This window comes from Ictidomys tridecemlineatus, chromosome 12 (assembly GCF_052094955.1).
Source record: "Ictidomys tridecemlineatus isolate mIctTri1 chromosome 12, mIctTri1.hap1, whole genome shotgun sequence".
NCBI lineage: Eukaryota > Metazoa > Chordata > Mammalia > Rodentia > Sciuridae > Ictidomys > Ictidomys tridecemlineatus.
Window position 1 is genome coordinate 105,695,473 of NC_135488.1, and position 72,089 is coordinate 105,767,561.

General features: G+C 44.6%; 2 long non-coding RNA genes and 1 other non-coding gene across 3 annotated transcripts; 2 read left to right on the forward strand and 1 right to left on the reverse strand.

The window, feature by feature from the left end:
• Positions 1 to 994: 994 nt before the first annotated feature.
• LOC144369616 (uncharacterized) lies at positions 995 to 54,255 on the reverse strand. The gene is made up of 5 exons (XR_013429407.1): positions 54,042 to 54,255; positions 51,883 to 52,084; positions 30,050 to 30,179; positions 2,035 to 2,130; positions 995 to 1,069 (listed from the first exon to the last, which is right to left on the reverse strand). It is a non-coding gene; the product is annotated as an uncharacterized LOC144369616 (long non-coding RNA).
• Positions 46,972 to 47,047, forward strand: Trnaa-cgc (transfer RNA alanine (anticodon CGC)). Its single transcript has one exon. It is a non-coding gene; the product is annotated as a tRNA-Ala (tRNA).
• LOC144369617 (uncharacterized) lies at positions 52,823 to 55,694 on the forward strand. Its single transcript, XR_013429408.1, has 2 exons — positions 52,823 to 53,030; positions 55,461 to 55,694. It is a non-coding gene; the product is annotated as an uncharacterized LOC144369617 (long non-coding RNA).
• Positions 55,695 to 72,089: the final 16,395 nt, after the last annotated feature.

Below are 72,089 nucleotides of genomic sequence, written 5' to 3' on the forward strand. Positions count from 1 at the left end.
TGGAAACAGGACCCTCTATAGCTCACTTACTGCAAGACAGTGTTAGTGGTATTATGACAAACCCACAGTAACATAGTGGGATCTTTATTTTCCAGATGGGGAAACTGAGGCTCAGAGAGATTAAGTAGCTCCATATTTATTATTTATGTATAAATAGCCAACTGGGCTTAAAATCTAGATCTACATCATCTCCAAAAACATAACAAGAAATGTATGCTGTATCATTTTTATAATAAAAATGATGAGACCATTAATATTAGAAACTTCCTCATGTCGTGCTCAGTGCCTAAGTGTTCTCATCTCATCTTTACACCAACCTTACACGGCCTTTGTGAGTGTGGTCATGCCAATTTTACAAGAGATTAATTAACAGGGTATCGAACATGCAAATCCAGTTGTGTCACTCGTTCTGATGAAAATCAAACTCACCTTAACCAGAACATATTTTTATTACTCACTCAAGTTTATTTTTGGTGACAGCAAAACTGATGCTCATCCCATTGGCACTAGGAAGGCCATCAGCTATTAAAATATTGAGGTATTTGGACCAGTTGGTTCATAGTTACTGCCACAGCTCCCCAAATATTACCCCACACCTGTTATTCTGGTCCCTCCTATAGGACCCTCTAGGCCTCCCATGACTCCAGCCAATACTGGGTTACTGACAGTGTTCATTCTTATGGTCAGTGCCTAGGGAAGCTGGACTTTAAGAATCAGAGTGTCACTCCTTGGTGATGAGAACCTAAGCAGATACACAGGAATGTAAAAGCACATGGTACACTAACACCTGCCTTGTGTGCGCATACCTGGGACACAGGATGCAGAAATGCCCATATATGGACACAAGCTTGTTTATATGCACACATATGGATACACATTTCTGCATGAATATGTGCCTAAGTGTGCACACAAATAAACAGACCACCCCAAACATACACACCCCTACCTCAGCCTCCCTCCTGATGCCTCCCAGCAGCTGCTAGCCACACTCTACCTCTCTGAGGCTCACTGTCAGTCTCTGCTCCTGAAATTCTTTCTTCTCCCTGACATCCTCTTCACTGCTTTTTATCTGGAAGCAGAGGGAAGCTTAGCAGCAATTGTCAGATGGGTCTTGGAGAGAGAGAGAGGGCTAAAGGAAAGTCCTCAAAACCCTGGCCTGGAGTGCCCCACACAGGACTGGCACACTCTGTTGCCCTGCTTGATGGATGCCACCCAATTGCAGGCAGGCAAGTGCAACTGCCAGCAGCCACACTGAGCTCTGGATAAGGCCATGCATTCCTTCAGCCTCTTGTCAGAAAGGAGATGAGGTGAGCACCAGTTGAATCGAGCTTGATACCAGTCCTGCTGCAGGGGCATTCCTGAGATGGCCCATTGTTCTCCATGGGGTACTCCAAGACACCCAGTGAGGGTGATCTTCCTGGGACATTTATAGAACTTCTCAGCACATGGTGTCATAGTACCTTGTTCTCAAAGAAACTGTGCAGGTCATCCCTGAGCACAGATGGGCAAATCCTCAGATCCCTCCCTATCTCTTACTATAGCCAGTGTGACCCAGAGCTAAGACATAGCAGAAGGGGATATAGAGCATAATCTATCAGTCAACAAACATTTAATAAGAACTTATTATGTGTCAGGGGCTCCTCTAGGCACTGGATAAACAGGAGAAAAAAAATCACCCATAAAGTTCTTCATGCTGCTGGAGTAGCTCCATCTACAGAGCTGCCCCCCTATCTGACAGCAATATCACAGTTGCCAGCCTCTGTGATTTCTCCTGGTAGAGCCACCACAAGGCAGATAGGTCCACATATCCCTCCTGGTTGGACAGTTTAGCAGAACAGCTTCCAGAATCATCTGATCTTATGGCTAGAACAGCAGCTGAGCCACTAAGGAAAGGCCTGCAGTGTCTGCATATTAGATGCAGAGACAACCATGGTCTCTGCTGGAGAAAGGGCTTGCTCCCCCAAGAGGGCCCCAGGCTGGAGTTTCTCCAGGAAGCATCTGCGTTTGGGAAGAGCTTCCTGATATCAAACTCACCTGGAGAACTTCATAGACGGCTGGCCTGGAGTCTTGCTGGCTGGGGACGTGTACATGCAGTCTCACAGTGCTGTTTTATTCCATGAAGAGGGGTCCCTGGAAAGTTCAGAGGTGACACTGTTGGAAGGAATGCCCAGAGCCTGTCTTGACTTCCAAGACAAAAGAGCTGTTTGTGCTCTGTGAGCCATTTACTCAGGTGCTTTCCTTGGACCAAGTCACTTACTACTGTGGCCACCTGCCTGTCTACAGCCTGATAAGAGCCCTGTACCCTGCCTGTGTGCCCAGTCTATCTCCCAACATCTACATCTTCACACTGGGCACAGGCGAACCAGACACAGAGGTGAGTGAAACAAGGTCATAAAATGGCACTTACCTGTTCCTAAAACCTGTTCAGGCTATTCACAGGCACAAACTACAGGACCTGACCAAAAATGATCTTGAGACACAGTGAAACCAAAAGCTTCTGGCAAGTGGAACATGAAGAACCAGAACAGGGTTCTGCAGACCTAGATCAGAAGTGAGAGGGCCATCAACAGTTGCAGGATGGACCAGGATTATGGAGCCACTGGAAACTCCCCAATTGCAAACTCCACCTACACAAGCAGATTCTTCCAAGACACCCAGTTATGACCAATCAGCCCTCTATTTCCCTTTTGCCTTGGCTGCTTAAACCCCTTTCCTACTGACAACTGGGGAGGCATATTTGAATGTGCTTCCCGTCTCCTTGTCACTCAACCTACAATGCAGCTCTTTTCTTTTGCACAAACCAGGCTTCTATGTGCATGGAGCAGCAAACCCTTGCTCCATAACAGGGGCAAGACCCCATAAACTTGCTGATTGTTCCAGGCCTCCAGAAGAATCCACTCAACAAAGACAGGGTCTCTGTTTCAGACCCTCTCCTAAATGCCTACAAGTACTGTCCATGTCCCCCCTCACTGCCATGGCCAACTCCTCTTGTGCCATTTTGCTGGAAAGAAAGGAATAAAGATGGGAATGAGTTCCTTGTATGGTGCCTGTTTCTATGGAGTTGACTGAAATCATCCATCTGTTTACCTCCATCTTCCCTTTGCACCTACAAGCTGCTCTGAGCAAAGGAGGCAACATCAGACACTGCCTATCTTATCAGGAGGCTGATCCTGCCTAACAGCATCCAGATTCAGGGGAATATTCATTGTGGGCTTCAAACCAAGTTGTAAAACTGAGTCAAAGAACAAAATGTGCCCCTAAATGCTCTGCCTGTGGTCAGGCTGTACAGAGCTCTGCCCCAGCCGTGGACAGGCAGACTATGTGGAACTCACTGGAATGGAAGACCAAGTTGGGGTGGACTCCAGAATTACTCTGACCTCCAAGTCCTCTGTAGAGTGAGCTCTTCTTCCCTAACCTTGCTGTTCAACCTCAAAATTCAGGGCATCCTCTGTGTTCTGTCTCTGCAGTCCCTTGTCCTTGACTGCCAGCGGGGCCCAGGCCAGGCCAGCGATAAGAAACCTTGGGGACAAAACAGCTCAATGAACTATACCTCTGCTCTATCCCCTTCCTGAGCCAGGGTCAGCACAATATGGGAAAAGTCAAGTAACTCACCTCAGGAATATATGCCATTTATTCACCTTTTGTCCCTAAAGAACACACCTAGTCAACTTCAGCCCACCCAGTACATCAGGAGCCTGCACAGCATAAAGCCCATCCATCAGCATGACAGCTACATCAGAGCCTGATTGTGGCACTCTGGTTTCAAGGCCCTGATCGAGGTAGTTACTTGGTGTTTTACACCTGGTCCCCCTTTCTTAAGCTCACTCCAGCTCTCTCCAATGAGGGGCAGAAGCCCATTGCTTGACTTAGTTTTGTGTGTGCTAGAAAGGTTTGCTGTGTGCTCACCTCTCTCCTCTTAAGCTTCCTATCATGTTTATGTTCATGACACATAAAGAAAGCCCTAGCTTTTCAGCCCAGATGAAAACACAGGCACCCCAGGCTGAAAGTGCAGAAACTAAATGCCAACCAAGGGAGGGCCCCATGTCCCTCAACCTCTGAGAGAAGTGAGTGCTGCTCCTTCTCTGCAGAAGGCTGTGGGCCCTGCTCTAGGTAAGTCAGGTGCTGCCTATTTCTAGCATTTTGCTCAATGGTGCCTTCCAACACCTGGGCACTGATGTTTTCAAAAAGTCATGGTACCACCAAACTTATGTCTGGGGAGCTAAAGAAGAGTGCCCATTAACCATCAGGCAAATAGACAGGAATCAAGAAATAATGGACCTGGGTGTGGGCAGTTCTGTACCCCAACACCCTCCTCCTGATTCTGATTTTCAGTTTCCCTCATTCTACTAAAGGGAGGCCAAGGGCAGAAAGCCCCCAAGGGGCCCGACAGCCAACTCCCTGGAAGAAAAGCTTGAAACAGCCCCAGGAGAGGTTTATTCATGAAGCTACTGCTCTGGCCAAGGGCCAAGGCTGTTTTTCTCGAGAGGAAGACTCAGAGGCAAGAGAGCCCAGCCAGAGACCCTCTCCCATCCCTGGGGTGCATACCAGACTTCCTAAGTCATGGCACACAGCAAAGCTCCCAGAACAGCATTCCCAGCTGCATGTCGGTCCTCTCTTTCCACCCACATTGTGCTCCTCAGACTGGGGAGCTGGTGACATGGCTGCCTCACTCAGTGCAGGCTCCTGAGTGGCTTCTGCCTACATTTTCTCATGTGCTTCCACAGGCCATGGTCTACTGACAGGCCTTTCCCCACAACCACACGGATTCCTCCTCCGTGACAGCTGAAGCAGACACACGGGTTCAGGCCAACCCCTGAAAGTGGATTGTGTGGCAGAAGCTGAGGCTTCCCAAAAAGCAACTTCAGCCCTTCAAGCCACACACACACCAAGCCTTACCACAGCTTTTGGGTGCAAGCTGATGCCCCCCCTGCTCTTCTGCCTAGCAGCCTCTCCACCTGCCCCTCTGAAGGTGTCCCTCACTGCTTCATCTCACCTCCTTGACCTCACTGATGGCTTCTCAAGAATGGGAGTCTGTGCAATGACCCTCAAAGTCCCAGCATCTCTACTTGAGGTGACCTCCTCAGTCCCAAACCAGCAGGTCTTAAACTCTAAGTCAGCTGCCCCCTTTCCTCAAGAAATGCAAGTCTCATTTTCCTCATACCACTGACCTCTGCCCTCCCACATTTTCAACAGATCCAGAAGAGCTTAAGTCACTGAGCACAAAGCCAGGTTTTCTAGGCTTGTGTGAACACCTGAGTCCTATGACCCTTCTGGGCTCATACCTAAATAACCTTTGTCTTCTCAGCCTAAAATTATCCTCATTCAATTAATCAGAAATTATAAAACTGGCCTGAGAATTCATTTTCACTGCTGTGCTCATGTATGTGCTTGGTCAACGTTTCAGAAGTGCTGGAGCAGCCTGGACTCTCCTGCTGCCTTCCTGGGTGCACCTCATATATGGAATTCCCAGGGCTCACCTAACAAAGCCCCACAGACCGGGTGGCTTCAGCAGCAGAAACTCAGTGTCTCACAGTACTGGGGCCAGAAGTCTGTGCTGAGGGTGTGAGCAGGACTAGGCCTGAGGCCGGTGAGGGAGCATCTGCTCCCTGCCTAAACCCTAGTTTCTGATAGTTGCTGGCACTCTTGGCATTCCTTGATGTGTGGAAGCATCCCTCTGACCTCTGCCTTTATCTTCTTGTGGCATTCTCCTAGCTGCTGTGTCCCAATTTCCACCTTTTACAAAGATATCAATCATATCAGATAGGGTGAGGTCATTCGGATAGGACCCAAACTATTACCTCTGGAAAGACCTAGTTCTAAGATTACATTCATGGGCCCTAGGGGAAAGGACTTCAACTTGTGAACTTGGAGAACTCAATTTAGTCCTAAACGCTTTGCCCACAACCAGGCCCCTCTTCCAGCACCCTTCCAGGGTCTGTAAGTTGTGGGTCTGAAGAGGGCCAACAAACACCTGTGTTTTAAAGGATGGAGACCTTCTCAAGTCCCCAGACCCCTAGCCTTGTGCCTCAGCCTCTTCCCAGACCATGCGCTGGTCCTCTCTTCCCACTCCTGTGTCTTTCTGATGTTCTGCAAGGACAGAGTCCTCCCCAGGCCCTGCACAGTGAGCCAACAGAACACTCTCCCAGCATTTCTCTGCCTAGAAGGAAAGTATAAGGTGGAAAGTGACTTCTAAGCCCAAGTTATCTCAAAGGGTTTGGGCTTATCTTTTTTACAAAGTCAAGGAGAGGAGGCAGGGCAGCAAGTCAGGCTACTCAAAGTCTGAAGTATGAGGGATTTATTGCCTGTCCAATGTGGGGCCTGTTGGGGAAATGTTGTTTTAAAAAAATCACAACTGCAGTAGTGTCCTTTGGCACTTCATCTGTTCCTCTTCCAAAATACAACATGGGAAAGACCTGAAGAGGCCTCCAAAGACTGTGGCATTGTTACTAGTGAGCCGGCTCTGGGGTAGATGGGCTGGAGTATGGCCCATCCACTGGTTTTGGCATTTCAGAAGCTTCTAAGCTTCTAAGCCTCACTTTCTTGAATTGTAAAAGAGCAATCATAACAGGAACGATCCCATAAGATTGTTGCAAATGTATAATGAGGAGACATTTATAACAGTGAGTGCATAGCTAGCACACCACAACACGACAAATGCTCAACAATTATTAATATTGTTAGGGCACTGAGGAACTGAGCCTGGATCCCTGGGCACTGATAAAAATGAGGGATACTGTGTCCCTGACTAAGGAGACCACCCATCAACAACTGTAGGAAAAGAAGTGGCATCCATCCTTGACTTCCAGAAAGAGCCTTATTCTGGACTTCTCTAGGGTTTGAAATGAGGGGGAAGGTACTGTTCCCTCCTCACCCCCTACCCATACTTTCCTTTCTGAAGTACAATGGCTATGGGATCTGCTTCCTGCAAATTTCTGCAGTTTTATCTCATGACCAGAAGAGCCACCCCAGGGATCTGCTGAGGAGAACAAGGATCCACAGAGCTCAATGCACAAAAAGCACTACATCATGAGTCCAGTGGCAGGGCTCTGGCTTTTATAATGATCTTGTATAAGTCACATGGATTTTAGCCTCAGAAACACCTTACATCACCACCTGCTCCTCCATGGGTGAAGAGGAATGGCAGACCCCAGGTCTTGGAGTCCTCATGGTGCTTCTGTCAGATGCCAGCACAGTGACAACAATGTGTCCTTGCATTCTGGGAACAAGCACTCTCCAAGGACAAGAGAAGGGCAAGCAGGGAAGCAGGAGCCTTAGCTCCACCCTAGAACAGGACAGGGAAACTGGACCAGCACCTCCCTAATCCTCTACTTGGTCCCTTTTGCCCAAAGTGAAGTCCAGACCATGAGGATGAGGATTCAGGAATGTGCCTCACAGGCATCCCAAGACCCCAGCTCCTTATTAAACATTTCCATACTTATTTGGGCACAATCAGAATTTTTAATCATCTTCCTGAACATCAATTTATGGAGCTAGATTATTTCCAGATGTGATTCTACATACCAAAAAAAAAAGAGTGCAGTCATTGATTAACAAATGATTTCTAGATGGAGAACGCATGTGACTGGCAATCCCAGTTGCAACTTGCAGCATTTCTCTTTGCGTGGTAGAGAGGCCAGGCATCTCCCTGGTCTAGTCAGCAGAGGTCTCATCCCTAAGTTGGGCCGTTGTGTATCTTTTCCTGATCAAATCAAATAAGAGCTGGAGAAAGAACTTTGGCCTTTACTAGATTCTCCTGTCTCCCACTGTCATTAAGTACCCACAGCCTGGTGCCTTGATCCCAGGAAAGAGGAAAAAATACACAGGAGAAGAATTAGAAAGTGCCAATCAAAAGACAGCTTTCTAAATCATACTCTGCTACAAACTGCCTGTGTGACCCTCAGCAAGACAGCTCTCCTGTCCGTTCTACTCATTACTCGTTTGGCTATTCACTCTCTACAGTCATTTCTAAATCACTTACTATACACTAGTTACTAATTAACCTATGTTGTATACAGCCCTGTCCATGACCAACCTTAGTAATCAATGCTTGCACACTCTCCCTAAGATCCTTGACTTAGTACATTAGGCACTCACTGACTACTCTTGTCTTTGGATTCAAATCTGGGAGAGATATAGCATCCTCAGCTTTAGCAAGCTGTTCAGCAGAGATGACAGTTCCAGGCACACATGCCACAGAAGGGACATGAATGAATAGCCACCAGTGATTAGAGAATTAAGATTCCAGAAAGGTAGGAATGAGGCTTGGGGTTTGTCCCTGGTATGGAAACTTACATGTTCAAAGAGGGACATGCTGTCTAAGATGCTAGAAAGAAAAGATGAAGAATTCAGGTGAAGGACGAAGAGCCAGTTTGAAGCCCCCCAGAGCTTTAGTTGTAGCCAAATTTAGCAGAAGCGTTGGACTCCTGTCCACATGGGAATCTGGTTTTGCTGCCTTTCTTGGTCATTCAGAGCCCCTGCAGTTCCCCTAGATGCTCCACATTCCATTAGTTAATTGGTTTGTTCCTCCTATAAGGAACTGTGTGGAGCAGTGATCACATGATATTTGTATTATTCTCAACCTTCTTTCAAAGAGTATCAATTCCCCCACTGACCCTAAGTGACTCTCAGTTCCTGCATGTTTCATGGGGCCACTGGGAGGGCAGATGCACCTATGGAGAAGGAAAAATTTTGCATCTTGTGCTGAAACAAAGTCACAACTCAATTTCCTCTGCTGGTTGTACTTCCTGATGAAAAATGGAGCTGGAATGACTTTGTGTCCAATACTTAGACCACGCTCTGTAGTTGGACAAACAAGGTGCTTGGCTAGAAAAACGTGTTTTGGGCTGGCATCTCCAATATATGATATTCTTCCCAGATGCTATTTAGAGCAGGCAGCTGCCTATGTGCACCACCAGCACTGGGCTTCAGACAGAGGACAAAGTGCAAATGTGGCACTAGGAATCCAGCATTAATACAGCTAATGCTTTTTGAGTGCATAGTAGGAAGCATTCACAGGGAAAGTATTTTGTCTGCATTGTTTTCATTTAACCCTGACTGCAACCCTCTGAAGTTGGCATCATTATTATCCTCACTTTACAACTGAGGAGACTGAGGCTCCATGAGGTTAGATGAATTGCCTAAAGACACACAGCTGGTAAGTGGTGAAGCAGGGCTGTGGACCCAACTCAAAACATGTTATCTTAATTGCTACGGGCTATGACTATGGATTCTCAGTCCACCCCTCTACTGTCCACCTGACCTCTGGGCTTAAATGACCAATAAGCATTTATTTGAGAGCCACAGAAACTCTAAGACAGTTCTCAGTTAAAGACTCACTTTCAACCAGTGTAACTCCACATCATGTACAACCACAAAAATGGGGAGTTACACTCTCTTGATTCTGGCAAAGTGCATGTGAAATTCAAATTACTCTTTTAACCAAAAAAAAAAAAAAAGACTTTCACCCTTCAGACAGATCCATTAGCACCAATAGGCATTTATAGCTAGAGTTTCTTTACAATCTCCAAGACAGACCTTTGGTGGCGGGGTAGCATAGGGAGACTATGACTCAAGTCAGGGAAGAGATGGGCTTGTTGTTCATCCAGGTGCTTCTAAGCTGGATGCCCAAAACTTCCAGATTCAGGGGACAGCTGCCAGCAATTCTGCCCTGCTCATTCTTGTCACCTGAATTGAATGACTTTTCTAGGGAACAAGCAGCTTCTTAACATACCATTGTAAAGCTTCTGTGAGAGAATCGAGGGAGGCTCTTCTCCTCTGGGAATGAGGTCAGCCCTGAAAAGCTTTTCTGAGTTGAGCCAGATTCCTTTGGTAGCAGGCAAAGTTCCTCCTAAACACTCCTAGGAAGGCCATAGGCTCAATCTTCCCTCTGAGCTACCTTAGCCTTGGGGAACACCCAGGCCCTGGAGAATAATCCCAGTGACCTGGGCTTCCATCCTCAAAAGTCACTGGGTTCCAAGCCCCAGAGCCTCTCCCATCCTCCTCCAGGGCCCAGAAGCTTACCTGGTTCCTTTATTGTTACTCAACATGTCCTGCCTTCACTTCCTGTAATCTCAATATACCCCCTGTCCCCAGTCTTTACCCTCTTGCCTTGGATTTATTCTTAAAGTTGTGGCTTCCCAAACATTAGCCCAGCTTCCAGTCAAATTTCAGATGACCTCAATGAGTGGAATTCTTTTGGGGGCTCAGATTTCAACAGTATCTTCTCTTAAAGAACTTAGAACACATTTCCTTGGGAGCAGGATTAGAGTAAACCATGTGGTCTGTTCCCCCCCTTCAGTGAGTAATCTTTGTCTCACCCTTTCTCAGAAGAAGCTTCATCTCTGCATCCTGGGAGCCTGCCCGCCCTTTATCCCAGCATGCCCACAGGGGAGCACGCATGCAGCTTCTGCCCCCACCATGAACTTCATTGACCTGACTATTCTGGAGTGTGTCAAATTCAGTGAACCTAAAATTGGCTTTCTCATCATTCCCCAAATACTAACCACCAGCCTAGTGAGCTTCCTTCTGTCTTCACATTCTTCATCCCATGGGTCTGACACCTTGGGGTCCTGCCCACATGTCATGGGGTCAGTCAACAGTCCTGAGACTTCCCTCATTAATCAACATACATTTGCAATGTCATTTGCACCTCTTTTTGCTGGACTATCCTCAGAGCTATGCCCCTTTCATGTGAGTTTCCACACAGCTGTGGAAGAGTTAAGGGCTGCGACATAGTTTTTACTACACCCGACGCTCATGTGAGTTTGGCTCACAGAGGTGGCATGAGCAGTGGGACTATCTAAAAGAGCTGGATGGGACTCGTTCCCTAGCTCCCTTGAGAGTCTTCACTGCAGAGGCAGCTTTGGAAGTGCAGTTCTTAGCTGGGGAGACCCATGTTGTGGAACCCAGTACATATTCCTGCCACAGTCCCAAAACTGAGACAGCAAACCAGACAAGACACTCAGGTGGCTTATGATAGCATCCTAACATAGGGACATTTGCACCATTTCCTCTTCTTGCTTTTAAGCATTTCTGTTAGTGAAGTCAGGGAATCTGTGGTGGCCAAGGAGAAGAGCAGGGAAGGAAACCATTTATTAAAAGGGCCTGTTCCCACCTTCCCCTGATTCAGACATGTTTTTGTTCAATGTTGTGAATTGGGTGTGGAAGAGGGAATGTGACCCAGGCTGAGAACCAATCTGATTTCAGTCTCAGTTTTGTTTTTCTCTCCAGAATGTGAACTAGGAGATACAGAAATAGAGTACAAAAGCTCAAAACACTGGCACAAAATGTTATGTGGAGCTTGGGCCAGAGTAGAGGTTAGCACAATCCAAAGCCTTAGAAAAGCTGCAAATCTTGGGGGATGGAAATGAAGGGCACTGCAGAGAAAGCTCTGGAGTGTCTGGAGCTGAGAGAAGCAAAGTACAGTGACAGTGGTTCCAGAGAGCAAGAAAGACAGAGCTAACAATTTGCCAGATTCTAGGAGGCCCAGCAGTAACTCTACTCAGCTATTTTCTGTTTTGCTGTTTATCTTCTGTTTTGCTTCAGTTTATTTGAGCAGTCTTTGTTTTTCTGTAATCAAATAATTGTCAACCAAGCCAAATGTTTAATAGGACTATTTAACTTTTTACATGTTTGCAGTCTACTCCCCACCTAAACAAGACACCTAAGCAAGGCAGGCACCATTCCCTGCTCATCTCAGTCTCCTTCAGCCAGAGCCAGACTTGGACACCCACAGAGGCATCTATCAACAGAACCATAATTTTCTAAGAAGACTTTTGCTTTTTCAAATCTATCCACTTCCCCAGTATACATAAAATACTAACTTTGGCCCAGCATGGCCCTTTGGTTCTCTTTCTGATACTCCTTTGGTTTTCATTTCAATCCTCCTATCCTCCAGAGATAATCCTGAGATAGGAGATATCTGAATTGGGGTGGGGGGATTATCATATACCCCATATACGGCCAATAAGCATCCTGCAAAATTGATTAGTCTGTCATTAAATATCCAGTCATCCATCCATTTATCCAGCCAGCAAGCCAGGCTTCATAGAGCACCACTCCTGCATTCACTGGGGTTAGAAATACTAAGCCAAATAACACTAAGTCCTTCCACTGTACTCAAGGAGCTTAGAGTCTGAGCCCCTCTCCGGGATCAGTGTCCTCAATCTCACAGAAGGGGCATAGCCAGAAATAGAGAGAGAAGTTACTTGGAGTCTTGTCCAGGGTTTCCATGATAACACTGACCCTTCCTAGAGTAAAATAAGGGTTTCAGGAAGGAGGGAGGATAGTAGATATGGGGGCAAGGCCCTCTGCATCTGTTGGTACAATATAAAATACTAACTTCCAGGTACAAGGCCAAGCCCAGGGAAGAACCACTTGCTATTTGCAACACAAGCCATTGGGTCCATGTAGATGGAAGGGAAGGCAGGGGCTGCACTGTTCTTCCCAAGCCAGGAATATCTCCCATGAGAAACATGCTCAGCCAGCTCTGGATTCTGGGACCCCAGGCTACAGAGCCAGCATTTCACTTATGTGTGCAGACTCAAATCCCCAAATCTCCTACCACACATCTCCTACTCCTAAAAATAGCCAGCTTCCTATGTGGCAGGGCTAGAGGCCACCCTTCCAGATACTTGACTTTTTAATGAGCAGAAAATCTTTCCTTGAAGGTAACTTCCCTCCACAATAGTCAGAGCCCAGGGCCATGTCTGATGGAAACTTCAATGGAAGCTGATTACACTCATGCCCTCTGGATGCCCAAGGCACAGTGGGTGGAAAGAAAAGCAATTATAATAACAAACCAGGGTCCTGCTATAACACATTTGTTTGGTTTATTTCTGTGTAGGTTGCCTCTAGCTTTCAAAGTTGGGCATCCAGTGAAGTCATTCCAGGCCTTCGGCGGGGGGTAGGCTTACTCTTCTGGTCTCAGTTTGCACTGAGTCTGGGCCTTAGTCACTGCAGTTTTCCCAGACCAGACTCCCCTCAAAGCTGGATTTCTCAACCTTGGCACCATAGACACTTAAGACTTGATAATTTGGAGTTCTGGGTCCTCCAGTGTTCAGCAGCACCTTGACCTCTATTCTTGGTGCCTAGCAGTACCTCCTTCCTAGAAGTAACAACCAAAAATACCTCCAAATATTGCCAATTGTTCCCTAAGGACAAAGACCCCCATTTGAGAGGTTTTAGAGGGACAGTAGTTTACCATCTTCCTGAGCAGGACTTGGTCTTCATGAGGTGAACAACTGTATTTCCAATAGGACATAGAGTCACCCCAGTTGTCTCTTCTGAACAGTCTGGAACATTGCATCTGAGTCCACTCAGCTGTTAAAACCAAACACCTTAGACTGAGTACAAACAACAGATATTTGTTACTCACAGGTATCTGCTATCATTCCTGAGAGCAGAACCCCACTGCCTAACCCTCTCCAAGACCCAATGCCTTAATACTATTACTGTGGAGATTAGTTTTTAATGTATGAATTTGGGAGGGACATGGCAACAGCTACTAACCCAGGTACTAACCCAGGTCCAAAGGCTAAGAAGTTACATGGACCCTTCAGCTGCCTCAGGCTTCTAGGAGCAGAACTCACTCTCGTTGGCCTTCTCCTCAATATCCTCGCAACCTAGTTTTTCAACAGAGCTGAAATTCAAAAATTCCACCTCATTGGCCCCATCAGTGAACAAATGTCACTCCATATTTGATGGAGGAAAGATGGTTTTGTATCCATGATGCCCACAACTAATCAGGAGCCTCTGGATTCAAGGGTGTAGTGCAGATTAATGTCTCCTGTTTGCAAGTTGGGTCCCGTAATTTCCTGACCTGCATGCCCGCTCTCAGGGGGACAGGTTCTGGAAACTCATTCTATCTGATACCTCAGGGATCATGTCTACTATTTCTGTAGGAGTATGAGGAAGAGGGGACAGAAATAGTGTGTAATCCATGTTAATTAGCCCTCCCAGGAGAGGACAAGCCCCAGAGTGAGGACTCATGGAGTCCATGGCTGTGATAACCTTGATGTGATGGTGACATTTCCCAATAGTGGGGATAACAACACAGGCCATGGCTATGGCAGGGACAATGGGTATACAGAGGCAGTAAGAAAGTAAGCATTTAATAACTACCTTCAGACTGATCTCCTGATTTATGCATTTGGGGTACCAGCAGAAAAAACATTTAGAAGAAATTTTTAGCTTGCTTCATGTTCCTGGCATTGCCTAATTCCCAGGCACTTCCTGGATTCAATCATGCTTGAAAAGAGTTGTTCTCATCCAAAGCAGCCCCTCTGGAGGAAACATGAACTCCAAAATGCACTTTTGTAGGAAATGTTAAAGCTTCTTTTAATATCTCAGTTGAAAAGAAACATGAGAGTTAAGGGTTGCGCCATAATTTTTTCTACACCCGACGCTCATGTGAGTTTGGCTCACAGAGGTGGCATGAGCAGTGGGACTATCTAAAAGAGCTGGATGGGACTCGTTCCCTAGCTCCCTTGAGAGTCTTCACTGCAGAGGCAGCTTTGGAAGTGCAGTTCTTAGCTGGGGAGACCCATGTTGTGGAACCCAGTACATATTCCTGCCACAGTCCCAAAACTGAGACAGCAAACCAGACAAGTCACTCAAGTGGCTTATGATAGCATCCTGACATAGGGACATTTGCACCATTTCCTCTTCTTGCTTTTAAGCATTTTTGTTAGTGAAGTCAGGGAATCTGTGGTGGCCAAGGAGAAAAGCAGGGAGGGAAACCCTTTATTAAAAGGGCCTGTTCCCACCTTCCTCTGATTCAGACATGTTTTTGTTTAATGCTGAGAGCATTTGGCAGGAATATTTTAAAGGATGCTGATTTATAAATTGGTAATGGACTTTTCTCAGGTCAGAGAACAACAATGTTTAATCTTATACCTTTGCTAAAAATATGAATGAAATTACACTTGTTTGTATCTCCATAATTCAACAGCCAAGAGCCCTGGAGCAAGCAGGGGAAGGATCTCTGAGCAGCCCCTGAGAGCCTGGCCCTGCCTGGGGCCTCAGCTGTAGAACCTTCCCTCCCCATCCTTTACAAAGCAGCAATGCCAAACTCCCTCGCTTCCGTCCTGAAAGCATCCTGTTTTACTTTTCATTATTATTTGACTTATCTTACTTCTCATTTTTGGTCTAATGCTCCTGTTGAACTTCTAGTGACCCAACAAAGCCCAGCTTTGATGCCACCTCCTTTTCTGCTCATATTGGCCCCTTCCACACATACATTTGTAGTTCTCCTTTTTCCTATAACACAGTTATCATCTGTTTACATGTCAGCCTCCTGTACGACTTCAGCTAGCAGAGCAGAGTCCTTGGCAAACAGTGCAGCTGCCAGAGCCCAGTACTGGCAAATATCAAAGGGGCGTGACAAAACCTGTAAATTAATATGTCTTAATCAATGCTATCAAGATTGCCAATAAAAGAACTTGCATAAACCAAAAGGGATGTGCATTGGGAGGTAAACTGTCTCATGGCACCGAATGGCAGAAGTGTAACCAGGCCTCCAGCCACCCACCTGGGAAAGAGAACACCCTCCAACCAAGACCTGCTCTCCCCTGCTCCCTTCCTGTGGCCTCCTGCCTTTGCCTCTTTCTGAAATGCAAGGAGTTTGGGACCACATAATTTTTGAGCACTCACCAGAATGCCTGTGCATTAAGACCATTGTTAAAACCCCAGTGCAAAGCAGGGATCCACAGTCAGGGAGGGTACCATATCTCAAAGTCAAGGTTTCTTCACTGAGAAGGTAGCTGTGCCATCATGGGGAGATCAGGAATGAAAATAAGAAAAAGATGAGAGCCAGTTTTATTTGTGCCATCCTTCTTGTTACCTGGTTCAGCCTATTTCTAACTGTTTTTATTAGTGCCTCGTAGTCATACATAATAGTTGGTCTCACCTCTTTCAGTCTTCCTAAAAGGGACTTTTTAACTCCCACTTTCCTTGAGAAGAAACCAGAAGTGCAGAGGAGGGGCAGGAACCTGACAGTGGCTAAGCCAGCCTGCTGCCACCTGCTCCATCTTCTTGGCTCATTGCTGCAGAAGAAGCCACTGATAGTGGTCACATGCTGTGTCCCCAGATCCTGAAGGATTGCATTTTCACTCTGGAAATTATAAATTTGGGATGTGACTTTTTGCACTGGATTTTTGGACCTTACTTGTTGACTTGAAGGATGAGGATTTGAGAATTGGGGGGTGGGGGAGGGCAGTTTCTAATGCAGTCTCTCAAGAGCAACTGCATATAAATGCACAGTTCTTTGAGCAAAGGAGGCAGAACTGAGCAGCATTCAGCCCATTCTTCATCTGGTCTAAAATACTGATCCCCACGCTAGGAAACTTAATTCTTTATCCTGTCTCAGATGCACTACAGGGATCCATGAGGCTGTTTGTACATTGAGCAATGACTATAGGTTTAGCATGTCATATTCCATCTGCATTTTAAACCACTTTTTAATGCATATTGACACTGCTATGATCAATAATTTTTTCAAAATTTTCTGAAATTCACGGTAACTTTTAGTTATTAAGTAATTATTTAAACACTAGATTGTAAAAATCCATGAACTATTCTATGGAGCTTGGGAAATTTTTTGACATTGAAACAGAATTCTTATAACCTCTCAAACACTGGAGCTCTTCTCGGATTTCCTTTCAAGAATGATTTTATGAACTTCAAAAGGCAATGAGCGAATCCTTACAACTAGCAGAAGTACAGAGGACACCTGTGGTCAATTGCAAAAATTGCCACAATTCTTTGCAGCTTCTCCCATTAAGCAGAATCTATTTCTTGACCTTGTGGTTTGGTTTGAATAATAGAATTCAGAGATGGTGATGTTCCAAAATTCCCAAGCCTGGGCCTCAAAAGCCTTTGCACACTTCTAGATGCTCCCTTGGGACCCTGCCACCACCATCTTGCAATAAAGTCTAGACTCACCTGGTGCAGAATGAGAGAACACAGATCTGAGAAGGGTCATTCCACTGAGCCTTTTCCAACTTCCCAGCCTCCATCAAACCCAGAAGGAGATCACATATGTGGGGGGATCCCAACAAAGTCATTAAGCCCGGCCCACTTAGATGATCCCTGCCTAAATGAGTGACCCACAGAATCATGAATTAAATAAATAGCTGTTTTTTTAAGGGAGGGAGAGAGAGAGGGGGGGGGAGAGAGAGAGAGAGAGAGAGAGAGAGAGAGAGAGAGAGAGAGAGAGAATTTTTTGATATATATATATATATTTTTTTTTTTTTTTTTTAGTTTTCGGCAGACACAACATCTTTGTTTGTATGTGGTGCTGAGGATCAAACCCGGGCTGCACACATGCCAGGCGAGCATGCTACGGCTTGAGCCATATCCCTAGCCCAAATAAATAGCTGTTTTAAGTCACATTTTTACAAAAGAATGTTCTTAGACTTGAAAAGTTAGAAAACCTATGGTACAGTTCTGTTCATACTGAGCATTTGTGGCCACTCCTCAGTGTATACTCGTCTTACTGCCACCATTAGAAATTATTCAAGAAGTCACTATTGATCATAAAATGCCCCTAATATTCAACCTACCCAAACTCCCTAGAGAGCAGCCCTGTCCCACTGGGAACACTGTATTCTTGAGCTTGGTTGATGGTGACCGCTTAGGACAAAAACCTTAAATTTGGCAAGGAAGGGCACCTGAGATTTTAAGACAAGATCATGTGATTTTCTGTACTTAGTGTTGGATATCTCCTCACTGTTAACCATGTAATAGGATCAAAGCTGCATCCAAGCTGGCCAGACTGAAGACACTGCTGCAGCCCCGTGGGCCTGCACCTCCTCCTCTCTCCAGTCCCACGTGCCTCTCCCTGCCTGTCCTATGGATATGAGTCTCTTGTCATATCTAAGCCCTCTTACTGGAATTTTCTTTTTAACCCATACTGCTTAAGGTTGGCATTATACCCAGCTATTCCCAAGAACATAATTTAGATTGCCTTTCCATAGAAGTTAAAGTCCCTAATTCAATTAGGAGCAAAGTGGCTTTGGTCACCTGACCATCACAAGGGTCTCAGGTCCTTGGAGAGAGCCAGAATCAACACAATACACTTAAATCTTTCCATCGGGTTAGGTCAGCGCTAGTAAGAAGGTCATATATGAGGAGTATCCATGTTGCCACATGTTCACAGCTATTGTAGGGAGAGAACCTGGAGATAGCCCTCCTGGGGAGATGCCTAGCCTCACACTGCAACTCTCAGCCTCCAACCAGGTCTTCATCTAGAACCTTTTTTACTAGCTGTTCCAAATGCTCACTTTTCTCCCATGAAGTCATTGTCCATCCAGCAAATCCCTGAGTCAGGAAATCACAACCTTCAGGAACAGGCAATTGAAGAAGAAAATGGGAATGCAGATGAAGTTTGCTTTAGTTCAAATAGCTCAGGGTGCACCAGCCTCACTCTGTGGGCCTCATGCTCGTTTTATGCCATCATGTCCACCCGCAGCGGGGCCTGGCCTCTTCCTGACATAGGAAATGGAGACTCTTTAAAAAGATTTTTAATTCCCCTCTGGCCCAGAGGACATCTGATGTGATGACACTGACCACCATTCTGAGAGCACAGATCCTGCTAGTAGGAAGCAACCCTCCTTGCCCAGTCCATCAACTACCCTGGCTAACAACTGCCAAATATTTAGATTGAAAGTTATTTTAGTTATTCTCATAGTAACATAGGCAACCTCCTCCCAGAAAGGAATGAGAGTTCATGGCCAAAGGAAAGAGTCCCTTGTGTCATTAGGTATTGTTACTGTATGAGGCAGTTCAGCACTATGTGGGCCCCTCAGTGGCCCTCAGGTCTGGTACTCAGCACTGCCAGCCCTGCTGTTCTCACTGTAACTAAACTCTTTCTCTAGCGTTCCTTCCTAGAGGTGGCCTATGACTGTTCACAAGGAGGAGCCAGCTCAGAGACTGCTGCTCCCTCCCATAGATCCCTCAGAGCCTGGCTTGGTCAGGCTGTTCCAAGCAACAGATTCTTTAAGACCAACCAACTCTGTGCCCAGGGCTGTATGGATGCTGCTGTCACAAGGGAAGAGAATTATCATCTTCTTCATCATCATCATCACCATCATCATGTTCACCACACTCATGAACATTTACATAGTGATTGCTGCACACCAAGCAGAATAAAACATTGACTCACATTCATGGAAATTAAATGGGACAGATAACATCAGTTCCCCATTCCAACAATAAGGAAGTTGAGACATGAAAAAGACTCAGTAACTGACCATCCCTTCACCAGCTGCGAAGTGATGAAGCTGGAATTCAACTCCAAGTATCTGCTGCCTGTGTCTGGGCTCTTTTCTTCTGTGCAAGGCTGCGTCTCAGAAAAAGATGCAATAGGTACTTGAAGGATTCATCTACAGAGGTGTGGGGCCCAGAGAACAAGGTCGACAGTGGACAGGAAGAAGCCAAGTGCTGGAGGAAGCCAGGTAGGTGCTGTGCCAGAGCCTGGGGTATCTTGGGCTGTCTTGCCTGGATCATGCCTTGTCCTGAGACATCATGCAGGATATGATGACTAAGTTGATCCCAAGCTTGTCAGAATGAAGATCATGATTGCAGAACCACAGAGCAAACCACTCCTCCATGTGGAAGTCTGAAGTGGGGTGGGAGGGTCAAAGGGAGGGATTTGTGGTACACTCTCACGAGGCTGCATAGAGGGAGCCCAGCTGATCCATGCAATTTGTGTCATAATTATCCTCCTCATGATGGCACGAAGATATTTCAAAGAACCAGATGCAGTTGTTCCTTGCAGAGGAATTTAGTGCCCTTAAAGCTAGGCCCCATTTCTCTGAATCTCCAAGCAGCCTTGAGAAATTAGTCTTAGATTCACAAGCAGTTCTGAGCAGGGGTATGGGCTGCTAAGGGAAAATCCATACCAATAAAAGGTTATTAAATTAAGCAGCAAAAAGTAAACACTAAATAAATGACATTGTGTACTCTTGAGGCTCAAGTGAGTCTTCTGAGAAACAAGACAGATTAGCATCCTCATTGCAAATTTGTACAATAAACACTGTAATTTTATTTAGTGCTTAATGTATACCAGGTCCTGCACTGAAGTTTACACTCTGAATTATGCTTAATCTACATTTAATCCTTGGGACAACATTACAAATTGATTCTAACTTGAATGAAGTCTACTTCTCTTTAAGAAGACTGTCTTAGAAAAGAAACCTTGCTCTGGCCAGAGTGGCAGAGAACAGCATCCATCCGCATTGTGGTCCTTCAGGGAAATATCCAGGTGGCATCACCAATGTAACACAGAAAGCATTTTTTAAATTTTTTTATTTTCTGTAGTTGTAGATGGACAGAATGCCTTTATTTTAGTTGTTTATTTATTTATTTTTTATGTGGTGCTGAGGATCGAACCCAGTGCTAGGCAAGGCAAGCGCTCTACCACTGAGCTACAGCCCCAGCCCACACAGAAAGCATTTTTAAAGATCATCATTGCATCTCTCTCTACTGCTGTCTCACAGAGGCATCTGAAACTTCGTTGCGTTTCCATCAATGAAGAAGAAAACTGATCCCAACTGAACCTTCTCTGGCTTTGTCTACACTGGCTGTGTCCTTTTCTTCATCCAGAAGCACCTCTCTTTTGCAAAACAAATCCTTTAAACCACCCACACATCCCAATCTGGGTAATGAAGGCCTCAGAGATATCAGCTAAGGACAGATAGCCAGCAAGGGGAGGGAAGGTGTCCTGGCATGATGGTACTGAGCTTTTGATATTTGGGGAACCATTCATAAATAAATTATCAGTGATTATTTCCAGATCAGGAAATGAAGGCTCAGAAAAAAATTAAGTAATTGTTCTGAAACAAACCAAAAATCGATTTGAACCTAGATCATTTGCAAAAGAATTTTAAAAAAACTATAAATAGCTGCCACCCATCCAAATGAGAGTAGTTCCTTAGGCTAAAACCAGGTATGTTAAGTGAACAGGCTCCTCCCACCATCCTTCTCTGTGTTGATGCTCAGAATGTCCTTTACCATATTCAGTCTTTAGCCTCTAGGGTATAGGATGGGCACAGACATACACCTGTTGCACACATGCAAACCTGAACACACTCTCACCACAATACACACCCATGCCCAAGAGGCACATTCACATAACCACCACCACCCCCCCACCCCCCCACCCCCATGGGTAAATTCACAGGCAAAGGGGAGTCTGTTATTTGAAGTGGATTTTGAGTCTCTGGTGTGTCTGCTTTGCACATTCTCTGCTAATTTGCAAAGAAACAAAACCTTTCCACCAACATAGAAATAGACTTAGGTAATAGTTGTGTGGCAGAAAAAGGGGCAACTGAACAACATTAAGTTGCCAGGGCCAGCACAAACAGGCCAGCCAGCAAAGGAAAATCCTCTTACCTACTAGGGGATTGAAAGGTAGAGTGGGGTATTATTTTAATAATAAATAAACACTTTGTATGTTTCCATTTGCAACAGATCACTATTTTGAAAAATAACTATATATACACATACATATATTATAAAATAATATATAATATGTATCATATACTATATTGTATAATGTTATATATTATACATATTATGTGAAATATATAAAATTATAATACATAATTATGTTTTATATATTATATACTATGATATATGTATCATAGTATATAATATATATAGGAATGCAGAGTTAATGTTCAGCTCCTATTATTGAAATAAGATTTCACAGTAAAACAATGGACCTGAAAGCTAGGAATTGATGAACGAGAAAGGATGTGCTAAATCACTTTCGCTTCCACTCAGCATAATAACAACCAATCAATGGAGAAACCAGCAATATTTATTGAGCTCCTACTCTGTACTGTTCTAGTAGAATATTCATACCTTCAAGAAACTGACAAATCACAAATAAACAATAAAAAGTAAAAGAATTGTAGGTAATGATAAGTGCTATGAAGAAAATTAAATTGGATGAGTGCATGTGTTTTACGGGGATGGGCAGAGGGCCTATTTTACACAGAAATCACGAAACACTCATGGGAAGGTGACACTTGACTTGAGACCCGAGTTAGGAGATAACAATGAAACAAAGACCCAGAGAATATGATTCCAAGCAGAACAGCAGGTGCAAAGGCCTGAAGACAAGAGCAAGTTTAGGAAATTAAAGGCAACAAAGGACTTTTGCTACGGGAGCTCTGTAAATAGACAGAAGGTATAAATAGAAAATAGGGACATTTTATGAGAAGGGTCCCATAGGGGTCTATAGACTACTAAATCAGTAATAATTTAAACTTATTCTTTTTATAATAGAAAGTTTCATTATTTTAAAAAAATGGAGTGAATTATCTAATTTCTACTTTAGAAAACATCATGTTGGCCTGTGTGTAGGTAGAATAAGTCCAGGACAGAATCTCTGAACTTCTGCACTGTTGAACTTTTGACTAAGTGATTCTTCATTATGGAGTGTGTGGGGGGGGAATCCTATGCATTGTAGAATTTCTAACATCAACCTTAATTTCTATTGACTAGATGCCAGTTGCATGTTTCACTCACTGCTGCTCCTAGTAGTAAAACCAGAAGTTTTCAGATATTGCCAAATGTCCCCTCTGGGGTGAGACTCTCAGCTCTAAATAGGAATCCCAGTTAAGAGGCTGTCATTGTGGTCCAAGTGAGAGAGATAATAGCTTAGCATAAGGTAGCTTAGATATGATAAAGTATTTTGGGATACAAGATATATTTTGAAGTTAGAGGCAATGGGATTTGCTGGATAGGAGGTGTGAGCAAAAAAAAAAAGAAGACTCAAAACCTACTCTTAAATTTTTGGCCAGGTCAGCTGAATAGATGGTAGAGCCATTCACCAAGATTGAAAGGCTTTGGTGTAAAGGAAAAACATTTGGGGTTGGAGGCAACAAAATAGTTCAGCTTGGTGATATTTAAGTCAAAAATTCTATTAGATTTTCTAATAGTAAGGTTGAGAAGAAAATTAGTTATCTGTTATTCTTCATAGAGGTCCAGCAGGATGCACATGAAAATTGGAGAGTAATACACACGAGTTGAAGAAATGTAGATCATGTCATTATTTTTTCCTGTGGTATAAATAGGACATGACATTTGCTGCCCAATTCAAAGAAGGATATGCAGAGGAAGTGAAAAGCCAGGAATCTACCCCTTTCTAAGAGATTCAAGAAATAAGGGATGATAAACAGAAAATATGGGGGTGAGATAAGTAGATTCCAGTATGTTTAAAAATTAGAGAGAAGAGCCAGGAAGAATGGACTTCTTTGCTTTGTTTCACTTTGGGATTCTGGGGTAAGTTCCTTGAAGTCTCCTCTTGACCAACATGGTGGCAACCATTTTAAAGGAAATCTAATTGCACAGCATGCCACAGCCCAGGGAAGTTCAGAAACTTGTGTTCCCTTATCTGAGATGTTTTTGGTTTCCCTGTGGCATATCTGGGACCCAGACATTCCCAGGCCATTTGAGGGAGATTTATATGGCCACTGAGTTAAGAAACAAGGGTCTGCATGGGCCATTGTAGTATCACAGCAGACAGTGGGTGGCCTGCTCAGGTCAGAGCTACATGGAGGATGCATCCAGGAAGGGCAATCAACTTCAGAGGTAGAATTGCAAGGTTGGGTGTAAATTGACCATAGCCACCAAAACCAGATAAGCTGGCAGTGACCAGACCAAGGGCCCCCACCTCCAAAATCAAAGGATTCTTAATGCTTCAGGGATCTGAGAACATGCTCTTCCCTCCTCACATACACTTCTATGGTTTGGATCTCAAATGTTCCCCGTGTGTTAAAGGTTTGGTCACCATCCTGTGTTGGAACATTAGAGAGGTCAGATCTAGTGGAAAGAAGTTAGGGCATTGGAGATTTGCCCTTGAAGATGATATTGGGACCCTGGGACCTCCCCCACCTCTGCTTCCCAGCCACCATGAGGTGAGAAGCCTCATCTACTACATATTCCCCACCTTGACATACTGCCTCACCACAGGCCCAAAGAAACAGGGCCAAGCAGCCATTGTCTAAAGTTGTAAACCAAAGTAAATCCTTCCTCTTCATAAGTTTATTATCTCAGGCATTTTGTCACAGCAACAGAAAACTAACACATACCCAAATACCAAAAGGAAAAAGAAGGGAGCCGAGAGACACGATATTTAACCTAAGAAACTCTTTAAATAAAGGAATGAGTTTTAATTTACTAAGTTAGACCAAAGTCTGTTTTTATTCTTTACTGCCCAGTGAATAAGAGCTCATATGGAATATCAGATTCATTTTAGGAAGATAAATAATCACTTCATTGTCGGTGCAATTAGCATGATAAGCATGTTATCCCATGACATATCAGTCAAATAGCCAATCCAATGTTTATTGTAAAACAGCGTTTTTAAAAATATTTTTTAGTTTTTCAATGGATCTTTTATTTATTTATTTACATGTGGTACTGAGGATAGAACCCAGTGCCTCACACATGCCTGGCAAGAGCTCTACCACTGAGCCACAACTCTAGCCCCTATAAAACAGGTTTTGAATGCTGCCTGTGGGCCAACTCCTGTGTTAAGGAACTGAGTGATTGGCAGGTTCCCCCTCATTTACAGGAACTACAGTGTTCTGTGCAGCTTTTTTGTTGCTGTGACCAAAAGACTTGACAAGAACAACATAGAGGAGGAAATGTTTATTTGTGGCTCATGGCTTCAGAGGTCTCGGTCCACATATGGCCAACTCCATTGCTCTGGGCTGGAAGTGAAGCAGAACATAATGATGGAAGAGTGTGGTGGAGGAAAGCAGCTCAGAACATGGAACAAGGAAGCAAAGAGAGCTCTGATCCTCAGGGACAAAACATAACCCCAAGGGCATACCCTTGGTGACTTACTTCCTCTAGCCACACCCTATCTGCCTACAGTTATCACCAGGTTAATCATTCAAATGGATTAATGCACTGATTGGGTTAAGGGTCTAATAACCCAGTGATTTCACCTCTAAACTTTCTAGCATTGTCTCACTCAGGAGCTTTTGTGTGATTTCAGAGTCACAACTTATACTTCCTCAATGGGAGCCACAAAAGTAGATTTGAAGAAGTTACTGAAAAAGTAAGTGAAACACACAGATGTCAAGGAGATGAACTTTAAATAGAATCACCTCTTTGTGGTTCCCTTGGGCCAGGGCTAGGTTGGAGATAGGAAGATGTGGTCAGAGAAGCGGGGTACCCCACCAGCACCATGGGTCATGGTACCAAGTCAGGGGCATGATACCTCATCCAAGAAGCCCCTTCCACACTTCCACGGCTCTTTCCCCAGCAGCACTGGGCCCACTGGGTTGGTTGGGGTGAGAGTAGGTGAACATACAGAGCTAATGCTTAAATACTAGCTCCCTTAACCTGGACCCCACAACACATGGACCACCTAATTTTTTATTATTATGCCTTCTCATTTTATTGAGACACATTCTCTGCACACCAAATAGGACCAACTTGCATTTACATGACTACATTTGCAAGCTTGCAATGAATCAGAAACCCAGAGGCTTGCCTCTGACACAAGCTTGCTCTAGAACCTGGGCAATGTCAGCCTAGCTGACTTCTTTTCTGAGCAATGGAGGGACTAAACCTCAGGCTCTTCTGAGTTTTGAAGAGTGAACATAGTGTGTGAGTAGGCATCTCACCTGGGCTGCCTTAACTGCAGACAGGAAAAGGACAAGGAAACCAGCCACCTTATCTCCTAAACTTAATTGTTTGACCTTCGGGAGATTTTGGTCTTGTTTCTCTCCTGAATATCATTTGTAACACTGCAGAGTTGGCTTTGGGGACTGGGAACCGCAAGCCAGGAAGACACGAACACTCTCCCTGGCAGTCAGAAAAGCACATCAAAAGAAGGACCCTGTTTTTCCTTCTTCTATTCCCTCTGAGCTTCCTTGAGGCCAAAGAGAATGACATCACAAGAAAACAAAGTTGCCAAGACATACTCTGCAAAAATGTCCTCACATGGTTACATTTTCTGCAAATTACAGCGTTTGGAGTATAAATCAGAGTAATTGTTTAAATCAGAGTGACTGTTGAAACAGATTTCCAGTGATCAAATCAAAAACGCAATCATTCTTGCGGTTCCTCCGGTGCTCGCAGCCCCACATACTTCTTAAACTGTCGGTTGTCAGTTACACGGAGTGTTTACATTAACATGCTGCCTGAACAGAGAAAATATATATTTTAAGAAGAAAATGTGAATCCAGGGTTACAAGAATGTTTCTGAAACAGCTAAGTCATCTTGTTTCAAGTAAAACCAGATGTTTGCATCAAGAGAAAGCCAATCATTTCTTTTAATTATGCTCAATGGCCAGGCCACCAAGAATACCCACATGTGTCCACATGAGCCGGTAGAAATCAAAGGCTTTGCAACAGAGAAAGCAATCAGCGACTCCCAGACCACCAAATGGCATCCCCAGCACCAGCTCTGGGGTCCCTTCTCTGTGAATCCCTTCTCTGCTAGAGTGCTCAGCAAGGTGAGGCCTTCCCTTGCCTCCTCCAGTGCCAGCATCCCATGTCCCACCTCTCTGTTCCCAGGAATCTAGAGTAAGGCCAAACTTATGATTTCTCAAGATTTCTCAAGATTTCTCATGATGAAGATCCACAGAAAAGGAAGCTGGACAGTGGAGCTGTTTAAGTGCCCTCCCAAGCCAATTCTCCATCCCCCAAACCTCAATAACGTGAGAAAAGGCAAAGCACATTCCTCATTTTTATTTTTAATACATGTCATGAGGCTCCCATCCCTGCTGTAGCAGTGTAGAGGAGGAGAGAAGAAACTCACCTCCAGTGATACACCAGGTGTAGAGGAGAAACTCACCTGTTAGCTTGGCCTCCAGTGATACACCACAGGATTTGGTGTCACTAGTGATAAGTCACACCCTACGTGGGGCAGAAGGGAGAGCTTTAGAGCAGTCCAAAACCCTGGGAAGAAGCCTATTCTCCTGAAAGGGTCTGAGTGCACCCTCCTTCCTGCTGGGGATCTTCCCTGGTGGAGTCACAGACTGGGCTCTGGAAACTTCCTGTTATAACAATGTTCCCCATGACAGGAGAGTGGCCACACTCCCAAGGTAGCCTCCAAATAAAATCATAGTGTCTGAGCCTGTCCCAAGTAAATGGTAGTTTCTGAGTAGTTGTTCCAAATAAATTGCAGAATCATGCTACAAAATTTCTAATTTTACTGCAAATAACTTAATACTTGGGTAGAACACCTGCCTGCCATAGTGAGGCCCTGGATTCCAGCCCAGCATTTCAAAGAAAAAAAAATCAAACTTAATGCTCCCTTTGAGTTTGTTCCTCAAACTTTATTGTCTAGGTACCAGCCTTACAATTCTCACTGGATGATGATGATGATGATGATCATGTTGATGATGATTTTCTTTAAATTAGCATGTATTCTTTTATGTTTTGTTTTCTTCTGTTTTTATTTAAATGACTTCTCTAGTCTTTTCTCAAGCAAATATATTCATGAAATCCCAGATAAGTGATATTTAACTGTTTTTAATGTGTTAAAATGAAGATATGGTTAAATATTAATGGTTATGTTTTAGCAAAAATCATCTTGCATGCCTTCACTGGTTCTTGAACTTTGTTATTTTGTAGAATTCTAGTGTTTCTTCCAAACCTTTAATCAGATTCCTTTAAATAGTATTGCAACAAATAATTCTCAAAGCTATAGCTCTCTTTCTCCAGAGTTCTATAAGTCCTGGAACCAACTCTCAGCACATTAATCCATGTTGGGAGGAATTAAAGCCCCTGATTTGTCCTGTCCCTTTGGAAATAATGACCGTTTCCTGTGAAAAGAATAAAGGATGGACATTTGCTCCACAGTTCATTATGAGAGGACATGAACAAGAACTCAAATATGCACTTAAAATTTTCTCCACGCCTTCTCTTGTGCCCTGAAACACCCATGAATATTTCTGTGCTGTTTTCAAAATGGTTCCAGCATGGGAAGTTTTAAAAGAAAGCTAATCCTATATTATCATTAAGTAAGGACTCAGCTTTGAACTCAGCCCAGAAGTCAGACCTATGTCTATAGAGCAGGCGTTCGCTAATCACTGCTTGGCTGCGGTTGACTGGTAATGTCCTCAAAACCAAACCATCGTGGGGATTCCTGAAGTCAGAAGGGAAGTGAATTGTTTAAACGTGAAACACTAACTACTTCAGATCTCTGACCCCCATAAGATAGTGGTTTAGTAATCTAAATGATTGTTTTGAAAAAGCACTTTGACTCTAGTTTTGCTAAATGTTTACTTGGGTCTCAACCTTTTCGATTAAATACCCTGATGTGGCTCCAAGTGGACAGACCCTGCCTAGTAACTCCACTCATCCAACCTGCTTCATGCACCATGCACTCTATCCTGTGACTCTGTAGCTCAGAAAATGATCTGAGAGTCTACCCACTCACCTACTTAACTTTTAACAAACAATTATTAAGTACCTAGTGGATGCAATGATCCAAGATAATGGCTTTCAGGTATTTGAAGATACACTGGTCCAGTGTACTTCTTTTTTTTTCTTTTTTTAAGAGAGAGAGAGAGAGAGAGAGAGAGAGAGAGAGAGAGAGAGAGAGAGAGAGAGAAAGAATTTTAACATTTTTTTTTTTAATTTTTGGTGGACACAACATCTTTGTTTGTATGTGGTGCTGAGTATCGAACCCCGGGCCAGACGCACACCAGGCGAGTGTGCCACCGCTTGAGCCACATCCCCAGCCCCAGTGTACTTCTAACTTTAGAGAGACCTCAGGACCACATTCCTACAGACAGTTGAGCCTTTTCAATCCAGGGACAATGCCAAGGAACATTTGGTCTCCTTTTAATTACCAGACATTTGTCTCAGAATAATGTAGCATGATGTCTAAGTAAGAATTTCTTTTGGAAAGTCACTTTCTTGCAAGAGATTGGGCCAAAGACTGAAAGAAAATCAATTAGAGATTTAATGAGGAGTACAAATAGGCTCAGATAGCATGGGAAAAGAAAAAAGGCAGAAGAAAGTGACAAGTCAAATAGGCTACACTTTCTAAATATCTGGTCCACTCTCTGCCGGGGGAGGGGGCGGGGGGCGGGACTCAGTTCAGACCTGTCAGGTGCATCCAGAGTACATGACATACGACTAAGTCCCTAATACAGGTGAACCTCATCAAACCCTTGACTATAAAGGGGACTCCCATTACAGCACTTCAAGGTAGTATATCCCAAGGAGGGGAATTCAAATGGTATGAGCTTTGGGGAACACCTCATAACATATACATGGGTACCACTCAGCTGGAAATGAAATTCACCTTTTCCCCTGACCAGAGAATCTGCACAGCTGCTTGCCATCAATAAACCGAAGACGAAAATCGCAGTTGACGCAAGTTACAGAGCTTGCCACTAGAGGGCAGCAGTTACACACAGTGTAATCTCCACACGGGCAAGAGAAAGCTGAGTGTAGTTAGGCTCACAGTAATTAGGCAACAGATTCAAAACTCCAGCATCCAATTTCCAGCCAATGCTCCTCCACTTGCCCCCAAAGTCTCAGGAAAAGGACATTGTGTAGATAGTTTATACATTTCTATTCTTCTACAATTAGAGAAGTTGCCCCCATCAGAGCTCAGCATCTCTCCCTAGGGAACATGAAATTCCCCATTGATGCTGAGATGCTCTTACCACTTTTACCTAAAATCTGTGGTGAGAAATACAACTCATATTGCAACCTACATTCAGTATACTGTGTATCATACACTAAACTGAAACGTTTTACCAAAGCAACACCCATATTCCTTAGTTTTATGTCTCCTTTCTTTTTCTTTTTTCTTAGGCTGATCTCCATCCACTTCATTGATTTCACAGCCCATTAATAGGTTGCTAGTTATGGTTTAAAGAATGGCGTGGAGGTCAACACTCCAAGGAATGTAGAACAGTTCAGTCTTCTGTTTCCCTAGAAGCCTGCAAAGCTTCAGGGACATCTAAGGATGATGAGCCTCTCCAGTATGAGAAGGGAAATAATGGTCCAGGGGAAGCCTCCACTGGCCACTCAGCTTCATTGGCAATCACTAACTCACCACTGAGAGATTAGCACTGTCTTCAGCTTGTCCCTCCAGGAGGTGATCTCTGGTTTCAGACATCCTATGATCAGCCTTCACTTGCAGGTTTCAGGTCCCAAGACCTGTGTGGAGTCCTGATTCGGAAGCTCTATGTGAAGGAGAAGATAGGACAAGCTGATGTCAAACAGCCAAAAGATGTCTCAGCTCAGGGGTTGTCCGAGAAGCTACAAGGGCAAGTTTTTGACAGAGGTCAGAATCTCAGAGAATGGACCCTAAAACAGAACCACCGTGACATCCCCTCTGCAGCCAACTCAGGCATCTCCCAACTCAAGCTGCAGCCATCTTCCCCCAGGATACAGAAAATAGAACTTCCCAGAATGTCTTTCCTGAGACTCTGCCAAGTATTTCACTTGCACAGTGTTTTAGTCAACTTTTTTTTTTTTTAATCACTGTCACCAAAAAACCTGACACCAATGTTGAGGAGGAAAAGTTTAATTGGAGCTCATGATTTCAGAGGTCTCAGTCCGTAGATGGCCAACTCCATTGCTCTGGGCTGGAGGTAGGGAGAACATCATGGTGGAAGGGTGTGGAAGAGGAAAGCAGTTCAGGACATGGCAATCAGGAAGCAGAGAGAGGGAAAGCTCCGCTCACCAGGGACAAAATATAACCCCTAAAGTCATGCCCCTACCTCCTCCAACTACAATCTATCTGCCTACAGTTACCACCTAGTTAATAAAGGGATTAATCCACCAATTCAGTTAAACCTATTATAATCTAATCATTTCACCTCTGAATTTTCTTGAATTGCATCACACATGAGCTTTTGGAGGACACCTCATATCTAAACCGTAACACTCAGTTTCATCCTCTTATTCCCAGCACGTTAGTATATGAAGAAACTCAAAGGAGGAAATGTCTCTCATTGATCAAACCCAAAGTGATCCTAAGTCCTGCTTGAATTCAAGAGCTAGTTTTTAAATTGAATTCCGGGATGTCTGGGGAGTTTATTACAAAGCCTCCCATCTGTGCCCAGAACTCCATGATTCCATTCTGGTATTCAGAACTCCGTGCTTCCGTTCTGGTATTCGTCTCTGATGGGGTGGGGGTGGGGGTAGGGTAGGGAATGTAACAATAAAGAAAATTATCTAAGCCCTCAGGCTTGGGGTGTATCTTGAGGATGCTAGCTCAGCCCTCCAGCTGGGAACCAGTCCCTGATCTATTGCAAGTGGCCCCCAAGGAAAAAAATGACTGAGAAAGAGTCATTGGTTCATTCCAAGTGATATTTATTAAGTGGCCACAAGGTGGAAAGCAGTCAACTTAGTCTCAAGGGAAAGAAGACGATGAGTTCTATTCAGCCCTGTCTTCAGGTATTTCCAGTCTAGTAAAGGAGTTAAGTACTGGTTTTAGTGATGCCCTCTGAGAAGCCTTTCTGTCCCTCTGAAGGTACTGGCTTCTTTTTCTGATCCTGCTCCCTCCCTGAGACCATTTTTTTTTAATTTTCATGTAAGATATGTTGGCTCACCTGTCAATTGCCCAAATAGAATGGCACATTTTTGTGAGCAGGTTAGAGAGATGTTCTACTGCTCTATCTGAACTTGGAGTAGGGGCCAGGAGCCAAGGAATAAAGGCAGCATTTAGAAAAGGTGAAACGCACAGGAATGGACTCATCTGTAGCATTTCCAGAAAAGAACACAGCCTTGCTAACACCTTAATTTCGGCCCAATGCAACCCCTGTCAAACTTTTACAGAACCATAAGAGAATACATTGGTGTTGTTTTCAAGCTACTAAGTCATGGTGATTGGTTACAGCAATGAAAGGAAGCTAGTACTGATTTTGGTCATCTCCTTTAAGGAAGTACTTGTGACATCTCTTCTGTGTTTCAGCAAAAGAGAAGACAAAAAATCAGGTAAGACTGGGGGATCTCATGGAAAGCCAGGGCCACAAAGAGAATCATTTAGTGTTGTCTAAAAAAATTAGGAAGGCCTTGGCAACTGATTATTTGAAAAGACAGGTGTCCAGCCCCAGGCAGTGAAACCCTGAGACCAGAGGAGGCATGGGATCATTACCTCCACTCCAGTGCAGAGCCCAGGAGCAACGGGACCTGCTGTAGGTACCCATGGAGAAGGGGGTGTGGAGCTCTGAGACCAAGCCCACTGGAAGCTCTGTGTCAAAGTAGGCATGGAGCTGACCACCTTCTGATGGGTCACATGGCATGGGCCAGGAGAAACCACCCTGCACTATTCATATCTCCCAAGTGTCTCCAGAATTGCAAAGCCCTGAGGATCTGAGATAATACAAGTGAGGGAGAAGAACCCTGAAAAGTGGCAAAGTTTTATGAGATATCGATAATGGTACAAGGTGAACTTTTATGAGATTTAGGTGTACTATAGAAAAATAAAGACCTGAGAAAAAGTACACCTGATACACCTGTTTAAAGGTGTGACACTATGGGTTGAACAGAGCCAAAGGGAGCCCAGGAGTGATGGTGGGGTCAGGGCATCTTCCTCTGCAGCATATAACACTAGGAAGGACACCAATGGCATCCACCCATGCCTTTCTCCAAACATAGGCCCAGGGCACATCCTGGACCATCTGATCAAAAGACTTGGTGACTGAATAATATGAAGGAGTAACTGAGCGCATTTAACTTTCATCTTTCTAGAGCCTGTGCCTTTTCCAGGTTTTAAGTAGTATCTGGGTACCAGGGAGGCCCCTGAGGTCCTCAGTCAGCAGTCCTGGTTGGCTGTGCACAGGTACCCTTCACAACAGTCCACTCTGCTGTTCTGGTGCCACTCCCATTTCTGGGGAACTTCTGGGGCCAGGTTCCCACCCTCTCTGAGTGCTAACCACCTCCTTAAGGATGCTACCATGGATACATGGAGCTCCAGTGCTGTGTACAGAAATGCCCGAGCTTCCTCCTGCCTCTCCTGTCTTCAAAAATCTCTTCAGGGACTTGAGAGAGGGAGGATGTCCAGGAGTGCTCTTCCCTCGTGTTTCTGCTTAAAATCCAGCCAGCTCCTATCTTCCCCACTCGTCCTCTCCCCCCACCCCCTTCTTTTTGTGCTCTCTCTTCAAACCTTCCAGGAGTCTGGTGTACTCTTTTTCATGACTTCAGAATTTTTGAAAACAAATTGCAGAAAGGAAAGTGTCTTGCAGGCAACTTCTGCTTTTATCCTCACCACAAACTCCCTTGAGGCCAGGAAGCCCCGGCCTGATGACAAGGAAAGGAAATATAGACGCGGGTAAAACAAAGAGTCACATGGCAAAAAGTCACCTAGACACGGCTTTTTAACATAGCCATCGCGTTTGCATGCACTTATTTAATAAATTATTGCCAAGAGCCCCCTCTGAGCCTCAGGTTGGGTACTGTGACACAGTGGCTGACACACAGGGAACCTGCTCTCAAAGACTTTACATTAGGAAGGGGAGCCAGACAACACTCTCAGGCAGAAATAAGAAAACACCCATGCTCTGTAGAGGATTGACATTGGACTCCATGATGCTTCTGAGAGGCTAAAGTAGGAATGGGGTCACTGATGGACCCATAGGTGCTCAAACTACAACCTGAATGACAAGGACACATAGATGATATGCTCAGCACTTTCCTCCTGCTGTCTTGTTTGAGCATCATAATCGACCTGCAGATTCCAGAACCTTGTCTCCACTTCACAGATGAGAAAACTGAGTTTATAGAGATTAGTTCCTTACCTAAGACAGTTGCAAAAGAGCAAGGATCAGAATGGTGGTCTGCCTGGCCCTTAAACCATAGCCCTCTCTACTGTCCTGGGAATTTGCATCTCTCTTGGAATTTCCCCAAATGTTCCAGATAGACCTGTCTTCCCCACCAGGTGTTGACATTTCAATCTTTCCTCCTTGGACCACTGGCAAGGGCGGCCTGAGAGGAGATATTTATACTCACAGTGCCCCCCTGGGAGGGGATAATGTTGTCCAGCAGCCACCCAGCATGGCCTCTGTGTGGCTCTGTCCTGCCCTTCTTGCTGGGAGAGGTGGCCTCTGCCTGCTGCCCAGGACTCCGGCCTCCCTCTGCGGCTCTGCCCTGAGGGCTGGTCCAGTGGAGCAGGAGCTAGCCAGGCCAGATGGGTGAATAGAGCCAAAGTGACTGGCTGGTGGTGTTCAGGCCTATTTTTATTCACAAAAATCTGTTCTGCATTTTATTCTGCTTTGGAGCAAGAAAAGGTCAACTCTGTTCACCTTTGCTGTAAGATGAGAATACAGCAGGAAATGAAGTGACAGGGAAGCCAACCAGAGAGAGGGAGAAAGGGCAAATTACTGGGAAATTAAAAACCTGTGTTCAGATCAGAGTGGAGGGTGTCAAAGCTCCCTCTCCAGAGGACTTCTCCCAAGGCTGGGTCATGGAGTCGTGAGCCTTGCTGCATGCATGACAAGCCCCACGTGCAGGCTGGCCATTCCTCTCTGGTGTCCTAGCACTTGCCCTGACCCACCCAGGGCCTCCCAAGGGAGGGCCCAGCTTCAGCCACCATCCAGACACCTGTGCCTTCCTGCTCCAATGGGATCGCTGGGAGGAACTCCCCTAGGGATCCAAGCCCATGTCCTGAGCTGGCATGTCACCATCCTCATCCTCATCCTCTGGTTACTGCTTACCCTCTGCATTCAAGCCCCAGAATTCCTGAGAACTCAGGTCAAAAAACACAATTATTTGAAAACTCAGATGAAGTAGCTCTCTGTTCCCTCGCTTTCACTGTGGCTCTCACTCCTCTTCAATATCCTTCAAGGTCTGACTCAGAAGACCCCTCCTCCCAGATCCAGAGCAGAGTTGTGACTAGGGTCCCCGCAACACAAGCTGAGCAACGTCAGACAGGTGCAAAGTACTCAGTTCTCCCCTTGACTTAGCAAAGAGTTTCACTCCACCCAGGAAATTATTATTGAAAACCCCTTAAGTGATGGGCACTGGGATGTGGGATTTGTTTCTGTCCCCAGAGATCCAACAGGGTGGTGGAAGGATACGCATGCAAAAAACATCCATAAGAGAGGAAAAGGAGAGAGTTGCTGGCCAGAGACTTCCACAGGCACAGGCTGAGAGGGACTCATGCAGCTGATGGATGGAGGTGAGATGACTTGGCAGAGACATTTGAGAGAGGTTTTGAAAGACAGAATTGCTTTGTCTTCTACTGTTTTGTTAGTTAGGGAAAGAAGTAGTCCCCAAGAGGAGGAAAGCATAAACATGCCACGGTGTGAAGCATGCTCAGCTCTGGAGTCCACTTGGGGAAAGTTTCTGTGTAGAAGACCACAGACAGAGTGGTTTCAACAACAGAAATTGATTTCTCCCAGTTCTGAAGCCTAGAAGTCTATGACCGACATGTTTAGCGATGGCTCCTTCTGAGGCCTCCCGCATGGCTCGCAGATGGCCTTTCCCCTAGGTGCGCTTGCTAACCACCTCTTCCTTTAAACGCACCACTCAGGTCTGGTTAGAGTCCACCCTCACAGCCTCATTTCAATATCTTTTCATCCTTAAAGACCTTATGTCCAAATTCCATCCCATTCTGAGGTACTGGACTAGGGCTTCCACATATGAATTTGAAGGAGACTCAATTCAGTCCACAGCACACAACAGGCCCAAGGAAGAGGGGTCCACAGGGTACAGGCAGGAGGAGCAATGTGGCGGTAAAACACGAAGAACCTTCAGGTCAGGGCAGATTTCAGAGACCTATTGAGTACAGATGAATTTGTTTGGCCTTTCTGCTATGGGTCAGTGTTAACAAGATATGCCCCTTACTCTGCTGCGTGCTACCAGGTATTATGTAAACCAACTTGATCTGTGGTCAAGCTTGCAAAACCAATTTCTTTTCTGTAGGACCTGCCAGGGCCCTGAAGTGTGCCAATGTGTATCATGCCTCCCTCAGAGTATGTGTGACCCTCAAAGCTAATTTTTAAGGAACATCCATGAGACAAATATCACATGGAAAGTACTGTAGGAATCACTGTTGAAAGTCATGGGGAGCCAGCAAGGATTTTAATCTTTGAGACTATTTGCATTGGGGGTGCAAAATCTTGAGGTTGGTGAACAGTCAGAAAAGGGCTGTTCTGGAAGGTGGGGCCTCCAGGGGAAGAACAGCACAATATCTGGACAGAGTTCCCTGAAATCCAAAAAACCTCCTTGCTGCCTTACCAACTTTCTTCCACTCAGCAGGTATGAATTAGGACCCTGTTGTGTACAGGCACTCTTGCCTGCCTGTGAGTTTCCCTATCTAGAAATCTTCCCCTGGAACCCAGTTTACTGTCCCTCACTGGCGGTGTTTCTGGATAGGCTGATCTGTCCCAGTGGATGGAAGAGTTCCAAGAAATATGAAAACAACAGCAATCAGAGGCCTGATGCCCCAGCCCCCCTCTTTCTCTTTAAGCATTTGCCAAACACAATGCCAAGACCTAGGAATTTAGTAGGGTGGCCGGGATGCTTGAGGTGCCACAAGGCTGGCTGAGATCCTGCTACTCCAAAGCCTATTTTACTCAAATGGAGACCTTCCTGGTACAAAGACCTCTATTTGCCAGTTCCCACTGGCCTCAGGCACAGCTGGGCTTGTAGAAACATCCCTGGAGGCAATTATTCCTAGGAATCCACCACAAGATGCAGACCCAGTTGGATCCACAGATCACACCTGGCCTGAAGAGGCAGGCGTGGCAGAAATTCACAGAGCTTTTTCTTCCAAATGGAGCCCAACTTCTCTCTGATCCTTTGGAAATAAAAACAAAAGCTTAAGTACCCTGCTTTTCCCTACCACCTTCAAGCCAATGACTTTGAGGCTCCCAGGTGGCACGGAAATCTAAAGAAGCATCAAGTTCCTGAGTCACATAACTCCCTGTCAGTCTGTGCCCAAAGCCTTATAATGTTCAAATGGAAAACAGAATGATGGAACCCACCTACTGAGGCAGACAATTTCACAGGTGAACACCTTGCTGCAGTGGGGCCCTGCCTCGTGCCCTGGGGAACTCTCAATCCTGGCTACTGTCTCTGCTGCAACCAAGGAGCACCCCTCCCTGGGCCTTAGTTTCCTCATTGGTAAAATAAACCCTAAGAGTCCTTCCAATTCCACATTCTACAATCCTGTACTCCTATTGCTGAGCATATGTAATATTTATTTTGGGGAAAAGGGGATTATTTTTTTAGGCCTTGAAAGTTTTAAGCTAACAGTAATTTTGGCTGATGTCACATGAACTCAAAAAAAAAAAAAAAACAAGACTATTGCTTTCATGTACTTTTTAAGGGGAAAAGTGAATGATGATTTGGGAATTTTCCTGTCCCCTAAAACACATCTTGAGCACAAACCTTCTTTCTCAGTTTTACAAATAATGATATTTTGTCCAAATTAATAAGGGAACAACTCCTTTCAGAATGTAGATGCCCACAATTCTTAGAGAAAGGGCTCAGGGAAAGCAGGGGGTGAAACAGGAGGCAGGTGAGTCTGTCTGTTAGAGATCCACCTCCAGCCCCAGAAGTCTGGTGCTCCCCTGTAGAGCAGTCTCAGATGACCATCCCCTTGGGCCCCAGGGAAGCATTGAGCATAGGGAACTCCTCACCTGCAGGCCTCATATTGCTATCTGGGGCCATTGCAGATAGTGACAACTGGCAATTTGACCCTTTAGGCCTCACCCCAACTTTCTTTCAGCTTCAAATGCAGGCAGGGCTGGTGCTGGGTTGGGGCTGGAGTGCTCTGGGGGAGACACTGGAGTTCTGAGATACCTTGTGGTACCAGCAAGTATGAGCTTAACTATGATACTTTTTGGAAGACAATTGATTTGGAATCACTTCAGATTTATGTGGCTCATACTTTCAAAAGTTGCTACCGAGGACCTTGGTCCCTACCTAATGATTTACAATTTAATCTTGAGAAAATGCTTTTGGGAGACAAAGAACGGAACAGGCGTTTAAAGCAAACTAGAGTCCCTTGGGTAACATCACCCAGGGTCCTTAGAACTTCATCCATAGTCTTAATTACAGGCTGTTCTATCAGGTAGGCTGGGGACTCACCAGGACACAAGCACCAGGTGTTTCAGACCTCCGAGGAGGACGACGTTTGCTGGTGTGTAGGCCAGTGGCTCTTGGAGGCCCAGGAGCTCTTTACATGCTTTTCTGATGTGGGCCAGGAAATTAAGGAGTGTCCCCTTTGTTTCTCTATGCAACTGGTCAACACATTAAGTCCCAGGAACAAACCTAAATCCCAATTGTGAATTTCTAGGTCACAAAAGGACATGGATTAATCAGGCTATTTACAAAACCCTGTCAACACACGCCAGAGGGAGCAGGCCAGCCAGTGCCAGTGACATTTTGTGGGTTTCTTGTAGCATGTTTTGACCATCCTTTTCTTATTAATCATTCAGATCCTCTTCATGTCCTCTAAAACAGGATTCTGTCGTCTGCTCACCCGCTGAGGCTAAGTAATCCAAGACACATGCCTGGAGCCACAAAGGGTGGGACGTCCCCAGGGCACAGTTCCACCACAAGAACACAGCACACAGACACAGCAGGCATGCCTCCTGCAGATGCCACAAATCATGTACAGGAGAAGCCTCCCCTGGGACTCAACCCCTGGGACTCAGCCCTGGAAGCCTGAGGCTGTCCCTGCAGACCCATCTCATCCTGTTCTCGGCACAAAAGGACTGCTGAGTACAAGAGCATCTGACATGGCAAGGCAGGTGCCACCCCATTTTTGGTGTTAAGAAGCTGGGGCAGAGATGGAAGCATCTGGCCCCAAGTCACAGAATCCTGTTTAATAGTCAATAACATTTTAAAGTAAAATCGAAGACAGATTTCTTCCCCTGTCCATAAAGAGGTTCTTCCTGGCCAGAGGAGAGACCCAGTGATCTTGGCCTTACTGCACCTCTAACACTGACTGACCTCTGCCCACTATCTGTCTCTTCAGGTTCATATGGTCAGGGTCCGGTAAAGCTGCAACCTTGTTATGAAAGCCACAATCTGACCACGTTTTCCTTGTCCCATGTGCACTCCTCAGGTTCTACGACTCAGCAGTGCCAGGCTGAGGTCAGCTTGTGCTGGCTTCTGGCAACCAATCGCTGCTCACTTTTCTCTCAGAGGCTATGGCTACACAGCTCTGCTTTTAAATATTCATGTTCCAGGCAGGTGCTTAAAAATTAGTATTTCAAACTTGTCCACAGGAGCCTGGTGGATAGGCTCATGCCTAGAATTCCCACCAATCAGGAGGTTAAGGAAGGATGGAAAATTGGAGGCTAGCCTCAACAACTTAGCAAGACCCTGTCTCAAAATTTAAAAAGCTGAGAATATAGCTCAGTGGTAGACCACCCAGGGTCCAATACCCAGTAACAAAAAATGCAAACACCAAGTGCCACAAATGAGGGCTTGTTTTCTCCCTTTTATTTTTTTCTTTTCTTTCCTTCCCCTTACCCACAGAGAGAACGTTTCTCAGCTTATGAAGGAGAATCACTTGGACTTCAAAATTCCACTTCTCAGGACTCTTGATTACAAATAACAGACGCTGACAGATAAACGTGGAGAGAAGTGGATTACTAGGTATTTTAGCCAGCTTTTTTGCTGAGAGACCCAACAAGAACAAATATAGAGAGGAAAAGTTTATTTAAGGGCTCATGGTTTCAGAGGTCTCAATCCATAGACAGCGAAGTTCATTCTTTGGGGCTCCAGGTGAGGCTGAACATCATAGCAGGAGAGTATGGCAGAGGGAAGCAGCTCACATCATGATCAAAAAGCAGAGTCTCCTCGATCGAGATTCAAAATATATACCACAAGGCCACGCCCCCAATAAACCACTTTCTCTACCTGCCACACCCCACCTGGCTCCAGTTACCACTCAGTTAATATCATCAGGGATAAATTCACTGATTCGGTTGAGGCTATAACCCAATCATTTCTCCTCCAAACATTGCATTGTCTCCTCCTCCTTGCATTGCTCACACATGAGCTTTTGGGGGACACCTTACATCCAAACCACAATACTAGGAAAGATATCAACCAACTGGTTTACAGGACCCACAAGAAATTTGGAGAATGAGGATCAGGTATCAGGCTGGAATCCCCAACAGCAAGGTAGAACATGCCAATTCATGTCACAGAATGCTCATGTCCACCCTGCTGGACATTCATCTTAGTCTCTACTACCACTGGGCACTGAGCCCTGGACATGTCTCGCTTCTGCTAGAGAAAATTCTAAATAGTTCCTATCTTTTGGCCTCCCTTGCTCCAGTTCTAAAGAGGTGATTTTGATTGACCGACTGGACGTCATGTGTCTGTCATCCCTATCAGTCAGAGTCACAGAGAACAATTCCCTGGCCATTCTGCTTCTGTGGCTGGAGACAGGAGGCTCACATGATCATTGATTTCCTGAACTGACAAAATACTGAAAATGCTCACCACAGGAAAGTTGCATTCAAGCCTTTTGGCTGCAGAGTTGATGGGCCCCAGGGTAATCAAAGACCCTGCCTTCAAATCTCTCTCTCACCCTGACAAAAACTCTTCCCACTCCTCTCTGTTGTAATTTTACAGTTGGAATTTTCCTGTGGTCAATCAGATTATTCTCAGAAATAGAATCACCTTCCCCATATCTCTAGGGCTCCAGTGGCATCTCAGTCACTCACACCTCAGTGCGGATCAGCTTAATCTATTTCCCACCTATCTCCTTGATTTAGTTCAACTGAGAGAATGGGAGTAACTTAATCATATGCATTGGTGGAAGAGTTAAGCATGGATAATAAAGAACAGCAGGTAACCCAAAAAATATTTCCATGTGGTTCCAGGATATTACATATGAGTCATTAATTATACAAAGGAATTAGAATCGCCTATGTAAATCGTGACCACACAATAGATGGAGGCAGGGATGCCATAGTCCTTAATTCCAGGAGTAACATGTAACTATATAGATTATAAAATCAATGGTACCCCATGGAGTTGTGCAATGCACAGTGTGGAGAGGACTTGATAGAGGATATTCAGACCTTGATAGAGGATATATCAGAGCAGGAAGGGAAGATGGTGAGAAAGAAACAATAACTAAAGATCATGTAGATTTGAACAAAGCACTTGGAAAAGACAGTACCAGATTCAATATATAAAATTTATATACACAACACACAATCACATATACTAAGACATTCTTACATTCATCTAGACTCACACTAATTCACATAAAAAGAATCAGAGAAGGACCTGAAAACTTGCCAGTATTTAATTAAGCTCATGGAAAACGACAAGTTCAGATGGTGTGATTAGTGGAGGATGGGTGGGTGGGCGGAAGGAGGGGCTGCTGGCAGACAGGTGGGAAGAAACAGAGCTGCTCATCCATGTGGCCTTCAGTCTGCTGAACCTCGAGGGGCTGAGAGGGGAGAAGCACATGGCTGCTCTGCTCCCCGGAAGGCATGTTCCCTTAGAGCATGTGAAAGGAACTTAGAGAATAACAAGCCCCCGATGCAGGAAGGCTTTGGTCTCTAAGTGATCCCACATTTTCAGCCTGTTGTTGATTTTAGGGAGAAGGGTGGAGGCAAATCGCTGCTCCTTTTTCTTTCAGAGGCTATGGCTCCACAGCTCTGCTTTGGTTTTCTATTCACCCCAGGAGAGACAGCATCTGAACTCAGCCAGGTCCAGGCCACCCAGAAAGGCCTTCTAGGGCCTGCTTCAGGAGGCCCATCAGTCTCTTCCTAAGCATGTTGTCCCAGGAGTTCTTGGGTCCACTGGAACCAAGTGAGTCCAGAAAACAAGTCCTGTGTTTATTGTCAGAAACCCTGAGCTCTCGTCCTGCTAATACCCAAATCACACACTGGGCTGAGAGCCCCTTCCCTTTCTGGGTTCCAGAAGGAGGAACCCCAGCTGTCCCTCTTCCCCAGGCATGCCACTGAAGCGCTCGATGGGTACCTCCCAAGGCCTGTGCCTGGACCTGTAACTGTGTATTCCCAGGCAGCACCAGCCAAGCAAAGATTCAAGGCCCTGTGTTCCCATGTCCCTCCTTCCTTGACACCTCCCAAGAAATGAGTTACCTCAGGATCAATCCAAGCTCCAGATGCATGCCATGTCAGGGGGGAAGGACCTCACAATGACTTGAACATGGAAAATGACCACAGGTAATTAACTAAAGAAAACAGACATATATTTTATAATATATTTTTCGGAAAAGGCTTTTTGAGCACAACACAAACCCTCGATATCCATAAAATACAAAATCAATCCATTTATCTAAATTTTACTAAAGAAGAAAAATACCAAAGAACACAAAGAAACAACAGTAACATTAGTGAAAAGATAAATGAAAACCTACAAAAATTCATATTTGGAATTCATATCACAGGTAAAAGATTAATTTCTTTAATACTCATACATATCTTTTGAGGTGCAAGAAGTCTAACACATAGCCTCACTTTTCCTGCCACAATTCTTTACCAACAAAGAAGCAGGCAAATCAGTATCCAAAAAATCAGCTTTGTTACTGATGAAGCCATTGAAGAGTGTGACTTCCTCCTAGTACTGGATCCCAGAATAAAGCAGGTCTACTCATCAAGTCATGAGCACATCTAGAAGCCTGCGGACCTTACCTGGAAGGCATAGGACCTTTGTCTCTAAGCTTAGGGCATAGTCAAGGGCCACCAAGTTTGCTCCACAAGCAGATTCCTAAAGCAGGCAGACAAAAATACCTGAGCCAGGCACACAACTTCCTCCTCCCAAATTCACCCACAATTAGAGTGAATGAGTGGAAGAGATCAGAATGAGACAGGACAGGAACTGATGTCCTGTCACTTGTAAATATAAAGCATGGACAAGGGAAATCCACACACCCCAACACACACAACTTCTAAGTGCTGAGAAATCAATAGAAAATAATAATACAATAGAAAAATGGGAAGAGGAAATGAACAGACTGCATGGAAAAGGGAATTCAGATGTGCACACAAATCTATATATATTAAAGATGCAAAATCACTTAAGAATCTAAATTAAAATCACAATGAAATATTATTATGACTTAGCAGATGGTACAAGTTGTCACCACACTTTATTGGTGTGAGTGTAGGGCAATTGGCATTTTCATACATTGCTGGGGGGATCCCACAACTTTAATAGAAGACAGTGAGACAACAAGTATCAACAAGCCCACTTGTATATATCCATCCTACTAATTTTTATATGTTATTCATTGCAACATTGTTCTTATAAAAACAAAAGATTGCCATCAACCCAAATGTATAGCAGTTGAGAAATAGTTAAATAAATTGAAGTATATCAGCATAAGGAAATATTATACAGCTATAACTATGTTTAGGCAGTTCTGCATGTTCTAACATGAAATGATACTCAATATATGAAATATAGACACATTTTGTATAAAATAATAGCAATTGTTCGAAAGGCATAGGCTCCTTGTAGAAGTTCATGTAAGTAGTTATTAACACTGGCTGCCTCTGGAAAAAGAAACTAGGAGAATTTTCTCTTTGAATTTAGATGAGGTACATGCATTATTAAAAATCAGCAAAGAGAACATGTTTGATTCTGATCTGGTTTTAGGACTGAGAATCCTGGGGTAAGATTAAAGCTCTTTCCTGGTAAGATCAAGACCTCCTCAGCCTACTCAGCCTAGACCTGGCTTCCCAGACCCCAGATTGAATGCTTGTACCAGCCATTTGAGGATAAATGGGAGAAGGCTCCTGCATTCCTTAGGAAATAGGGGTGTTTGCCTCTGGCTAGTGCATATTTCTGATAGTGCTACTGACAGTTTTCTTCCATGAAGCCAGACCAGGCCAGGCCAAAGGGCCATACAAGTAGAGGAAAGATGAGCAAAGTTTGGTCACAGTGTGAATGATCCTCAGGTTCTAGAACATTTCAGCAAACTCAAAATCAGTCATGATTCTAGGCTTTATCCATTTCCTCCCTCATCTACTCTACCCATGCTTCTTTCTTTTACTTTGTTCTACCACCAAAATCTCCCCAATTAGAAATCCATTCCATTTATCTCTAAACATTACAAGAACTCTTTGCTTTAGATGAGGAAAGTTAGGCTATCTGACCTTCTGCACTTAGTGTGAATTTTCTTTATTAGATACCTAATTGCCTTGAAGGAACAGAAAATGTGCAGGTTTGTGTGGGAAGAGGCGACTTTTGGAACTGAGGCATTAAAGTGAAGAAAGAAGACCATGTAGGCCACCAAGATGGTGGATCTGTACAGCCAGAGGCCAAGATAAACATAGGAGGCGAGTGCAAAAGACACCTTGGGCAAGGACAAAACTTGCCAACAAAAAGGATAGGCCTGCTAAATTAATTTTGGTTTAGCTACAACCCCAGCCCTTTTTATATTTTATTTTGAGACAGGGTCTCACCAACTTGCTGAGGCTGGCCCTCATCTTGTGATCCTCCTGCCTCAGCCTCCCAAGCCCCTGGGATTAGAGGGTTGTACCACCATGCCCAGAGGGCCTGCTAACTTCTTGAGGAAGAGACAGGCAGTCAAGGAAAGGGGCCTGCTAAGAATGCTTCTTTCAAAGCTCTAGTGAGGACCAGGAGCCTCTAAGTCCACAGCCTCCTGACTGCTTTCTTCCCAGCTACTGTGGCAAGTGTTGAAATAACCCTCCCAACTAGTGAACTCAGAGGAGATCACCCTGCAGGAAACCACGGCAGAAAAGAACTTGTTCACACTGGCCATTCATCAGTGGGAAGCCTCAGGCCTAGAGCCCCACCCCTAGAACTGCTGATACCAGGGGTGAGCAAGCACCAGGAAACATGGCCCTGGTGGGAGCAGGAACTTGCATCACCACAGAGGAATCAGAAGGAGCCACTGAAGAAGTCACGGGGTGTACAGAAAACACAAGCCAGTGCCGCACACCTCTGAACTGGGGGTCCCCCAGACACATGCATACCTAAAGGACTGTACATGGGCAGCACCACTTCAGACTTGTCTGGCCCCTGTCATCTCTCATGGTCACTGAGTGAGCATCAGAGCAGAGAAGGGGACATGGCCTCCTCTCAACACAGTGCACTCCAGAAATGATTCTACTGATTTGAGTAGATTGCTTGTCAGAGGTCTCTGCTCTTGGGTATGCTATGTCCTCTTCTGTCCAATTGATGTCCTGTATATACCAGAAGTTACAAACCTTAAAAAAAAACAAAGTGGGGCAGGAACTACAGGGCCTGTTCTGTACCATAAATGTTTGGAGTGTGAGTATCAGGGGCTAACAAGCTAGAGAGTGTGTGGCCATCAAACACTCAAGTTCAGATTTTCAACAAACATCATGCTGACAACACACCCTCTGCAGTCTGTAAGCTTGCCAAGTCTGGCTCCAATGAAAGCTAAAATTCAAATAGAAATAATGGAAACAAAAGCACTTCAGTTAACAACCAGAGACTTCTCTAAGATAGATAGAGACAGGAGACAGAGAGAGAGAGAGAGAGAGAGAGAGAGAGAGAGAGAGAGAGAACGGCAAAATCCTTGCAACAATCCCATGAGGGAGGGACTACATTATTCATTCTACAGGTGAAGGATATTAGTGGGCCACAAGGATATTAAGCAGCTTGCTCAAAGTCACACAGCTTATAGTTCGTTTATTCAGAACTTGAACTTAGTTTGTCTGAAAATGAAAATTGGGCTGCTTGTGAAAAACTACACTGGAACTAGGTTCTCCTACACAGGGTATATTCCTATAAAGTAGCCTGAAATCCTGAGCACATACCCAGGGAGAACAAATTCTTGTCAAGAAATTCCCTTTCTCCTTGGGGTTTTCTGTGTGCCTTAGCTGGGTAATTGACTTGTTCTCTGCTTCTTTTGTGCAGATGGACATGGTAACCAATGAAGGCCGAAGTCTTTCTGATTTGAAAGCCAAGGTTTGGCCATGGCAGGCCAGTTGCATTATGCTGAATTCTGCCACCTACCAGCTCTGTGACTATTATCAGAATTCTAGGCCACAGGTCTGATTCTGAGGATCCAAATCAGGTCCATCCACTCACCCCAAAAACAAAACAGAAAAGGTAATGGTGAAAAGCATGAAAGGAACTTTAGTCAGCACAGCTACACTGGAAAGACAAGGGGACCCATGTCTTAGCCCTGTCTTCAAGGGACTGACAGTCATCCTGAGGTTTCATATAAAGGGAAAAGAGGACATGAATTAGGGGTTTGCATACTTGGAGGCTCTTCACAGGTGTCAAAGCAGGTGATACTGATCAGGTGTGGTGTGTCCATCATTATCTCAGGATGGGTCAGGTGGGAACTTGTCAGAAATAAGAAATTTACTGTTGCCCGAGAGGCAGTTTTGACTTAGAAGATGTTTATCCATAAGACCTGTTGTTCCTGCAATCCAAGGAGACTCAGAGCAAAGTGAACAGATGCAAATGGAGGCAGAGATGCCAAGTCTTTCATCCTGATTTTAACCACTCATTGGACATTTGCAGGCAAAAGTGGAGAGGCTAAGTACATTTCACATAGTCTTGGGAAAGTCCCCAAGCCAAGGAGGTCATAACTTGTAGAAAGGTATGAATAGAGGAAATGATGACTTGGGCTCCTCCAGGTCCACAAGACAAAGTAAAACCAGGTCATGGGACTTGTCTCAGTTCAAACTGTTACAATTATATATATATATATATATATAATATATATATACATTTATAAACTGGATGGTTTAAATGACAAATATATATTTATCACAGTTCTGAGGCTGAGAAGTTCAAGATAAGGCACTGGCAGACCCAGTATCTGGTAAAGCATTGAAGGTCCTCTTCTTGGTTTGCAGGTGGGCACCTTCTTGCTGAATCCTTGTGTGGCAGGGGGACATTCTAGTTTCTTCCTCTTCTCATAAAGGCACTAATGCCATCATGGGGCCTCTACCCATGTGTCCTCGTTCAAACATAAATTACTTCCCAAAGACTCTACCTCCAACACCACTATATTGAGGATTAGAGCTTCAACATATGAATTTGAGGAGAACAAAAATGTTTTATTCTTGGGCTGGGTATATAGCTCAGTTGGTAGAGTATTTGCCTCGCATGCACAAGGCCCTGGGTTCAATCCCCAGCAACACACTCACTCACACACACACACACACACACACACACACACACACACACACACACACAAATGTTTAGTCCATAGCAGGGCTGATGAATGAGCACAGCCCAGCAGCTGCTGGACAAGGCATGTTAAAGGAGCATACCATGCTTATCTCACACCCTCAGTACAGCCCTCCCTTCCCCTCCTTCCCATCTGACCACCTGCTTGCTGGCTAAAGGCATGTATTGTAATGATGGGGAACCTCAGTGCTCTCTTCCAAGTCTCCATTCCCAGACCATTGCGTAGCCTGAGCCTTCACACCCATTCTTCAGGGAGAATAAGAACTTTGAGCATAAGCCAGAGGGTAACTGGAAACCCTTTACTCTTGTGGTTCCTAGATTCACCCCCTGAGGACCTGCATATTCTAGCTTGTTATTGTACTCATTTGCTAAAAGCCAAAAAAAGAACTTGCACCTGAAAAACACTGAACTTTGTTTGGTACTTGGAGTTCCAGGGTGTGAAACTGGAGGTTGATCCTCTCCTTCTGCACACGGGAGAGGGCTGAGGAATCAGAGAAGCCGCTTTCCAAAGCACACAGCTGGCCCTGGATATCTTCCCAGCTCTGCTGGAGAAGGAAGGGTGGGCCAGACAACCAACGCCTCCCCAGGCCAGGGTCCAGCCAGAAGAATCTCTCAGCCCCAGGTCCCTTTCAGTCCCAAGGCCTGACATGCAGGTTGGGCAGAAGTGATCTGGCAGTCTGGAGCCACTGACCACTACCAGCTGGTGGTGGCAATTTAAATCTCTCTGATGAGCATGGCTCATTACCATTAAGATAATTCCAATACCCAAAAGAAATGTATAAATGATCAGCAATCCATGTGTCTATTGCTGCTCAACAAGCTACCCAACCTGACAGTTCTGAACAACCAACATTCAATATAATTATTTCTCACAGTTCTAGGGTTTGACTGGGCTCAGCTAGATGGTTCTCCTTCAGGTCCCTCAGGGTGAGGTAGAGGCTAGGGCAGGAGACATCATGGAGTCTCCCTCACCTGCACACTTCCAACATGGCTGGGCCTCCTCCTTTTAGTCTTTATTAAGGTTCTGCTCTGTGATGGCAGATACAGGGGAATGAAGAAATTTAGACCATGCTGTCTTTCCTTCCTCACTTCAGTCTCACTCAAGAAATGGTGCTCCAAAATTGAGAAGAACTAAAGAACCATAGGAGTTAATATGAGGCAAAGAGGATGAGAGGAGTTGATTTCAGCTCAGAGGAGTGATCCACCAAGGCATCTCACGGGGATTGAGGCATGAACTTGATCCCATTGGTGCTAACTTTGAAGCTGTCATTTTTCCATAGCTGTAAACAGGTGTGTTCATGTTGTTTGTGACTGTTCTGTCTTGATGTCAAAGTAAGGGAGCAGAGCAGGTGATAAAATCTCACACACGCACACACACACACACACACACACACACACACACACACATGGAGCGTGGGGGGAGGCAGGGTAGATCCAGGAGGGACTGACTTCTCCCTCCTCACTGTTAATACTTTATTCTCCCATGGGGGGTTGACGTTGACCTACCTGAGAGTAGCTGAGCTGACTGGAGCTTGCACCTGGGTTGCAGGGAACAGAGCTAGCACAGGAGACAATTTCCAAGGCATTTGGGGGCTGCCACAGCCAAGGGGAAATACAAGCCAAATCTTTAGATGGTGTTGAGAGTCACCCAATCTTGGCAAGCTGAGCTCACTGGAGGAATCCAAAACATATGAGCTGGCCTGAGAGTTAGAGATAAGCCAAGGTCATAGATGGGCCAGAAGTGGAGGTAAGCAAGCTCTCCACCATGAGCAAGGCAGTGAGGGGATGGTGTACTTGGTTTTTCCTTTGTTAGACTTCAGCAGGGATGTCTCTGCATGAATAAGACCATTTGCAAGACAGCCTGTTAAAATAACAGCAGTCTCAGGAAGGAGTCACGGAGTACCTCTGTGTGACATGTACTCTGCTGAACACTTGCTGAGCATTCCTTTAGTCCTCTTTTTAGCCCCATATTTTATATGAAGAAACTGAGGCTCAGAATCAGGAAAGTTTTGACCAACAATTAAGTTTCAGAGTCAGGATCTGGAGCCTCAGCAGTGTAACCCCTCCTGAACAGGTGCTGCTGCCTGGGCCATATCAGATCACACCCACAATGGGCCTGTGATGTTGGTAACTGTTTCCTTCCTCTCTCATGGGAGTGGAATGACTTGCCTGGAGCCCAGTGGAGCCTGTGCATGGCAGAGTAAGGATTAGAGCCCATTCTGATTTCAATCCAAGCTCTTTCTCTGCTCCAAAGGCTGCTATTTGGGCATGGAGATTGGGGCTGGGGGTCCTCCCCTTCATCCCAGACTGGCCTGGTACAGAGTTAAGGAGAAAAAGAATGCAAAACAGATCTCACATCACCCCAGAGGGGAAAGAAAGCAGATCGTTAACAGAGGTGAAGGGCAGGGCAGGAAGCAATGCAAACCATATACCATATCCCATTTTTACTTTAAAAAAAGAAAATAACCTTGTAATTTTTTTTAAATGACCTGTCCTGAAGGGGGAGTGGAGCAGGTACTCCCAAGAACTGAACACCTGCTTTCCTCACTGCTTGCATCTGCTCTCTGGCCTGGCACATGTCTCCTCTTCCCAGGGATGTTTTAAAAGCATCTTCCTAGCTGAGTCCAAAAAAAACATTCATTTCTATTATAGAAAGAGGCTCATCTGCTAGCCTGGACTTGTGGGAGAGCCCATAATCCCTGTGTTTTACCCCCTATTAGCCTTGTTCTCCAGGAAAGAAATGTCCTGCTCTTTAAAGTTGAGGCCATAAAATTGTGACAGCTCACTTGCAAACAGAGATGATTCTGGAACATGAAACAGCCTTTCAGATAAAATATACAACTCAGGTGTGGGAGTGAAGGGCTGGGGGTCTTAAAACTCAATCAGTTGTTAGTTATGTTTTTGTTTTATGGATATAGCCGGGCTGTTCCCTACTGTAGAGCCTCACTAATTCCAACATTTTGGACATATTTCCCATTAGCCCTTTATTTGAAATTTTATGCTTCCCCTCATAAAAACCTTCAGCAGATTAATGTTCTTGGGATGTTTATTTATAAGTACAGCTGGTCTCCCTTCAAGTTGTTTTATTGTTGGGTTGCCTGAGTGTGCCCTTTGTGTAGCAGCAAAGGGGTGGACCGTGACTCGGTGACCAGCGTTATCTCAAAGAGATGAGGAGATGCCCCATGGGGGTGAGATGGGGGTGATGGAGGACACGGACATCAGATGGTCTTTGAGGCCTGCAATGCAGAGCCATGGGCAGCTTCCTTTTTCTGATCATCCTCATGCATATTCGGAGCCAAATGTGTGTGAATGGTAGTGGGGGACCCAACCAGTCTTCCTGGTCTCCCAGAGGGATCTGCCCTGTGGACTCTTCTCTTCCAGAGTGAATTTCCTTGACTTTGTTCAGGCAGTAGCTATTCTCCTTTGAGCTGAAAAGGAGGCTCAACTTCCAACAAAGATTACCAGTACTACTGCCATCTTGAAGGAATGAACATCATTTCTTTTATAAGATGCATGATAATCAAAGGTCTTATACACTTCTAAGTTTATACCACTCTTCCCTCCATATTCCTGCTTCATTAATTTTATCCTAAAGGTAAACAATACCATTAAATTGTTAAAGCCAGGTCTTTATCAAGTTTGTGTGTGTGTGAGTGAGTGTGTGAGTGATTTTACTGAGGGTCACCAGATTGAATGTTTTCACTGTACATTTGACTTCCTGGGGCTCATGCATTATAGGAAACTCTTTACAACATCACTGATGAATATTACCTCAGCCTCTGTCATCTTCCCCATGACTGTGGGCAAAGTTGCCCTCTGACTTTTAGAAAGTTCTGCTTTCTATTGTCCTCTTTTCATATCTTATTAGTTTCACCCCAGCCTTCGGGGGCCACATATTCTATTCACTTCCTTGAGCAATTCAAGGATCATCACTGGCCCCTTAAATCATCCAGTCAATCCAGCCAACATATCCTAGTGCCCTTCCGTACCAAGTGAGAACCCAAAAGAGTGTTTGCAAGTTCCTTCTTCTTTGAGTTGATCTGTTCTTCAAGGAAGAAGCTTGTCAAACATGTCAGCCATTAAGCAGTTATGAACTCTTGGAAAGGCTGATCTTTGAACCCATGCTTCTAGGCTCCAGGGAGAAACATCTTTTATCATTCAGATATCTTTCAATTGCATAGACACTGTTAGAGGCAGAAACATTGAAGCTAAAAAACGAAGAGGAAAAACCCTCACACCAAGTGGCAAGAGATTGGCATTAATCTTGCTCTTGCTTTCAGAGATCTTTGGTGATGTCTAATAGCCCCAGAGAATACAATCCAGGGGTTACACATTAAAAACCATTTATATGATCTTTAGAGAAACAAATGTCTTGGCCTCTTTTATATTCTCCAAGAGTCTTTCACCTCTTCACTCTTTCTTCAGTGCTCAAAGGTCCTCTGGGCCAACCCCCAAAAGCCCAGAAATCAAAAGGAAACAAAGATATAAACAACTGTGGTCATGACATCAGGTTATTTAAGGGAAAAGATGTACAGTTGTTGGAGTGGATAATATCTTTAAAATACTGAAGATTTTAGCAAAGATGTAACCCTGGAACCTAAAAACCTTCCACTATATCCATGGTTAAATACAAGGCTCTGGGAAATCTTGGAAGGGCAGAGATCTATCCATCAAGATTGGGGTCTGGATCACACCATACTTTAGGGCACTTGGGGGGCCAAGTCAGTAGTGCATGGCTAAGAAAATGTTTTCATTTATACATAAACCTCACTTCCACCTGCCTCCACCTACCTGGGACCAAAACTGACCAAGTTTCCACACCACAGTTGCTCAGGAGAAAGGTATCCTTCCTAGGAGAAGCCTAGAAGCAAAGCTGGGCCATTGGCTGTGCCATCTTCACTGAGTCAGGCACTCCTTCAAGGCCAAGAAAACCACCATAGGAGAGGACTGTGACTTTGGATGCACAAGGAAGACTTCCTGAAGAAGAAGAGACCTGAAAAAGGAAGGACAGTCAAGAGCCTGGGGGATGGGAATGGGAATAGCAGGAGACAATGCTCATTCGTCAGCAACATATTTGTAGAGGGAGGAAAGAACAGGCTCGTTGCATAAAATTTTCTAACTCAGAAGACTTGGTACATGTGAATGTCTCTGCTTTCCACACCTGAGCAATCCCCCTCATGCAGGACTTCAGTCCCTAAGAAACATCCATGATCCCACTAAAAGGCTGGACTCTGTTTTGCTCTTTCTTTCCATGAACTATATTCACCTCTGGCCCTCCTAGAGCAAGGCAGCACCTTAGAATCCCTGACTTTCATTTAAGGAGAAACAGAATCTAGAAAACTCCCTCTTCCAGACGACACAATCATGATACTGGGTTCCTTGCTTTTAACAAGGAGTAGAACTCCCACTCAGGCTCTTAGACCACAAGTGGCAGCTCTGGTGCTATGGAGCCTTAACTAATGTGGTCTCCACCAAAATCAGATGATTCACCCAACTCACAGCAGGAGGGAGAGGTGTGTGCAGTAATGGAGAAATCAAGAGACCAATCAGTTGCTGTTCCTGCAAAGAAAAACCTTCCTTCCAGAATTGTGTTTGGATGCATGAGAGGTACTAGGGACAGAGTTCAATATATTACTTCCAATGGCTGATTTCACAGACAACCTGAATGTCAGGGCCTTTTGCTTTCTTACACCACAGCTTGAATCACAGCTTGCTGAGCAGGAAGAGACTATAGACCATCAAATCCTTCCCCTGCTGCTGAGAAGGCCAGGAGCCTGACGGAACCTCCAGATAAGGAGAGGCTTCCCTAAGCCAGGACTTGGAATAAGGCATGGTTTCCAGGAAGAGGGCCCAATGCCCCCTTTCCCAGACCTCAAACCTCCTTTATTTCAGCTCAAGTGTCTCGTACTGCTGGCTGCATTCAAGTCCACTCAATGAAGGTACGTAAGGCCGAGAAAGTTCTCATAAGGAAGACACACAGAGTTCAATTTGCCTTTGAGCAATGATATCCCTCCAGCTCACTTTGGAAGAATTGACTGTCTAGTTGTATAAGGCTAACTGATGTATCTTTCTTATGAGAAAGATGACACATGAAAAAGAGCTAAGTATCAGTTCCATGAGTAATACACGTGCATATATTTGTAAGGGAGGAGGCATTACTTCATGAAGTCCAATACAGATATTAGTATTGTATATGTTCTGTATAACTTACCCAACTTCTAGGGCTCATAGCACCTCCAAGAGGGTATAGGCAAAAGGTTGGTGGCACAAGACCAGAAGGAAGGGAAAAGAAGGACATGTCTTTTGGGAATCTACCGAAAGGGGCTGCAGCCCCTAGATGGGGCCTAGCAAAACTACAGGTTGCAGGTACCCACCTATCTTGCTGTCTCTCTTCTCCAGGAAGGGTCATCATCTCCAGGCTTGGCATCCTGGCTGATAAAGCCCCTTGTCATCTGAGGGTAGCCTCTTCATTCTGGATTCAACTCCTGACCTCAGACTCCTAGGCATGTGCTCATGGCCTCTCCTTTAACTTAGCCATTCTTGTTCTGTGTGGTCATTTTTTAAAAACTCAGGTTGTAGCATAAGTTACAAGACTGGAGCATTTAATTTTATTTGTCTGATTTTTGCCCCAAAATCACAGAGCATCCACTATATTGTCCCTTTAATATAGATAGGCCTTGAGAGTTATCATCCCATCCCATCCAGATAGATTTTTATAAATATGATCTTTAAACTATATGCTACAAACAATGGATCTGTGTGGGCCTCACAGGACAATGGAAGGACCAGGTGATGTCATTAGTGAGGAGAACTTTGTGAATAGTTGCATTTGGGGCATGCTGGAATTGCTAATGTGATGGTTCTGACCAGGCCCCTACTCCCTGCTATCTGGACTACAATGGTCACTTGCTCCTGCCATGAGGGCCTCCCACCTGACCTACAAATCCTACCTGTAGAAGTTTGACCAGAGGAATTCTGTGGGGCCTTGAGGAAGCTGCTACATCTCACAGGGGCTGATTCTCATCTGTTCAATGAAGAAATTCCAGCGTCGTCAAAAGATGAGATAACACTGACTTCCCTTCCAGTCATGTTCTACAAATCACTGGTCTTGTTTTATCCATTGATTCCCTGCGAAAGACAACAGACTCTGCCAGTTTTCAGGCATAGATGACCAGACCTTTTCAGCGGGTGCAACCAGATCTAAGTAGGACATATAATATTCACTCATGTGAAAACAGTCACTGGGCAATGTAAAGGACCAACAGCACCTCCCTTGCAGGTTCTGGGTTGCAAGAGGTGAAGGGAACTCCATGAATTCTCCAGGTCATGTTTCACTTTAGATTAGAAGAAAAACCGCAGAAAAATAAACCGTGTCAATCAGCCCTGCTGTGTAAACAAGGGGTTGGTGATAAGTCATGAGACAGCTTACATTTCTTTATGGAGTAGCCAATGCTGAAGATCCAAAACCAAACCTTCTCTTTTACGGTTATTTGGCAAGGAAACAAGGAAAGCTTTTGTTTTACCTCTGGGAACTGCTACAGTCAGCCTCTTGCTCCCCAAATAGCCTCTCTGAGCTACATATCATGGTTCTTCTTCTGCCTGGAGCCTGTTCTGGAGTCCAGCAATGGCCTATGGTGGGTTGGGGTGAGGATCTAGGAGGTCTGGCTCCCTTGACATTTCTGTCATCCGAAGTAGGCCTGAGATCTCCTCCTTAGGGCCCTACTAGCCCCTAAGCCACCTTTGTGCCAAGTTTTAAAAAGTTGGGGGGAAGCGGGGGAATCTTATCTTTAGGATGCACTTCCAACTTGACAGGCAGTCAGAGCTATTTGCAAATTAGAAAAAGGTACCCCTACCTCTGGATCATCTGTCAGCAAACTTTTTCTATCAAGGATCAAATAGTAAATATTTGGAGCTTTGTGGACCATAAGGTCTCTTTCACAACTCAACTGAGCACAGAGAAACAACACATCAAAAAATGGACATGACTGTGTTCCAAAATATTGTTATCTACAAAACCAGGTGGTGGAATAGATTTGACTCATAGGCCATAGATTGCCCCCTTGCTGTGAATGGATGTGGCCCAGCACCAGGGCTGGCAAATGGAACACAAGGTAAACCTTATCCACTGCTCATCCTTTGAGTCTGGGTGCCCTTATACATAGTCTACACAACCCTACATGGTGACTCTACCCTTGAATACCAAAGATGCAGGGGACTTAGAGAACAGACTTCTTGGACCTGGGATGGACACCCCATGAGTCTCAGTATCTTTCATCACCCCTTGGTTTCTATTCCAAAAGCCTCCAGATCTTGAAGTTGTACTGTCAGAATGTCAATGCCTACAAACTAAAAGCTCTTTCCCATTCCAGTGAGCAGCCCGAAACCAGTGAACTACACTCAGCTTTGAAAACCAGATTTCTTCTATTACTTGAAGAGATAAAGACAAGTTCTGCAAAGACAGGAAATCCGACTAAGCCAAAGCATAGTGCTTCTCAGATGAGCAAAGCCGCCTGTCTCCTGAGACCTCTTTTTTGGCAACATGCCAATTAACCAGTAAATAATTTCTTAGAGTGGAACATTAATAAAAGAGTTATTTCAGTATATTTACTGATTTTTTTCCCTTCTAGTCACCCAACTAGAATTAAAATATGGTGGTGGTTTCATATAAACCATAAACAGCCCACAACCTTGCAATATAAGCAAAGTCTACAGAAAGTTCATTTCTTATGGCAGCAACAGTAGGACCCAGGAACATGGTTCTGACCTTAAGTGGAATGTTCTGTTATATTACTCACTCTTGCTTTGACCTTCATAAATATCAAAACCTTACCATCCTGCTCCCCGACATTTAATTCTTTCTTGTCATCTAAGAAGGCCACATTTTGTTAGAAGGTCGCTTATCATTTATAACTCTAAGAGAGACATCATTTTAATGAAGCTTCCAACTCAGATGGAGTAATGAAATTGTGGACAAGATTACAGCATGAGCTGGCCTGGAGATGATAGAGGCACTTGGACACTTAGCCAGGACTTTGTGGGATCAGACCAAAAAGAAAAAATAAAACAATGAAAAACAACCCAAGGAGGCTGGCATTCCTGCGTAAGCAGCAGATTCTGGCTGATGTCACTCTAATTCAATTATCCAGGAAAAAAAAGTGTGGATTCATGTTAATATATTTTACAAGGCCCTATAATTTATCATTCTTTGTTTTTCTTTATGAATAACAGATTTTTTCCCCCTCAGTTAAAAGTGCATGGGGAGTTGGGTGGATGAGAGAGACGAAAAGCTACTTATTTTTTCTACAGTTGAACAGAAGGGCAAACAAATTCTCCTCCCTTGGGCAGCTTGGCAAGGATTTTGATGGGGCAAAGGGTGCTAGGAAAGTAAATATCAAAGACACTAATTGCAGATGCAGCCACATTTCACACGAGGAGAAGGAAATGAAGCAAATAAAATATCCTCAGTATCAATGATGGTTGATGATGACCCCAAGTCTTAACCTGGCTCTCAGAACATAAGGGGACAGTCTTTCTGATCAGCAACAGGAGCTATACATACACCATGAAGAATTCAGCTCAGGCGGACATGAAGAAGTGGTTATAACGTCAGAGAAGTGGAACTTGGACTTGGTTAGAGAAGGCAAAGCCCTTTCTTATTACTCATCTGGGACACACACTGTGTTCAGTCATCATCTCAGAGCTCATTTTTCGGGGAGGGGCCAAAGTTTTCCCAAGGGTCTCTGACAGAAATGCTTCCTTCAACAGCACTCCCCTCCTTGCCAACTCACACACAGGAGGAAAAATCTCCCTGGCGTTTCTCACAATCCTGAGGTTGATATCATCCTCTGGTTTGGCCAAGAGATGGTTTCACCAATGTTGTCATTGATGAAAATCAGGTCCCAAGTCTCTTTGGAAGGGTTTGGTGTAAGAGAGTGAATGCCAACTCTTTTCCCCAAAGGAGAGGTAAAAATGTAGGAGAGGGAGCTCCCAGGGAGGGAAGGAGATGCTCCTATCCTAGCACATAAAACATCTCCAACAAGGAGAGATGGGTGTAAGGTGACGAGCAGAGGGAACTTCAGACAGACTGAATTGTAGCCTAGTGAGCCTTGACCATAGTGATTGAGACAGAATGTATTGCTCCAAAATAAGTCTCTCTCACCCCACCTGCTCTTCTGCAGTGTGAATTTGACATTCTTTCACTACCTTGAATCTGGAAGAGTCCATGATCTCCTTGAGAAATAGACTATGGTGGAGATGACATGAAGCTATTCTGCTGCCAGCCTTTGGCATGCTAGTTCTCATTCAAATCAGCAACTCTGACATGAGAAGCCTAGGATACTTGGAGAGGCCAAATGTAGGTGCTCTGGATGACAACCCCACTGAGCTCCCAGTGGTTGACCAGCACCAAATGCTAGCCAAAGAGCTATCTTGGATGTTCAGCTAAGTTGAACTTGCAGGAATCTTTAGCCTCAACCACCATTGTACTGCAGTCCCATAAGAGACCCCAGGGGAAACCATCACACTGAGCCTGGCTAACCCATGAAACTTTGGAAGATAATAATAAATAATGTCTCAGGGTGATTTGATGCATATTCAAAGATAACCAAAACAGTGGTATTCAAAATATAGGGTATGATGTGGGTACTGAGGAATCAGAATGAGTGCTAATTGACAGTGGGACTGGAGCAGGCTTCTTAGAGACCTGCTGTGCCAAATGTTTACCCTTTGATTTCTGGATGGTGGAGTAGTCCTGCAATTACTAAGAAAGTGGCCAAAGTGGCAGAAGGAAATTCATAGAGAGGGGGCATAAAAAGTATTTTTGTATTTTAACAGTTATGGACATTCAAGAGAACCAACTGGGCATCAGCCATCCCCCAACCTGACACACACATACATACACACATGCTCACTTGCTCACTCTCAGAAATTCATACCTATATGATTGCTGGGCTGAATCAAATGTAGGACAACAACCTATGGCTGTTCCCATATCGTGTAAGTAGTTTCACTTCTGGAATCCATGAGTCCTCTGAAAACCCAACACTTTTGCCTTTTAGGAACTTTTTCTAGCCATGATTGGAACTGATTTTTACAATGGCTTGAGAGGTAGATACTACTGGTCCCCCTTTGGCAGGTGAGGAAATCTGAGGTCCAGAGACATTAAGGAGGGAGGTGGGCAACAATGGGAAGTATATTGTTGTGTCACTCCATTTCTAGTTGTGGTTTTGATGCCACCTCTCTCTGGGACCTTAAGCTAGCATTGTAACTTCTTGAAGCCTCAACTTTTAATCAGGAAAAATGAAAATATAAACCCTAGGAGCATATCTGACTTTGTGACTTGCCTTAGTGAACCAGGAAGGGAACAGTGGTAGATTCAGGTCAGAGTCTCAAGGTTCCTTCCAGCACCCACCTCTGCTTCAATGAACAGTGGGGTAGAGGAACTGTATCCCAGCTATTAGACAGAAGTAGAGCTCCTGTGCCTCTGAATTTAGAGCTTCTGTCCTGACATCCAAGGACTGAATCCCCACATTCATACTGTGAGAATATTAGTCCAGCAGATATATGAGCTACTTATGGGGATGAAGAAAGGGAAGGGATGAGGAGAGAAGAGAGGTTTGGGGAGTGGAGGTGGGGAGTTCTGAATTTCAGCCAGATATGCTCAGAACCACTGAATAAATCCACAGCCACCACACAGGAAGCCACTAATCAGGGCAGACACTGTCTCATTCAGGGGTTCAGGGCCCCTGTCCTGACCTAGTCTACAGGCAACCTTAGGAGGTGATGAATCTCTCCTGAGATTGTGTGGTTTCCAGTAAAGCATTCCAGAATCTGAAACTGGCTTCAAAGGACTGTGTGTCTACTTGCTCCCTCCCCTGCTGGGAACCAGCCAGGACACCTTATACTTATTAGGTTGGAGATGCCTTGGACACTAAGCTTGAAAAATGCATGGAGGATGCTGACACAGATGGGGAATGGTGTGACTACGCAGAAAACCCCATTATTGGCAGCAGTAGACTTTCTCTGAAAGATCCTCTGGGCAAGTAACATAATTCCTCTTCATCTGACATTTTCCAACATTGAAAGGGAAACAATAATTTTTTTCTGTTATAATTTTCCTTTACCTGTGAGGCTTATGGGACCTAAAGGGATCAGTACCTCCTGGATGGGCCAGTGTGTCTAATGCCAGAATCAAATGATCCTCAGGAAGATCCAAAATGGGGTATCAGAGAAAAAACATCCTGAAGTGAGAAGTAGGCTGGGGAATCTGAAGAGACCAGGCTGGAATGAGCAAATACAACTGGATAGGAATGCAAATAAAGGCCTGATAATGCACTGAAATGCTCTGCCACTCCATCCCCAGATATATGTCTGCATTGAGTAGTGAAAGAAGATCAGATCATCCGGGCCACTGAAACCACTGGGAAACAACAGTTGGATAGTGTTTACTCACCTGCAGCTGACCTGGGTGTGAACAGGCTCCCAGTGGATGGGAGTGGAATCCCTTCTGATGGTTAATTTTATGTGTTGACTCAGGTAGTCCATTCTACCTACATATTTGGTTAAACACCAGTCTAGATATAACTGTGACAGTGTTTTTTTTAGATGCAGTTAACACACAAATCTGGACTTGGGCTGGAGTTATAGCTCAGTGGTAGAGTGTATGCTGAGCACATGTAAGGCACAGGGTTCGATCCTCAGCACCACATAAAAACAAATAAACAACAACTAATAAATAAAGGTTAAATTATTTTAAAAATCAGATATATAGAGATATATATTTTTAATCTGTGGTTAAACTTATCCAATCAATTAAAATCCATAAGAGAGAAAAGACTAACCTCTCTCAAGAAAGAGGGAATCCTGTCTCCAGATTAAATTCAGGGTCAAGCTGCAATATAAACTCTTCCTGGGTCTCCAGTCTGCTGGATGACACTGCAAATTTTGGACAGGCCAGTCTCCACAATCACATGAGCTAAATCATATAAATAAGTAGATAAATAGAAAGAGAGAGGGAGATGGAGAAAGAGATCGAGATACCATAGGCTGTTTTCATTGTTTCTTGTTTCTAGAATTCACCTCCTGGGGAACAACCTCACTATACTGAGTCTCCCCAGGAAGAACTTAAAGACAATACACTAAAATGTTCAGTCCCAAGTTCAAGGCCTTCAGTAGTGGCCTTGCTCAGACAGAGCAAGTGGAGAGGGACTCGTTGGCAGGCCTGTCCATTCTTGGACAGTTCTTACCAGGTCATTCTTTGCTCTATTCATACTTACAGAATCCTGACTACCAAGCAGGAACCATACCAATGGTGTTCTCTTGTATCTTCACTTAACACACAAATCTTCCCATATTTACACTAATTTTCCTTTTCTTCTACCTAAACTCCAAGAAAATGGCCTCTCTCCTCTTTTGCAAATACATCCTGTACCTTGCTTTCTCTTCTTCTTGTCTTCTCCAGGACTATGCTCCAGGCTTTCAACATTCCCCCCATGACCTGACACTCCTCCTGGAGGATATTATCTATCCAATTTCCCAAGCAATTAATTCAAAAGTCAAGGATGAATTCCACAACCAGTGATCACTGAGTCCTTCTGGTGTGGCTTCTTTGGCTTATCCTAGGAATAAAGTCATTGTCCTAAGGCAATACCCATCTCTGGCTATTACTAGCACTATTAATTATTGGTTTCACTGATTACATCCACTGTCCATCAAGAAGATGCCCCAAGAGGCCACACCCATCTCGGCCTGTCCATGTTGAGACTCTTGATACAAGCAGAATTTTGCTATTTTTCAGAGGCAATGGAATAAACTGGCATGGACATAGCTCTAGGATGGCTACTTCTAAGGCCTTTGCCAAGCCTGGCTCCTCCAGGCCTCTCTAGGGTACATCATCCTTACATTCTCGTCTGCTAAGAGCCTTTGCTCCATACCAACGTAGGGAGCCTAAGGAGCAATTTCTACTCAAACTGATACAGGGCCCTTTTACTCACAAGAAGTAGGTCTTCTGGAAAATAAAGGTCCCCAGGTGCCCTGGGTGGGCTTCAATACACATTTGCAGTGTAATGTGCCCTCTGGGGGAGTTGGCCTAGGTTATCAGCACCTTGGAGAGCTCCAGCTCTGACCTCTGTTGGGGAGTTAACTGGACCAGCCTCCTGGATTCTTCTGGGTGTGGAGGGAGGAGGAAAGCCGAACAGATTGCTGTTGAGCACCTCCACTGACCAAACACCCAGCCCAGCATTTCAGAGATCTCAGAAGAACTTATGGCCCTCAAGTCAGCCCCAGTGTGGGTTTCAGGAATTTCATAGCCTCTGCTTTGATGATTCACTAGAAGTAGGGGTTTGTTATGATCCTGAGTTGTGGCCAAGCCAGTTTAACACTTAAAAGTAGTGCTGGTCTGGATTCTTGGCCCAGACTGCACTTTCATGATAGCCCACTTCAGAAGCTACCTCATATTTCATGACTCCTGCCAATTGTGCTCTTGTGGCAGAGTCTACTGCTGCTGTTTTTGCAGGATATCCCAGCATCCTTTGCCTCAAAGTACAGTAGGAACTGGACAGCAAGGACTTCAGGAAAGTGGAGGTGTCAGCTGACATCTGTGCCTTACCCACTTTGCCTCTGGTCACATGCTCAGGGAACTCTAAGGAGATTAATACACTGGCATGGTATCAGAAGCTGCTTTTCATTCCTGTTGGACTGGAAGTCTCTAAGCCTTGAATATAAGGGTGGCATGAGGTCCCAAGTCTCCAAGTGAAAACCTGTCTATCTCTGCAGAGAGAATGTTTTTTCTCTCCCAAGTTTAATGCAAATTCTCCTGCTCTCACCATCTCTCATTCCTCATGTCTAGCCCTGCACCCCTGAAACTCTCTCCACCATGTTCTCCTGGCTTCCTGCTGCTGAATAATTTGGCCTCCTATTTGCCACTGATGTTTTCCAGTGTTCCTTATGTAGGTAGGATTGCTCATTATCCTGACTTACAAATGAGAGAACCACGGGTGAGACCCTAGTTGACTTGTCTCAGCAAATAGGTTTTCTGCCTCCAGGTGACTGCTCTTTATAATGTCTTAAAAACTGTTGTCCAAACAGAACTCTGCCATGATATCCTGAAATACCTCAGCCTGGGCTTGCAACACCACCAGTGAAAACACATTATCCCCCAAAAAGTAGAAAACCAACCCTTTTAAGATTATATTCATCTGTCTGAAATATGTCAAAGTCCATCTGTTATTCTGCTTCCAGAATACAAACAAAAACCCGGTTCCCTGGAAGTTTGACAGCTTCCTCTGAGGTTTTAGAGATTTCCTGGGGACATGTCCACCCCCTCACACATAAAGGTCAACCAAGGCCCCAAAACCAAGAGAATTTAAAAAAAAAAGAAAAAGAAAAGATTCACTGGCAAATATTGTGACCCATTTCTTTGTTGGATTTAACTTTAACTCTTCATTGGCAAACTTCTCAGAAAGAAAATTCTGCATTCAATAAAAAGAAAAGCATTCAGCTGTGCCCTCCTGTCCAAATGTCTGAGATACGTGGCAATACAGGGAAGATGTTCTTAATCAACCAAGGAAATTGTGGGGATGTGGGAGGGGCTCATCATCTACAGCTGCAGGCAGGAGCAGCTGGGATGATGCACGTGTTGGTCTCAGAGGATGCCGCTTTTCTTAAAGTTGGGTTATAGTACATCACTCAGCAAAGTAGTGTTAGCCATGCTGTACCAGCTAAACTCGGGGTCACATGTGGTTCCCAGAGCTGAAGACCAAAAAACTCACATTCTCTCTCAGCAGGTCCCTGTATCTATAAGACAAATGCAACATCATTCGGAATTAGCAAAGGTCATTTACGTGGCAGGAACATCTTATTCTGTAACAGGAAAAAAATAATCTATTTTTGTTTGAGACCCAATTAGACCTCTGAGACCCAATTAAAATGTTGCTTTACATAATAGATGTGTTCTTGGAGGTGTGAGGGTAAATTGCTTTCTCTGTATTTAGATCAAATCCTGTTTAAAGTTGGCTCTTGGAGAAAGTTTTGCTCTGATGGCTGGGGTTGTAGCTCAGTGGAAGAGCACTTGCCTAGCATGTGTGAGGCACTGGGTTCAATTCTCAGCACCACATATAAATAAATAAAATAAAAGTTCATCATCAACGAAAAAAATACATTAAAAAAGTAAAAGAAAGTTTAGCTCTGAATCTTTACATGAAGAGAGGATTTCTGTTACAAGTTGAAGAATCATCCCTCGCCTTTGGCAGCCAAGTATTGTCAGACAAAGGCCTTCCTTGTCTAAAGAGGCAGAAAACAGCCTCCTCCTAAATGCCCATGCGTGGGCTTTCTTCACCTTCCTTTCCTAGGGTGCAGTAGGTCAGGCAGCTCAGTTCATCTGAGACCTTCCAACTGAGTGGTTTCCCCTCCTCTTCTTTGGAGGGTCCTGGCACTTAAGCTTTTGATGCCTTGCAGAAATCTTCTCTTAAGAAAGAGCAACACGAGCCACTTAACCAACATGACCATCAGACCTTCATCTCCCTTTTCTGAGGTATCTGCCCCCCTACCCCTAGCCAGGGTAGAACAGGCTCTGTCTCCTAATAAGGAATCCTCAGTCTTCTGGAGTTAGCAGGTGGAGAGATTTAATGGGACCCATTAGCTTGCTATCCCTACTAGTAAAAACAATCCCAGACAAGGTGGCCTTAAGATCAGAGAGGCAGCCCTTAAGATGCTGTCCAGTATTGAGTTCTGAGCCAGATAAAATCTGTAGTCAGGACTGAGAGGTTGAAGACCACAGCAGCTGTGAGTGAGCACCCAACATGTTCAAGAGCAAGGTCTTTTCTTGCCTCCCTAAGTGAAGAAATGGAAATCTGGATGTCTTCTGTGACACTCACTCCCTACCCATGGCTCACGGAGAGATGCCATCTGTGAGCTGGGAATCCATGGTGGTCACTTGTACAGCCTGGGGGAGGCACAATATGAGATGTCCAGGCCAGATCAGCAGAAGTTTGAGAAAGGAAGCTTCACAACTCCTGATATTCAACCTGAACACTTGGAAAATGACCCATCATCTTTGCCTTAAGCTTTTCCATACGCTTAATATTATTAGAATTTCTCCTTAAAGACACAAATCATCCACAGGATCCAGGACAGCTGTATGAAAAATGTTCTGATCCCCACCCTTTCCCTTGAGTTTCTCATAATGAAGGTGCTTAGTTAACACAAATTACCAGCTTTGCTTTTTATTCTTCTGACGGATGAACAAACATAAAGTCAGCATTACTATATAGGCCCTGCTGGCCAAATCCATTTCAATTATCTATCACCAGAGCATAACTCTCTTGGTGAAATGGGAAGAACTGTTGTAGATTTCCGGGTTGTACTGGTAATTCCAGCAAGCAGTCTGTTTCATGAATGTAAGAATGTAAATCAGACTATAGAGTTGGCTTGTCTAACATTCAAAAACAAAAAAAGGAAAAACAAAACACTGACGCCAAAAGTACTTTTTGGGGGGTTGGTACTGGGGATTGAACCCAGGGTGCTCTACCACTAACCCACATCCCCAGCATTTTTTGTTTTCTATTTTGAGACAGAGTGTTCCTAAGTTACCCAAACTGGACTTAAGCTTCAATCCTCCTTCCTCAGCCTCCCAGGCATGCATCACTGCTCCAAGCCAAAATTGCTTTTCTTACTAATATAAATTAGAAAAGTCATATGTAAAATATGAGTGAGAGGCCTAGAATGGGATACAGGAGACCTAAGCTTTAACCCCAGCCCACCAATTCTGTGTGTGACCTTGACATGTTCTTGTCACATATCAAGCCTCCATTTAATAACCAGTGTTGTACAGAGTTGAATGCAGTCAGTGGTTTTATACCATGTAATTCAGACCTTGTAGACCCAAAAAGTTACTTTGTGGGGTTTAAATTTTTTTTCAAAAATTTCTATTAAAAAATATTTTAAGCCATGAATAATACCATGATTTGAAAGTACAGTAGGTGGAATAGCTATCCCTAACACTGAAAACTTGATGACAATGTATGTGTCCAGGTCTAGTTGTTTTTGTGGAAGTCTCAATACAGAGCTCCTCTCTCACTTGTCTGATTCGTTGAAAGACATTGAGATGGAAAGATGAACTGTCACAAAACATTAATCATTTGCATCTAGTTGACAACAAGACTAGAGTTAGTCCATTTTCTGTTGCCATTACAAAATAGCTGAGACAAGATCACTTACAAGGAATAGAAGTTTATTGGTTCATGGTTCTAGAGGCTAGAAAGTTCAAGAGCATAGTACCACATCTGCTCAGCATCTGGTGAGGGCCTCATGCTGCATCATAACATGGCAGAGATCATCACATCGTGAGACAGAGCAAGCTTGCTAGCTTGGGTCTCATAAAGCCACTAATGCCATTGTAAAGGCCCAACCCCATGACCTCATCTGATGCTAATTATCTCTCAAAGATCCCACTTTCAAATATCATTAACATGACTTTGGGGATAAAGTTTTCAACACATAAAATTTGGAGACACATTAGAACCAAAGCAATTAGGATTATCTCCACACAGTGAAAACAAAATAACAAACAGAAGTGCACTGGATTTAAAAGCTGAAATAAGATCAATTTTTCTGAATTTTTGGGCTGATCAAAATAGCCCAATTATGCCTTTCTATTTGTCATAAGCTTTAGATCATAAAAAAATATATTAAAAAGCTTTAGGTTATCAATAAATATAATTGTCATGGTGATTCATTTATTTGTTTATAAGCTTGAATTTACAAAATAAATACATTTGTCAACATTTCAAGAATTTGTTATTAATCAATGATAAATGTGCATAAATTCATAAAATAATGCTTAGTATGCTTTCATTGCTTAAGGTTTCAAATAAAATTTCATTTGAAAAATAGCTCTAGTTCCATACAAAGTTTGAAACCACTGGACTAATTATCTCTAATTTTCCTTCCAGCAAGAGGATATTATATTCAAATCCTTCTCTAGGGATAGGAGAATTGTATGACTTCAGGAAGTTTCTGGCTTAATCAGAATATTCATAAGAAAAATAAACAAATAAGCTTGATTCCCACATCTCCAAATTGCTCTGGATAGCTTCACTCCTTTTCTTTGACAAAGGGCTTCTGCTGAGGCAGGCTGCCAGGTGGTCCCAGGGGTGGGAGCCTTTGCTCCATGCCAGCTATTGTGCTAGATCAAAACTGTTCTGAGAAGACCAGAAACATGGATTCCACTTTGTGGATCTCATATCCTACTTGTGGAAAACTTTCCTGTAACAGACGACGGAAGGTGGTCAGAGGGAGAGAGACCGCTACGACATGCCAGTGGCAGGCATGTTGCTCATGTCATTTTACTTATTCTATTTTTTGCCATCCAAAATTCTTTGCAATATTTTGCCCCTTCTTACAAAAGAGAAAATTGAAGTGGTTACACAGTGAATGGCAGAAGCAAGTCTCAGTGTTCACCCACTACTCTTCAAGACAGCAAGCTCCTGGTACATCAAACACACATCAAAATCTTCCCAGTGTGGATGGAGTTTTATGCAGCCAGAAAGAAGAACAAAATTATGTCATTTGCAGGAAAATAAATGGATCTGGAGAATATTATGTTAGACTCAGAAAAGTCAAGAATCACACGGTTTCTTTTGTAAGTCGAAGCTAATGAGAAAAAAGAAAAGGATCTCATAAAAATAGAAGGGAGGCCAAAAGGGTATATGAAAAGGATCAGTGAGAGAGAAGAGGAAAAGGAGGGAAGTACTGGAGAATGAAATTTACAAAATTACACCATGCACATGTACATATATTATCACAAAGGATCTCACTATTATGCAAAATTATGTACCAATAAAAATTTTTAAAAAGAAAAAAAATCACCCCAGTGTAAGGACCACTGGGAGGGGCGATTATTCTTCAGGAAAGGCTGCAAGGAGGAGCTGACATCTGAGCTGGATCTGGAAAGATGAGTGGAAATTCTCCATGAAACACTCCAATCATATTCATACCTCAAAGAAAACACTGTCATCTTTAAATTAAATGCAAAGCTCATTTTGCTCACATTCCTCCCAGCAAAACGTTCTTTGTTTCTGCCATGTTTACAGATCATTATCCAATGGCTTCAGGCTGCATTCAGGGCCCAGCTCAGATGGTACAACAGGGCCTCACAGTTGCCCCATGCACCCAGAGCTGCCCTCACCAGTGGCCTCTGTTCCCATGATTCCCTGGGTTCTCTCCTTCATCACCTAGCCTGAGCATTTCCCCTTGTAAGAAACCCACTGACTCAAGGGCTACTTCAGTCCTCTTGACCTTAATAAGTAGAGTCTTGCTGGCCATCTTTTTTGCATAAGAACTGTCCCTAAATGAGGGAAAGAAGGTAGATTGAGTTGCTTGGATTGCCCGTGGCATGTCAGCAATGAGCACACAGGAAGTGCTCAAGAGAAACTCACACCTCAAACCCTCTTTCTGCTTTTTATGCAGACATGGGGCTGGGCCCCAGAACTTTTCTCCTCTATCCCTGAGGGAAGCATTCAGAGCAACCCTCCAGAACAAAGCCTGGCTTTGGTGGCCAGCTTGGCGTGCACAGAACTTCAAATGACTGGACATGAAAGGGCTGGGAAGGATGCTTGCTGGAGAAGCACTTAGTCCGGAAAACCTGAAACCATCCACTTGACTGAGGGCCGCTAACCACAACCTCAATGAATGATTAATGATTATGGCCAGAGCTTATTGCAAACAGGCATGTGACAGCAAAGCCACTACCCACCCGCAGGACCTGCCCATGTGATTGATGAGCCACCAAGGGTTGCAAAGGGGCTGCAGGGGGAAGGGGGTGGGGCTTGGGGTGCAGACATCAGTTAGAACCCATTGGGGGAAGCTGGAGGAAAATCAGTTGCCAATGTCCTGAGCAATGTGCTTTACAAGTTGATCTGCACAGGCTATCTACCCAGGTGATTCAAGGAAGGCGCAGGAACATAATGAGGAGAGGGCACTGAAGTGGGCGAGCTGAGTCCTGTAGGGTCTCCATCCTGTGTGCTGCAGATAGTTGTAAAGGAGTATACAAGGTGCTCTGAGAAACAAACTAAGTGATCTGGGTCAGCTTGCAAAAATGTGCCACCTTGCCCAAGACACCTCCCAGCCCTCCCTGTCACCACTGCCAGTCAGAGACAACCCACCCCCTATTCCATTACTTTCAACAGGACTTTCAAAGGAGCAAAGAGAGCAACCGAAGCGAAAACCCCAGGCTCACACTCTCACTACTTTGCAGGGCCAGTCTGCAGCCAGAGAGATAAGTTAACACAGCATCCTCCACTGCTGAGCTCTCCCATCCTGCTTCCTCCAGGACAGCTGAACTAGGCCTTCGTTGTTTCCTTCCAAAGAAAGATTCAATGGGAGGCTGCTCCTGGCTCTCTGATGCATGGATTCAGTACAAACCAGCTGACTTCATGAAGCAGGGTGGTGGGGAATGAAAAAGGCACAGCCCCTACTTTCAGGGGTTTGTGATCTCGTTAGCAAGACAAGTTTCCCTCCCTCGTGTGAAACAAACTCAGACAGAACCAAGTATCAGCCCCAAAGATGGATGCTGAGAGGGATGGAGGGAAGGGACAGTAGCATTGGGCTGAGAGGCTTTGGAGGAGGACCAGGAATCAGAATAGGACCCTTGAGGCCCCCACTGAGCGGCAAGCCTTTTTCAAGGGCAGAGACACTGCCCAATCTGGGCCACCAAATGCCTAAGGCCACAAATCCCCCTCTGGTCCCCTGGAGACACCTCTGAGTATCTCCACAGCGGCAATAGGCAAGCTCAGTGGAAACCAGAGACCTGGCTCAGGACTGGGGTTCAGAGGCGACCCTGAGAGCCAGCCAGAAGCCAAAGGACAACCTTTGTGGGGCCCTGCTGCTCTGCAGACTCTGGCTCTGTTTCATCTTAATACACTCCTGCGTGTACCTGATATCTGATACTCGTCCTAGAGCATGCAAATCTAATAAATTCTTGGCTCCTGCAAGTTTCTTTAAAAAATATAAAAGAGGATCATATATAAAGAAGTTGATTAATATACACCCTGCTAAAACAGCCTGGAACATCTGTGTATTAAGTTCATTTATTAAATTACACCAATCTGTATTTTAATGAGTGAAAGATACAGTACTTATTCTGTCATCCATCAAAATAAACTCAGGAAATACTTAACATTATAATCATTTTTCTTGTTTGAACATGAGTTATGAAATATGAATCCTGCACTAAGAATGCTGGACTTGCCATCATGATCAAATATGTTTTCACAGGTGCAGCAAATATTCAGTTTTCATTTCTTTCTCCAACTGTTGAAAATATAAACCATGTTTCCTATTTCTTCACTGGGTAACATTGCCTTCCCTCCACATGGCACCCATTATTACAGCCTTATTATCCCACCGTCTTTTTTTTTTTCCCCCTCTAAATACACTGCTCCTAAAGTTGCTTAGTAATGAAAACACAGGCTTCTGTGGGGGCCCCAGCACCAGTTCTTCCCTCTGGGGCTCTTTAGGCTCAGGTGTGGGCACGGCCCTTCTCTCCCATCCTGCTGGCACCTACATCCTCTCTGTTAGGATCTGAGTTTTGAAACCCATTTGAAGCAAATAATGTGATCAGCAGAAACACAAAAAGCAGCTGAATTTCCACCACGTGTGGATCTCCCTGAAGCCAGAGGGTTTTCAGCCCACCCCGTGCCCTCAGGCAGTTCCACTCAGACAAGGGCAACATTAATGTAGTTAACACAGGCTGAAGCTCAGAAGTGCATCCAAGGTGGAACCTGTGTCCCGATATCGTTGAACCAGAAGTCTTAGGACACTTGGCCCAAAACTATTAACAAAGCCGTCAGTTTCCAGGAGCTTGGGAAGGCCAGTCCTTCTGCCCAGGGTTGGTGGGAGCTTACCATGACAAAGGATTCTGGAAACAGGTTCTGGCTATGCAGTGTGCGGAGAGGGATGGGCCCCCCAGGAGGCTGATGACCCCACCTGGAGGCTGGTCCCACTTTTGCCACTGGACTCAAACAGTGGCTCCCATTGCTGGGAAGTATGTCACACATCAGCTTGTAAAGCTTCTGCCCATCTCTTTGATTTTATTTCTGATGGCCCCCATCCAGTCCCCAATCAGGTATACCACACACTTTACTGGCTCTGTTTCTGAACTACCACCAGCTAGGCCCAAACCTTCCACATTCCTTCCCACCCAGGCTTCCCTCAGCTTGGAAGACTCTTCCCCAGGTTCCCTTTTCTTCCCTTGGCAATTTCTTCACTTTTCCCTCAAGACTCATCTGTTGGGAAAACCTGTGGAGGAAGCCATTCATTTTGTCCACTAGGAGTCAGGGAAACCTCATAGAGGAGGCGGCAAGAACCCATGAACCAGAGTTGCCCAGGAAGGGAAGAATGAAGACGTATTCAAGACAAAGGGAACCACATAAGCAAAGGCAGGGGTGCAGGAGCCCTCGAGCGATTCTGGGGATTGAAGAGAGAACGAACGAGGGTAAATGAGAATGAAAAGAGGTAAAAGTTGCGACAGAAATGAGAATTTGGGGCCAAATGATGGAGAATTTATGTGCTATACTAAAGGATTCGATGATAAAGGCAATGAGGAGTTTGGGCAGGGTTTTAGAAATTCAAGGGGTGTGTCTAGATTTGTGTTTTAGAGATGAAGGCTTTGCAGGACTCAGGGTAGAAAACAGTTGTTTGTGAGAGACAGCACAGTAGGCAGCACCACCAGGGCCCTGTTAGAGGAATGAAGCAGGAGCTTGAGTCTGTGTGGAAGCACTGGCGGGGCAGTCCCTGGGACAGCATGTAGGAGGAGTGCAGCAGAACCACCACCCCAGGACCTGCACTGACTGCTCAGCCTTTGTTCTGCTGAGCCCAAGGGGCCCAGTCTTCTGACCCCACCCCTCTCCTGGAGTCTTGCTCCTTTTGGTCCCTGGCCTGAAGACCTGCTAATTCTTGCAGGGTGCTGGCCTAAGGAGGTCCTCCAGACCTTCCCTCCCCTCCCCACACTCACCACCAACAAAGCCCTGAAACCTGAAATCATTTTCCTGAGTGAATTGAGAATGAAATTTAGAAACCTCATAGAATTATGTGGCAAAGTTACAAATAGGCCATTCACAGAAATGAAGCCACAAATAGCCATTGCTCTAGGTGATAGTCAGAAGTGAACGAGAAACATGACCCAGCTCTGGCCAACCAGAATAGAGTCTGGCTGAATCAGGAGAGGGTCACAGAGGTGCCCTGCAGGCTGGGCATTTCTGTGGACACTGGACTATGGGGAGCTCCAGGGGTCCCCATGGAGGAGTTAGCATGGCCTGGCTGGTGGTGGGAATAGTATTTGGAAGCTCAGGAGTGACTATTTTAACAGCCGCTAGATGCATGTCAGCTTTCTTAATTGTATAAAGAGTTATTCAAGCTCATTAGTGAGGAGATGCAAATTAAGATAAAGTAAGATCAGAACACTTTCATGCATCAGATGGGCAAGGAGGGGTATGTCCCAATTCCTGTTCAGGAAGATAGTTCAAGGTGTACTGTCAGCAGCAGGCTTTTGGGGATCAGCCCCCCAAGCAGTGGGAAAGCAGAATTGGAAGGCCAGGCTAATTCAGCCTAAAGCAGGATGCTGTGATGGGTGCCACTCATCCCAGAGCTTCTTTCAGGGTCAGTCACATCACGTCTGACTTCTTTCTCTGCATGAGCTTCCTCGCCATATCCCCTCCACAGGTGCTGATCCTTCATAATCATCAAACAGCATCTTAATGTCTGTTTTTGGGAAAACTGCCTGTGACCCAGAGAAAGCCAACTCTTATACAGTGCTAATGGGAGAATAAACTGGTGCAGCCACTTTAGAAAAGTCTTACGACACTAAGGAGATTAAGTGTGCATCCTCCCTGAGCCCCAGCAATTCCAAGCTGGGGCATGTACCCCAAGGGACTGACTTTACAGTACAACACAATGCAGCTCATGTAATTTCAGACTTTACAGTACAACACAAGACCAGACTTGTG